Source organism: Coenobita brevimanus, chromosome 25 (genome assembly GCF_032717465.1).
Source record: "Coenobita brevimanus isolate Jiangsu-jjx chromosome 25, ASM3271746v2, whole genome shotgun sequence".
Classification (NCBI taxonomy): domain Eukaryota; kingdom Metazoa; phylum Arthropoda; class Malacostraca; order Decapoda; family Coenobitidae; genus Coenobita; species Coenobita brevimanus.
Window position 1 is genome coordinate 17399272 of NC_136978.1, and position 72089 is coordinate 17471360.

Genomic DNA, 72089 nt, shown 5'->3' on the forward strand with positions numbered 1-72089 from the left:
GTGAAAATAGGTTTCATCTGGCGCCTGGGACCTGGGTGCACAATGAGTAGCGGGTTGCTTGTCTGAATAGTGGCTACTGGACGTTTGATTGGTTGGCTGTTTGCCATTTATGTTGACTTAGTTCGTCGACTGACTACTTAACCCCCCCTCCCCTTTTCCTTTTTCCCCTTGCCTCCTCCCCTCCCCTCTCATCCCCCTTTGCTGAAAATCCAGTGAAGTGAGGACAGACATCATCCCAGGATCTGAAACGTGGTGTCATGAATCATGGATCTGCCCACCTCTGCCCTCCTCTCCTCCCCTCGTAACCCTCTCCCTCCCTCCCCGTCTCGCCTCCGTTCACCCGTCACTCAGTTGCTGCCCGTAGCCTGGTGACGGCTGGAGTGACACCAACTGTGACATTACCGATTGTGACAACCACCCAGTTGCTGCCCTTAAACAGCTGATAGTTGGAGTGATACCGATTGTCAAGCATGTAGTAGTAGTCGTAGCAGTAGTAGTAATAATAATAGTGGTAGTATTAATAGTAATAGTAGTAGTAGTAGTAGTAATAGGAGGAGGAGGAGGAGGTGGAAGAGATGGAGGAGGAGGAGGAGGAGGAGATGGAAGAGATAGAGGAGGAGGAGAAGGAGGAAGAGGAAGAGGAAGGGGAGGAGTATTTAATCAAAAGATTATTCAGTCAATGATCATTATTTCGTTTTCAACATACCGTACTGTATGTGACACAGCACCTAAAGCATTATTTTAAATTAAAATCATAGCCATTAAACTGTCATTTAAAAAATGGCACAGATTCGATTGATATTAATGTGTAGCTCAAACTCTCTTGTTTTACTCCCACACATAATATTCCCATATATACAGTATTATGCAAAATATTGTACATATACTTTAGTGCACATATACACGATAACACCATCACAACCCTTTACTACGGAAATAATTCAACCTTCTTTTGGAAAAATGTTCATTCAGTGACCTCCAATCCCCATATTTCTTAATGACTCTGAATCCTTGACATCCTTGATTTTATAGTATCAGTGTCGAATCTCGTAATATTAATATCATATTTTTTCCTTGAAGTGCTTATAAAGCTGGATGAAATTATGGCCAGAAGTAAAAGAAGGAATATTCACACAAGTAAAACATTCCTTTTTGTAAATAATGATTTCACATACTTGCCTGTGTGAATGCTGCACGATGCCTCAGCAGAAACACCACCCAACTGAACCACACTGATTACTTGTTGCTCTTGATAAATTATAGATTTTCTTAATTGCATTAGTATATTCACTTTGAAATGTTCTAGACAACTGACTTTTTTGTGTCCTTTAAGTCCCATAAAGATAACCCATAATCAGGTACACAGTACCGGTAGGCCTTAAGCAAAACAGTAGTAGATGAAGTAGTAGTAGTAGTAATTATTATTATTATCATTATTATTATTATTATTATTATTATTATTATTATTACTACTACTACTACTACTACTACAACAACAACTACTACTACTACTACTGCTACTACTACTACTACTACTACTACTACTAGCCACAATCCTGGACTCATCTGAACGTGTGCTCGGTGGACCGTAGTTGCCCTTCTCCCCCAGTCCACTCACAGTCCTCCCATTTGGGGGATAGGGAGGGATTTGAGGCACTGTACATAATAGCTGCTAATCTCAAGGCTTGTGTTGATGGATATGCTTCATGTAATAAAAATAGAGAGAGTTTATGATACACCATATTTTGCTAATACACCATTATTTACTCAGTGGTTCAATAGTCCGCCCATAGTATTGGTGTATAAAGAAATTACATAACAACCAAGAGGTCCTGGTTTTACACTCCGACCTGACTGCGAGGTCTTTGGGCACGGACCTCTTTACACCAGTGTGTTAGCACCTGAAAGCGAATTCGGGATGTGGACGATTATTTTCGATGGGTGTGTGTAGTAGGCTGAAAATGTTTGGGCGCTTCCTTTGTCAGTCACACAGACACACACCAACAGAAACAAATGCAAGTTTCAACGGCATATGAAGAGGTAAGGGTACGAATATTGGGTAATCTGTTTGGTATCATGCGTTGAGCAAATCCAGATCCTGTTGCCTATGCCCTCCATTTCCTCTCCTTATTCCCATTCCAATAGGCACAAGCACCCACTTCTCCCCTCCCCATCACTCATACTTACAAATGAAACCTTCACGTTACACTCTCACGTCGTGTTTCGTGAATCACAATTAAGAGAAGTCGAAGAGGGGAGCCTGTTTTATTCTGTCTTGCTGTGAATTTTTTTACGGGGCAACATGATTACATATATAATGTTTTATGTTTGTCTTATCAAAATCGAAATCTTTCTACACACAGTAAAAAACCTGCACTGAATCGATTAGCTCACACGTTGAGTTTAAGCTCGCAGTTCTGGCAGCAAAAGTAATTACATGCAAAGAAGAAAATATATCCACACACAAATCCTCGTTTTATTATCAGGTATTCTCTTGACGTTTAGTTTGTGATTGTGAATGTAACAAAACGCAGAACACTGACAGACGTTTTTAACGAAGCCTTCCACAGGCTAACACTGTTGGTCCAGTAACAGACCTTCCGAGCTTGGTACATCAGACTGATGATGTATGAAAGGATGATTTGGGCATTTTTTTTTTTTCCTGCAACGGCTTCGTGAAGTGTAAGAGGCAGGGTGTGTAAAGTCTTGCGAGCACATTTAGGCCCCAAATACATTTATTAGACAGTGTGTGTGTGTGTGTGTGTGTGTGTGTGTGTGTGTGTGTGTGTGTGTGTGTGTGTGTGTGTGTGTGAGAGAGAGAGAGAGAGAGAGAGAGGGGGGAGGAGAGAGACTAGGCTGATGACCCCTCAGGCTTTGGCAACTTTGTGCTCCCGTGATGGCAAAGTCTGTTGACACAAGAGACACTGTACTTTCGACAAAGGAAGCGCTATAACGTGCGCAGCGAACAAAGGCGCTTATATGAAAGCTGCTATTACAAGCTATCCCAGTTGCACACACACACACACACACACACACACACACACACACACACACACACACACACACACACACACACACACTAATTCAGGGAATACCTAGAATTATTCAGCAAAACATTACACATGTTACTGGTATCACACACACACACACACACACACACACACACACACACACACACACACACACTAATTCAGGGAATACCTAGAATTATTCAGCAAAACATTACACATGTTACTGGTATAACACACACACACACACACACACACACACATAGTTTAAATATAATACCCGCTGTACCCTTGGAACGCCTGTGTTAAACGCTTTTTTACTGATGAAATGTCCTTTTATCCACTTATATTGGTCTAAATCTGGCACTTTCCAGTCTTGAATTCTGAGCTGTAATAGATTAGCACAAGAACATGACTCTAGTATAGTCAGGAGGAAGTGGTATGGAGTGGATGTCAAGTTACAGTATATTAGACTTCTGCCGCAGAGTTACCTGATATCGAGTGCAAAAGAACGAAGATCTATGCCAGGTCACCGTTGAATAACTATATTATCGGGATATTTAGACCGAAATAAAATACGATAATGTTTCCCAGTATGAGTGTACATATTACATAATAAAAATTTTTATTACCACGATGCATAATATTTTGAACGATCATAATTGCGTAGGAATAACCGGCCGACTCGTTGCGACCCACTGTAAGAATACGCTAGAAGTAATTGTTGTGGTTCGTCATTGGAATATGCTTCAATAAATTCTCAAGGCTGGTTTTCACAAGAGCTACTGTCAAAGAAATATCAGTACTTAAACACTAGTTTTTTTTTTTTTTTTCCTGGAAGTAACTGGGTAAGGTACGGTAAACACTCAACAGGTCTTTAGACGTGCTTCATGATATCAAGTATAGCTTTGCAATAACTCGTACGATGTGGACGATTCTTAGTTATCGTTGCTGTGAAATGAGCTGAATAAACGCAAACACGGCAAATGGGTTATTTGAAAGGGGCATGTGAAGTTACATGGAGAGATAAAAACAGTGACAAATGAGGATGTAAGGAGCGTTGTGGTGTTGAAGTGGTGTAACTGAAAGTGTTACGAGAAAATTGATACCCTGGGTTGGTTTGGCCATGTGGATAGGATAGAGAATGAAAGACTGACTAGAAGAGTGAATATCAGTGAGGTCGACAGGGAAAGGAGGAGAGGGAGACGAAGAATATTACAGAGAGACTAAGAAGAGAGACATTGGAGAGAGGGGGTGTAAGGTGGTGAGAGTGCAACCAAATTTTTTAGGACAGTACGACATGGAGTCAACTTGCTTATGGCCACCATTTACGGCATTGAGGCGTCTGGTTTTAGGTAGATGGCAAATGACTACAGTTTTCACCTCATGCGGCAGTAGGCATGGATATGGTGTGTGTGTGTGTGTGTGTGTGTGTGTGTGTGTGTGTGTGTGTGTGTGTGTGTGTGTGTGTGTGTGTGTGTGTGTGTGTGAGAGAGAGAGAGAGAGAGATCCAAGATTAAATGGGCAGGGTTCGGTCCGACCATTTGATCTCATACTGTATGTTCATAGGGAAACAGTTTGAAGAAGCAAGCTATGGGAATTCTTTTAAAATAGAATATTAGAGATAAAAGTATGTTGGCATAAGTTTTAATAATAAATAATTATAATTATACTTTGTTAAGGTACACAATCCTAGTTTGATATTTCTCCTTGATATTTCTTCGCGTCATTCGTTGCCATACATTTGACACACATTCCCGAAGCAATGAACCCAAGCTCCAGCGTTCCACCCACTAACCCCCCCCCCCTCTCTCCCTCGCCTTCTCACTGACGCCTCTCCTACTTCCTGACTCCAACTGCCTCTCTAAGAAACGATAAAACACCATCTGTGGCTCGAAATATTACAAAGTTAGGTCCAAGAATATAAGTCTTAGAGCGTACCGAGGAAGCCAGAGTTACTTGAGAAGACTTTGCTCTACTGGGCAGGGTGAGGACAGTTTTTAGCCGTGGCCTCCACATTAGATGGCAGAGGCGTCGATTCTTATACTCTGGTGCTGTGAGGCGGGAAGGCGCGAGGTGGTCAAAAATGTAAACAAATCTGTGAAACCAGTTGCCACAGCCACCACGCAGCCTTCATACTCCAGCATGCTTTCTGGCACGTGAAATCAAACGCCGCATCCAGCCAGAAATGAAGCTCCATTTGTTCCCCAAAGATGCCACAAGGTGCGTATTTATGGCTGGAGTTGTATTTTCGAAATGAATAGTAAATAACGTATTATGTAGATGCTTTTATCAGCTGCTTTGCCATGTCTTGTCATAAACCGAGTGATTACCGGCATTCCAGAAACGCTCGGCTATAAATTCATTGCCTACAAAATTAACATTAGCCTTAATAACACTGTGCGCATTACCGTTGGATGGAAAGCTTTCGGTAAACATAATCATCATGAAAAGTAGCTTGTTAGTCTGTATGAAACGAATGCCCTTGAAATTTTTTTACTACCAAGAAGTGGTTAACCATATATTTTTTTTTACATAACAGTGAATTATTTTTAGTACATTATAAAATAAAAATGTCTTCCTAAAACTTACTTGCGTTACCTTCCACCATGCTGCTGGTCCCAACACTCGAGGGAACACAGTCATTATAGGCCTCCAAGAATTAATGAAGTGGCAGCGAACGGTAAAGGAATAGGTATTATGAAAATGTTTAGGTTTACCCTCAAACCCTGACAACTTTCTTTAATTTGCCGTTCGACATTCCTCGTACCTCCGGCTTCCTCAGAGTACCCGGTACCTCACATGCTTGAATGTTAGTTCCTCTTGAGTTCATCTGATTGTTAGGCGTTAGTCGCTAAGCTTATTAATTAACTAACTTAATGGAAGCATCATATACATTACTGCATATAAGTAGAAAGAAACGGCTTCGAGCAGAAATTAATGAGGTCTGAGAATTGTCAACTGAAATGACAAATTATTTAGTTCCGATATTAGGGACGAGTGAAGTACTATCTTCCAAAATTCTGTTAGGTAGCAGATACACTTGCCCGAAGCATGTCATCTACAAGAGGTAACAAGTCACAAGATTTCAACTGAGGTTCAGAGTTTGTTAGTCGAACAGCACTAATCTTCGTTCCATCTTGTCGATTTCATGTTTCGAGCTAGAGTAACTTCCCTGTAATGCTCCACTGGGAGAGATCAGTACACAATAGCCTTCACTGTGCTCACACTTTAGCCGGCCCATCTAGTAGTTTTCAATGACGAGTCTTGCCTCATGCATTGCTGGCAGAACTTATCCTTATTCCACACGAGATAGAGTCGCCTGTGAGAGTTTGGGACACGGACTTAAAACAGTACTGGGACCTGCAACATATAAGTGAAGCTGCCTGTGATACTATCTCTTCACATCAGTACCATCTTAGTTACTGCATTGTTAAATAATGACTGATATAAATTAGCACGTAAGAGTTAGATCATACTGGAGTAGCGTTACGGTAGATGGAAAACACAATGTAATGTGCAAGCAGCGACAAACCCTGTTTCATATTACGTATTACAATTGCCCATTTAGTTCTTAATTAGATAATACAGTCAGGACTAATTAGGTTTTCATTGTTTCAGGTAATTGGTTGTGCAGTACCTGGTCTCCTTCTGTAAGTACTAACATTATCAAGTTCACAGTTTGTTGTCAAGGTGTATTTGTTCATGTAACATAGGTTTCACATGCCACTTAATTACTCGGATATCTAATTCATTTGCTTATAAACTTCAACCGATTTTCCCATAATGGTGGTCCTTCCAGCAGTGTTTGTATGGATCCATTTTTATCACCTTGGCTGTTGATAATTCATGCATACCGAAGAAGGACATCCGTGACTTGAATCCTTATATTTATAGGGATTTTTTTTTTTTTTCACATCTGTACCCAGCGTAGTCGTCACCCCCCTTACACACACACACACACACACACACACACACACACACACACACACACATTAAAGGTGATAATTAATATCCGACGTTGCATCAAAATAGAAGTAAAGGAGTCGTTGCAAAGCAGTACTCGTATTGTGATCCCCATTCTGACGTATGGAGGTGAGGATTGGATTTTGTTGGAAGGGCGTAAAGCAAGAGTGACAGGAGTGGAAATTGGTTATTTTAGAGGATCATGTGGAGTTACGTGGAAGGCCAAGCAGAAAAAAAGTAATGAGTAAATTAAGGAGCGTTGCGGTACTGGTGTGAATCTGCTGAAGTGTTAGAGTACCCTGAGGGGGTTTGGCCTCGAGGAGAGAATGGAGACTGAGGAATTGATTAGGAGAGTGTATGTGGGAGAGATAGATGGAGGAGGAGAAGGAGGAGACCGATGTTGAGGTGGAGAGGTGGGGTGGAGGAGAAGGGGGAGACCGATGTTGAGATGGAGGAGTGGGGTGGAGGTATATTAGTGAGAGTGTGAGTTGTAGATAGGACAGCCGGATGGCCTAGGAAAGAATGACATGGAGGTGGTTCGTTTGGGGATCACCATATTCCGGCTGTTGATGGATAGATATACATAATGTACATACATAGACAGACAGACAGACACACAAGCAGATAAATAAAGATAGAAAGACAGATATATAGATAGAAATAGATTGAAGAATGTCTTTGTTATTCCAGAATGTAGCTTAACTCTCACACAAAGTTGGCTCAGCATAGTTTCACCAACGTCAACACTGAGGCTAATAGTTTAGGCGTTAAGTAAATAATACAGCAGCTGCAGGCCACTAAAGAGTGCTAGAACAGTAAAAGAGTTCGCCTTGGATGAAGTATGTAAAGAAATAATGCACTGAAATCCGAAGCACAGAGGGAGAGCCAGTTTGAGTTATCCGTCCACCTGGCAGATGGAGGCACCCGAGTTTGATTTTTGGTCTAATTAGGACTCTAGGATATAGTTTCTCTTTTAAATATTTCTTCTTTTTCCACCCTTTCTCATCCCTGTTTACCCTGGAGACCTGGGTATAACACTGATGGCTGCGGATTGCACTATGGGGCAAGAATAGGACTTCGCATTATTTGATCGTGTTCCTTAATGACCCTCGTGTAGTCAGTAGGCATTAATCTAAACATTGTTTTTACTTGGAAAATAGTTGGCAAAATACTTGAAGATGTGTCAGAACGAAAATATCTCTTACAAGGAAAACTTAAATAAATGCCGCGTGAGGGAAATTACTTCTCTTATTACAAGTGATGTGTCTGGCACCGGCATTTAGAGGAAGGACGAATTTTCTGTTGTATTCTTGCAGCCACCAGATGACTGTACTCAGCTTAGGAACCATCTTCGGACTGAAGGGATTAATGAAGGCCGAATCTAACCCGTTCAGTTTGAAAAGGTTCACATAAGCTAAATAAAATCGTCTTAAGGTAGCAAAAATACTATAATAGAATACGTCGCTTGAGTGACGTGAAAAAGGTCTCCTACCTCTATACAGTGAATGATAACTGAGTCTATTGACAAAATATTTTCCATAAGAGTAGAATTTCCTGTCAAACAGCCACATATAACTGCAAATAAAAGAAAAAATGCTGCTGCTTTCACCATTATGCATTACAATATAACAATGTTAAAACAGTTCTGAACAACTAAAATTACGGACGTACTCCGGTAATGAAAATAATCCTGACATTTAGGTGTGTCGCGTTACATGTGCATAAAACTGTCAGCCATTTTAAATCAGGTTATACAACAGCACATTAAAGTAGCTTCCATATGCACAACATAAAAGTAACGTACAAAAATAATACGCCATTTCAGCAGTAATTAAGCTTCCGTGTAATAGTGTGGGATGCTCGTTTCACATCAAAAGGTTATTGTACTGTTTAAAAGTTGATGAATTTGTTGGCCAGTTTCACTACCGTACCAATATTTAACTGTATGTATGTATGTATTATTGCGGCCGGTTTGCACATGCCTGACAGGAGGGCAGACCTACCATACATTTTGAAGCCGTGTTTTACTGGCCATTGCATTAGACAACATATATATATATATATATATATATATATATATATATATATATATATATATATATATTTAGTACGGCCGAGGAGCATCACTTTTTGTCACTGAAGTGACCCGGCCACACCCAGTGCTTGACACATGGGTGTAAGTGTGAAAGGCGTTTGAAATGGATGGTGAATATATGCCTGTAAAATCTGCCTTTGTTTACTTGGTGGTTATTGTTATTTTGTGATGTCACTGTTGCTGCTGCAGTTGTTGGGGTGGGTCCACACGTGTGCTGGAACAAGTGCTGGCAACATGTAAGCAACAAAATAACGAACAAGATGCAAACATGCTCGGAACAGCGGCGTCCAGATCATGTTTGCAACATCATGATGATGTAACAGCTGCCTCGTATGGACCCACTTATCCCATCACCTCTGCTGCCAGCAGGTTTGAAGCTGCATTGTAACATGTTTGCATACATCTGTCCAAATACTGCTGCATACATGTATCTACACATGTTGCTAGCTGTGTTGTCGTTCGAGTACACGTGTGGACGCGCCCTCACAGAAAAATTAGACACTTATATACCCAGGTTGCAGCAGCCTTGCCAACACATTCTTTTTCTCCTGTTTGCTGTTCTTCGTTGGAAATATGCAACATGTACCTGTGGCTTTGGACTGTAGGATCTTGCTGGGTGATATATTGCCCTTCACTAGATTTACAGTACGCAGTAGTATAGGCCTTGAAAATCCGCATCTGACAAAAGGCACAACGCCATGGTACAGACGGGGTCAAAAGTTCGCCTGCCTTTCCCCTCCATCTCCTTCACACCTGGGGCATACCCGTCACTTTCCTCCTTAACGCATCATCTACTGTATAGTCACAGAAAAATATCAGGTCCCTCTGAGCTTGGGAATATTAATCAGCAGGGGAAAGTGACAAATAGGCGAGGTGAAATATTAGGCGAGCGTTGTCTCTGACCGTATATCTGGAAATGATGTAATCTGACCCGGAATCTCACGGCAAAATTTCTCTGTCTTCTCACCCAAATCTTAAGATTCACTTTATTATCCCGGAGATGAGACAGATTTCGGTCGTAAGTCCTAAGTCACCAGGTTTAGACAAAAAATTTTACTCAGAGTTTCTCTTGTGTAAGAAGCCCACCGTTATAGATTTTTATTTTTCAGTCTTATTTTGTCAGTCTCTCACATCTTACTATCTCCCTTAACCTTTAATAACACAAATCTTTCCATTATCGTTCTCTCAGTGTCCTTGGTGTCTCCTTTTCTCGTGATTACTTTTCATGGAAAATCAGTTTTGTAGAGGTTAGATGTACTGAACCAGCTCCGTGCACTCTTTAACCCTACACAGTTGCTGAATTTGTACAGGGGCACTGTTAACCCCCCGCCTGGAGTACACCTCTCATGTTTGGGTCACTTACTAAATAAATTACGGTACTTCTAAACAAGGAGGAGTCAAAGGATTTTTTATTTCGTCAACTACCTTCTCTCACTGTCTTTAGCCTCTTTATTCGCCGCTGTGTTTAATTCTGTGTGTGTGTGTGTGTGTGTGTGTGTGTGTGTGTGTGTGTGTGTGTGTGTGTGTGTGTGTGTGTTTGTCGTTAGACCTGTAAGATGGTGTCAAGAATTTCTAATGGCTGTTTGATGGAGGAATGGATGTATGGACCATTTCAGGGGACATTCATGTATTTTCCTGTTCCTATTTCTTGATCCCTCGCACCCCCTGCATTAGTGAGGAATAGGGTTAGTATGGCTATGATGACAGGAAGGCTTCTCCCCTCCGACACTCCCTTGGCCATACTAGTCGACAAAAAAATGAAAAATGCCGTAATTATCAAGAAAGCACGAAAACGAAAGAAAGAGCCAGACTCAACCAGATTAAGATTCAAGATTAGCTCATTTCAGATGCCTGGGTGTATGTGTTTAGCCACCTCGCCCCAAGTGATATCTTCTTAGCTGCATAAAATCATGTACTCTTAACTAGAATCACAGAAAAATATATTTGCTTGAGTCGAACCGATTTTTATGTCACTGGCAGACTGAGGATATAAAATCGATAAGAGGAATTCCGTTCATAAAGCCTGAGAATATTGGTTAATTTTTGCATTAGGTAATTGGATAGAAAATTGATGAGAGTATGAAGCTAGACGGGTGCTGCTTTGCCAATCATAATGGGAGAGGTAATATAAGGAGAGTTCACTGATGAGGATAGTTGCGGGAAGACACACGCGCGCGCACATACGTATACACACACACACACACACACACACACACACACACACACACACACACACACACACACACACACACACACACACACACACACACACACACACACACGCACGCACGCACGCACCCACGCACGCACCCACGCACGCACCCACACACACACACACACACACACACACACACACACACACACACACACACACACACACACACACACACACACACACGCACGCACGCACCCATGCACGCACCCACCAACCCCCCCCTCACACACACACACACACACACACACACACACACTCATCGACTTCCCTAGTATTCACATTCCAAACACGGAACAAAGAGCTTTGAAATATCATACTGCAGGTCCCGTTTCACCAGCAATTACAGTAGTTTCCGAGGCCATTCCTTGATAGTTTTACTCTGTTGAAAATCTTTACTCTTGCATTTTAGCTACCAGTGAACGAATTTAGATATGTTCTTTCGTATTCCAAGGGTAAAACATAGGCAACGCCACGTTGTTGCAATCCTCCATCTAACCAAGCACATACCCCAACCTCCCTGCACACCTAACTAAGCGCATAACGGCTCACACTCTTGCCCACCATATTTTCGTTTAAAAGTAATCGTTAGGAGAACATTATGAGGACACATAACCTGGGCCCTTCACATTCCTTGCACAGGTCGCATTAAAATCTCTGGATTGTTTTTTACTTTTTCATTATTTTCAAAAAAACTACTTAAGACACAGCATTCTGCCTATCGAAAGGCACCAGCTCACTTTAAGACATCTAACTATGTGAGATTTCATGACTCTATATTGAATACTTTCTGAGTTCTGGCCCGGAAACGAAATCTCTTTTCCAGCCAGACGCCCTGCCACCCAGCTCTACGGATGGACACTTACTGATCCGAGTGACAACAACACCCTCCTCTGACTCTGTCGGGTGGAGGGTAAAAACTGAATAACTAGTAACCCAAGAAATGATGCAGTATGATGCCAAATTGCTAAATATTTCAGAATAAAACTGAGCTATTAACTGATTATTGTACTAAGTTTACTGTAACTTGGCCCGAGAAATTCATCTCTCCATATTGACTGATCACCTGAAACAAGGTATTAACACATGAATATGACGCTGGTTCCGGAGATGCGATATGGCAAGGATGTAGGGCCATACTACATCTTATTCTGCCATTGAGCTTCGGGAAATAAGTTGCCAAAGGACCAAAATCTTCCTCAGGTTAAGATGGACGAGCCATACTTGTTCTTACCTACCAGTGACACTAAAACATATGAAGAGATACCGTTGTGATAATGTGTGTAAAAACCCTCGCTCTAAAAGTTGCTCCTGAGCTGATAAACGTCGTACGGAAATAGCACAGAGAGAGAGAGAGAGAGAATGACGTTCTCCCAATAAAGAATACAATTGACCACTAGCGAGTTTTGGGCTACAGTGAAGCTGAAAATATGGCCATCGATAAGTTTCGTAGTACTATATCAGCATAAATCGGGTCTAAAATAAAAAATGTCGTGTGAAAATAGCTCAGGAGTAATATCAGATACTTCCTGGACAGTGTTGTGGTTTTGATTTAGCAGGGAATTTATATGCAGTGTCTCAAACGCTCTGAAAAGATGGCCGGTCTTCGATACTGTACTTTCCTTATGTACGGCAGAAAGAAAGCACAACACTGTCCAGCAAGTACTTGATAAATGTCAAAACCATTTTCACAAGACTTTTTTTTTTTTTTTTATGCGATATCTGGTAATATCGCAAAAAATATCAGTGCCGATATTTTCAACTTCCTTGTAGGCCAAAACTCGCAAGTGGCCAATTTTAGTGAAAGTTGTGTTGATCTATTCGGCTTAAGGACGGCCTTTCTGTTTGATCTTTGCTGTTATCAGATCGTATTACTTAGCTCAGAACACCCAGTACTCTGTCCACTTTGTCTTGGCCTAAAATAGCCATCTGTATCTTGAATGCTGATATGTTTCAAGCGTTTCACACTAGCCACGAAGTGCTGTGGGTAGATTAAGACTACTCAGGAAGAAGTGCTATGGAATGGATGCAGAGCCGTAGCACTGTCTGATTCTGCTGCTCTGGTACATGAAATAGGGGACAAAAGGACGAAAATCTCCACCAGGTTAAGGTGAAAGGACGATAACAGTAGAACGTTTTAACTAATAATCTTGCTGACGGGGAAACTGACTTTAAATGCTGGGACAGCTTATACTGCGTCCACTCTGACCTGGCGCCGATTGTCGTCCTTTTGCAGATTATTTCAAGAGCCCAAAGGCAGAGTAAGATAGAACTACAGCTCTACGTCCTTTCCATTGCACTTCTTTGTGATTAGCACCATATTCTAAAGTTAGATTATTCATCCAGAGTGGTTCGACATCCGAACCATAGCACTTCTTTGTTACTAGCAACATACTGTTAGTCTCTTCTTACAGATCTCTATACAGTATTGAGAGTGGCGAGATGAGAATTGTACGCCAAATTAAATAATGTATAGCATGTTTAAAATGAGAATACTTTTAGGAATATCAGCAACAAGAACCGGTCAGCTTCATGCCACACACACACACACACACACACACACACACACACACACACACACACACACACACACACACACACACACACACACACACACACACACACACACACACACACACACACACACACCAGAATCACTGGGCATCATTTATAAAGGAAACGTGAAGAACCATTTGTAAATCCTCATCCTCCCCTCTTCCTCTTGCTCCCCTCTGTCCCTTTCCTCTCTCTCCTCTCCTTTCCCCTCTTCCTCTTCCTCTGCTTCCTCTCTTCCCCCACCCCTTTCCCACTGTCTTTTTCATTGCCCGGACCCTCTCCCTTTTTCTCTCCATTCCAACTCCCCCCCCCCATCATTTCTTCTTCGATCCTGCTTCCTGTGTGTGTGTGTGTGTGTGTGTGTGTGTGTGTGTGTGTGTGTGTGTGTGTGTGCCAACACATCCATTTAGTCAAGTCCCAGCAGTGGGTCAGCGCAGGGGGGACACATGCAAAACTCCTAAAAAACTTGGGCAGCATCCATTAACCTGGGGCTCTATTTTTGGTGAGGCTCACAGGCACTACAAACACTCCAGCCCTCTGTCCATTGCACAACACTTTATACACATTCCACAACACTGGCACAACACTCCACACATTTTGCAACACTCAACGACACACTCCAGGCTCAGACAACATTCCACATTTGTACAGCACTCTATAAGTTGCACAGGACTCTCCATGCATTGCACAGCGCCTGCCATACATTGCACATCATATTCCTTACATCTCACAAGATACATCATACAAATGGAAACACTCATTACATTAGACAACATACTCTATACGTTGTACAATACTGGCACAACATAACACACATTGTACAACACATTCTATATATACCACGCGACATTGCACGACACACTCCATGCTTAGGCAACATTCGACACTTACAACACACACTGCAGATTGTATAGGCACACTTTGCACGTCGTACTTCCCTCCACACTACACTCAGCACACTGCACAACACTACACACTACCCCACTGTCCTAGTCTTGTACAATTCTCCACATATTTTTATACGGTCGCAGCAGCAGCACTCCACACAATGCATAGTAATTAACACTTTACACAGTATCACATTACACACGACATTCCACATCTTACACAACCCTTTAGGCAACCCCCCACAGATTATACATGTCCTTTTAATCTCTTGAATCCCATTATTTATTTCTTAACGGAATCTAACACCTTCAGTTCGAAAAATCTCAAATCAGAAACATTTGTGTGAGTATGGCAGGAGTAAAACAGGAACTCCCCCCCCCCCTGAAGGGGTTAACTACATCGCAGAGTAATACAAGTACATTGACAATAGGCTCATATTATTAGTGGCTTTGGGAATTTCACATCACATCTTATCGAATTATTCTCAACATTCTATCTGAGTATCCTTATATATATTTTTCCCTACTGATGCAAATTTCGGCGATGGTGAATGGGCATAAATACCATAAACGGAATTGCTAAAATGTAAGAAGCAAAATAAGTCGCTAAGGAAGAGGTGCAACGAAGCCTCCTACGCCACCAAGAATACCGAGCTTAAAGTTAACCTGTGCATTGGTATCTACGTCGTTCACACCAGGCCTGCATGTACACTGATGAATAGTTCAGGATTGTACGAATTTTATGTTTTTCTTTTATCGCTTTCATGGTTGGCAGTGTTCCAGTATTCTATTCCAGCCAACAGGTGGCGATTTTCATTCAGCTGAGAGCGAGTCACAGGAGACTCAGTGTGTTAATATTGCTTCCATTTTTCTTCTCATTCTGGCGTCAATTGTTCTCATTTGAGCTGACATCAAACGATTACATTCAGTTAAGAGTGAGTTATAGGAGCCTGAGAGTCTTAAATAGGTCACAGAGGATTTTTTAAGTAACCTATGCACTGATACCCCACACTGATCACCCCAATACAGCATTGAGATATGCCAGGTATGGTTATTCTATGCTTTTTACCACTCAGGCCTCTGTGACTCACTTAGCTGAATATAGTCGTCTGGCATTAATTGGAGCAGAACAATATGGGTTGCCACGACGATGAGGGCAATGAAGTTTATATTATCTTCAAAAAATAATTCAAAACAGTGGCCAGGATTTATATTGACTTTTACTGTGGCAAGTGTGTGTGTGTGTGTGTGTGTGTGTGTGTGTGTGTGTGTGTGTGTGTGTGTGTGTGTGTGTGTGTGCGTGCATTGGTCCTTACCGTGCAGTACTCACCAGCAGTCTGACTCAAGCAACCAGGACAGCAGACTTACCTGTGGGGAAAAATGAAATCATTAAACACAATGAAGATGAATGTGGTATGTGGCAGTATAATTAACTTAGGCCTCTTGGGTGTGTAAAATTAAGACGCCCTAATTATTGACGTGCGATATCAGCAGACTGTGATACGATGGGAAGGAGGGATGGCAAGGAGGGGTTGGGGGGGGGGAACTAACAGCTTTGAATATCAGTACATTTTACTTTTGTTATAGGTTTGTGTGTTTAACTGATAAGTTCTGATATAAAGGAATTTATACATAAACATGCCAACATCCATCAATAGATACAAAGATAAGCATACAGCAAGAGAAAAACAGATAGGCCAGAACACACACACACACACACACACACACACACACACACACACACACACACACACACACACACACACACACACACACACAGGCAAGGTATAGGGGGAGTTGCCGAAAATACCATTCTGCATGGCAGAGCTGTTAATGCAAATGGTGAAAAACTGGTGATAAATTTCGTTACTTCGTAGGGTTCTTGGTGGGTGACTCTTACTATACCCTGTTTGATTGACCTGTACGCCTGATATGTATGGGGTGAATAGGGTGTGTTTGATTCGCTGCTGCTGATTGGCCGCCGATGATGTCACAGAAGTAAATGCAGGCATATATTACAGTGCAACGTGCTAACGTAGGTGTACACCGTGGGTGGATAATTTACTTCAAACGTCACTCATCGCTTTATAGAACTTTATAATCAACTGTATTATTTTTTTTATGACGGTAAACTTTTAAAGCTAATGTTGACCTCTAGCTTCGGAAATCATTCCATTTTTAAACTGGCTGTTTATATTGCAAGCAATTTACAATTATAAATATGTATGTGCTAAAATGAGAAGAGCTGTAGATATCCATCATCGGCGGCCTATCAGCAACTGCGAATCAAACACTACTCGCCCATACATCTCAAGTACACATATCAATCAAATAGGGTGTAACATGTGTAACGCCTACTGCTCCTACTTGTAACTAAGATAGACCCTGCGGTGTATAGGAAACTAGGCAGCGATCGATATTTCGACCACAATTAATTTAATCTCTACAGTTCGAAAAGTTACAAGCTGGAGACAGCTGTGTAGTGACAGCATGAATAAAATAAAAAATACCATACGCCGCTGAACCTCTTAGACAACTCCACTACACGGAAAATACTGTACAATTACCATAACCATATTCCTGATGCAGACAGTGTTTGTACCACGAATATAATATAATGATCCACCACCTTTGAAAGTTTAAGCCTTCCATTACGATGACGCGTTTTACATTTTATTCTTGCTTCTCCCAGACAGTTTTATCAGGCTTAACCCACTCACTCTGATGACGTTTTTTCCATTTTATTCACAACGCCTACAAACCGATTGATGTAGTTAAAGAATTTTGCCAACTGGAATGGTTGGATATAGCCTTCAATAAACTCTTGAGTGCTCTCCTAGATTGGAGAAAAAATCATCTGATAGCTGCTACGGTACTCTACTAAAAGACGTCACTGGAGAGAGGAAGTTAAGAGAGATTTTTCGAACTGCAAGGGTTAGGTGCAGCCTTCATTGATTATTTTTTACTACAGATGGTGTCCTCTGATTTAAACACGATCGCCAGGAAGTACCAAGAATAAAATATAGTCAGTCATCGTTGAAGAATTTAATTTTTGATACAATGGTCACCAAACATACTAGCTGCCTCGCCACATCCTTACTAATAGTGTTGTCAGAATTTACTGTTGTTATTTATTTTCCTTCTCTCGAGTATCAGTAATATATTGTCAGCCATCAGCATCATGAGCTTTCCACTTTAATTTGGTTTAAAATTGCCATCTCTCCGTCTTGAATGCTGAGCTGCAAGAAGACATTAACACTAGAGCAAAATGATAGTCACGATGACGTGCATTGAAAGGGTGTACAGTTGCAAAATTGTCTTATTCTGTAACAGTAGATTAACCTAACATAAAAATACAGTGCTGGTAAAAAAGAATACAGAAAGAATACAGTCATAGTATTGTCTAATATTGTAGCAAGAGATTAATACTAGAATACGGTACTAGCTATGGAAAGAATTTAGAGCCATAGTAATGTCTTTACCTGCCACTGACTTCAAAGAAATAAGGTGCAATAGGACGAAGATCTCTTTCAAGTTAAGGTGAACGAACTGCAGTTGATCAGGCACGTTGAATTTCAAGAAGTCTGTGAAAGTATGGCAAAGCTTAGTTAATCAAATCTAGCCATTGCAGTCAGTGATATTTAGGGAGATCTGTGTAAATAAATGGATGCCCAATTAAGCATCCTGACCTCATGTTACCAGAATTATTCAAACTCTGTCCAAATTACGGTACTACTCGTATTTGAGCAGCAAAAATGTTCAGTATCGTTTAATTGGATGCTGTAGTAATAGTTTCATTGATAACGAGGAGCTTAGGTTGAGTTAGGCTAATGTTTGTTTTACACATGTTTGGCAGAGTAGGTTTAATCCTTTTATACGAGGACATTATTTCTGTTATATTCTTGCTACCGCCGGACGCATTAATTCGTTGTAGGGAGAGAAATCTAACTTTGAAGGGGTTGTTTGAAACGGCTTTTATCCCTTCAGCATAAAAAGGTCTCTCGAAAGCTTACCAAATCATATGGAGAAAGAATGAAATGAAAAATACGTCATCGGATTGCAGGCTTGATAATATGAGAGTTTAGTATTACGGAATAACATAATTGGTTAAGGCGTAGGGAAATATGCTTATCATCTGTTGTTGGTGTGCAGAACGCAAATGTGGTAGGAAGCGCAGCAAAATTACAGCAAAAACACATGTGAAGAGACTGTCCACAAACATGCATACTCCGTCCAAGTTACTGTATGTCAATGATCAACATTCTCAGACCCTTATGGTCTCTCTCTCTCTCTCTCTCTCTCTCTCTCTCTCTCTCTCTCTCTCCGGAATCAAAAAATCATCTGGCGTTAGCTGAGCATGGGAGAGTTAACAGGTAACTATATGGAATTAAAGAACCGCGTAAACCCACCAGAAATATAAAACTACTTAAACCCACAAAAAATATAAAAGCAAAAAACACAGCTTATCCTGTGTTGGTGTATGGAAGGTCAAAATGGTATATGAGTATAACAACTGCAGTAAAAATCCAGGGAAAAACATTTGTGAGGAGACGAGCATGTTGCGTCGCAGTCAGGTCAATTATTAAATGGTGTGGAAAGAGGCTTTATCGTTAAATATGCAATGCGCCCAGACAGTCCCCCATTACATTGACTTATTGCAGTAGTTTACGCCTCCCGCTGCAATATACAGCATTTTTCAGAGTTATAATTATATGGTAGTGGATGCAGTTTTTTTTATATATATATATATATAATGGACGTGAAACCAAATAATTTCATTAGGAATGATTTTCTTCAGTTCACTTAGACTTAGATGACTTACTTTTTGTTCTTTGCTACATTCAGTTACATTATATATATATATATATATATATATATATATATATATATATATATATATATATATATATATATATATATATATATATATATATATAGGTGGGGGCTCAATCGGTAGAGAGTTGGCCTGCAGTCCTGAAGGACCCGGGTTCAAATCCCGCTGAGGCAGGGAACAGTTTAAGGATTTGAATTTCATAAAATCAGACTTTACTGATCTACCAGAAGGCCCGCCGACATGTCGTAAAAATACCCCCGCTAATACCAATACACCAGTCCTGTATGAGACAGCCCTAGCATGTATTCAATATGGACGGTGGGTGTTAGCGCCGAAGTGGTGACATGTAGAGGTGTGCGGTACGTAGGAGGACTGCTGGGCCTTGAAAGCAGGCTGTGAAGCCTATGCCCAGAGTCGGTCACATAAAAAAAAAAAAAAAAAAAAAAAAAAAGATAGATAGATATTATAATATGCTTTCCGTATGAGAGGCTGTTCGAACTGGTCAGAAGGGGTTATGCAGCATGAAAAGAGGCTTCATACTTTAGTGTGCTTAATATACTCTGACAGCCACCCATTACGCTGACTTATTACCGTAGCCAACGCTTCTCCTGCTACAATACAGGGTGCATCCCAGTTCTCGTGTGTTGCTGAGACAGTTCGTTCAACGTTTCCATAGCCAACTCTGCACAGTTTCCTACTTCCCTTAACCCTGTTCATGCTTTATAGTACCTGCACCTTGACTGCATGGTTGATTAGCAGTTTCGCGAAGCAGCCTTAATGTCTTCGTCGTAACAAAATCAGAACGAGTCGTTGCCACAGTACACAAGACTGGAGAAGGCAGTTTACAGACCACCTTGAAAAAATTACAGGTAGAGTATTTATTGCATTAGAGGCATCTCTTATTACGAAAATATAACTGACACCAAAAAACTAAATAATGATTGATTAACATAACTCCTTCACTACAATGATGTAATTTTTTTTTCAGTCTTGCTGCCGTCAGACGATTGCTTATGCTGTAGAAGAGTTTCTTGGAATCTGAGGGACTTTCCTAAGTTGAGTAACACCGTCTGGGGGTAACAAGAAGATAGCAGTAAAATACGTCACTGCTTCAAAGGGTTAAGGGGTGTGATAAAATGGCTTTTGTTAACTCACTGAATCTAATGATGTATTTTTCATTTATTCAAGGCTCTACAAGATAAATTTATTCAGCATATGGGAGATGTCTTGTAGTTAATGGGCTAATGAGTGCTATATCCAACATACTCTGTTCGAAGAGTGTCTCCCAGGCTGAATACAATTGTCCCAAGGCAACAAGAAACTAATGAAAATACGCCATGGGAGTGAGGGGGTCAAGTATGTAATATACCGGGACAGCTGGCTATTACAGTGACTTATTACAGCAGTCTCGCAACAATGTTTTACCGGCTCTGTATTCCAGTGAAGGTATTTTTATATTTGTGATGGTAATATTCGTGAGAGCAAGTAATTGTATTAGGAATTATTAATTTTACAATACGTGACTGTCCCAGATAATAATTTTGCATTTAATTCTTTCACTGGAATGACGTATTTCATAGTTGATTTTTGGTACTACCAGTCGATTTTATTCAGCTCAGGAAAGGCCCTTTGTGAAGAGGGGGTTGATGAAGGCTGTACTTTATATATATATATATATATATATATATATATATATAGTTCGGAAAGTCTTTCTGAATCTGAAAAAAAAATCGCCCGAATATACTGAGTGAAATAAATAGATAACCCAATAAATAAAATAAATTTGTTAATCCTTAGAGACAGTCAGGCTATGGGATCTGAATTTGCTCTACGAGTGTTTTCCATCAAGAATACTTTCAGTGTATTGCGTAGTACTGTCTGCAATGTTATTTTCTTTACTGTACTGGCAAAGCATATTTGAACCTTTTCACTCATTATATTTTGCATTTGCTATCTACAGACAAATAATTCAGTAGCAGTAGCGGTGCTCAGAACTGGTGAGTTAGATACAATCATCATTATCGCTACTACACACACACACACACACACACACACACACACACACACACACACACACACACACACACACACACACACAGTCTTAAGCTGGAAGAATTCACATTACGCGAGCAAAATGGAATGGCCGTCATTGGACTGAAGAAAATAACCCATTCAGCTTGAGTACGAGCATCATCCTTTATTTTGCTATCCCCAGACGATTTTATTCAGCACAAAAGATTTTCGAACTGGAGGGTTAAATACAGCCTTCAACAAATCGTCTAGGGGACTCTTCAGACCTGAAAAAGTCGCGTGTTGGCAGCAAAAATAAAGCACATTACGACCACGGGCTGAAGGGGCTAATCATACAGAGAATCACATTGATCTTTTCACTCCCTTATCATGGTGACTTCTGCTTATACTCGCACAGGTATATCAGAACGGTTTTACCTTATTTTAGGGAAAATTCTTGTATTGAAGAAGTAGTGAATTTTCTGTATCTAACACCTGCAACTCGAAACATCTTCTCTAACATGAATAAACTCATCAGAAATAGCAAGACTTAAAAAAAATAAGTAATCGAATTAAAGAGCATAAATTATTTATATACTGTGAGACAAAAACTAGTCACGGAAACAAACGGCATCAGTAATTTTTATGAAAAGCTTGGAATGCTATAAAACATGACATTAATAAGAAGAAAATATAAAAGAAGGCCACGGCACTGAGGGGAACTGGGGAAACGATATGCCAATTTTCAGAACTGAAGTGAATGCTGCTGGAGAAGGATTTAGAGGTAAGGAGTTTCTTCATGGAGTATTTCAGATCAGAGGAAGGATATGTTACATGGCTGCTGGATCATAGGTCAACTATACTGAGAGAGAGAGAGAGAGAGAGAGAGAGAGAGAGAGAGAGGTGCAGATAGTTATGAAGGCATATTTTACATCACATACGTTGATTTCCATTAATAAATTTAATGTTAATAAAACTGAAATATAAAAGAGGTCTTGGTACTCGAGAACAGAATCCCTCGACCACGATGGCATTATATAAATCATTTTCTTGCTGCCACCAGACGATTTTATTCAGCTTAGAAGAAACTTATCGAGGTGCGGAAGTTAGGTATAGCCTTAATTAACCCCTTCATTATGACTGTTGTTTCTTTGGCTGAGTTAATTACCTACCTGTGACAAGACTGAAACACAAGGGAAAAAAGCAGGCAGGGCTTCGTTTAGTACTCGCAGTTATGAATAGCTGATTTCCCTCCCACCTCTCTCTCTCTCTCTCTCTCTCTCTCTCTCTCTCTCTCTCTCTCTCTCTCAGTATGTGTGTGTGTGTGTGTGTGTGTGTGTGTGTGTGTGTGTGTGTGTGTGTGTGTGTGTGTAAGTCGTTTGGGTGGGTGGAGTTAGTGAGGTTGAGTTGCTGGCTGTGGTAGTTTGGTGCATCGCCAGGGTGGGTGGGCAGGATGGTTGATAAGAGTGGGGGTGGAAGGTTGTTGGGTGTGATGTGTTGATGGGTTAGTGTGTGGATGCGTTTGGTGCGCTGTATGTGTGAGTGGCTGTATATGTGGTCGGTCGGGGAGGGGTCAGTAAGTTAGGTTTGGATGGGATAAGTTTGGTGGATGAGTCGGGTTCGAATGGGTGAATGGGATGGGGGAGTGAATGGGGTTCGGTAAGAAGGGTGGCTGGACATTTGGATGGGGAGGTGGGTCGGTGGGAGGAGCGGGTGGATAGGATGGGTGGGTGGGCTGGGAGGAGTGGGTGTGCAGGGTGAGTGAGTGTTCAGGGAGAGGTGTGAAGGTTGTGTGGTTGGACGTGATGGATGGCATTGGGTGACAGGGTGGGTGGAATTCGTGGGTGGCGAGGGTGGGTGGTAGGGGTCGATCGGCAAGATGGGTCGTTGGAATGTGCGGGCAGAGTGGGTCGCCAGGGTGAATGGGCACGGTGGTGTGCTAGAGTGAGTGGGCACGGTGGTGTACAAGAGTGAGTGGGCACGGTGGTGTGCAAGAGAGAGTGGGCACGGTGGTTTGCAAGAGTGAGTGGGCACGGTGGGTTGGCAGGGAGACCGAGATGATTACGTGGCCGGGGTGCTCTGGGTGGGTTGTTGGGTTGGTGGGTTGGGTGGTCGGATGGTTTCAGGGTGGATAGGTGAGTGGGTGCATGTGCTGAGTGGCATTGTTGGGTGAGCTTCGTAAGTGGCAATCGTGAGTTAGGAGGGTGGATGGCCGGGATCGGTGGGCTGGATGGGTCGTCCAGGTGTTCGGGCAGGGTGAGTGGCCGGGATGAGGTTGGTGGGTTGTGTTGGATGGGCCGACTGGATACGTGGATGAATGTGTGGGTGGATGAGTAGGTGGGTGGATATGTGGCTCCCCAGATGACAGGGTAGGAGAGTGACTTATATGGCTAGTAATCACGTAATTTGTCGCTATTACTTGGATTTTAATTTATCGTTTAGAAGACGTTGGATAAATATTTGGAGACCAAACCCTAAAACTTCGATATAATTACTTCTTATGGAACTGAATCTGGATCTGTGCAAGTGATAATATACCTAATAGTAGGGTAAATGAGAGTACTGTTACATGCGGCAAGACGTGAAATGAGCGAAGCTTCGTATCTCCAGTCCATCCGCCTAACAGATCATTGCATTGGTGGGGTAAGGAGGTGGAGTTGGGGGGTAGACGTGTGCGATTAACCTGACCTCTAGTGGCAAATTACTCTGTGCCCTGGTTGATGGAAGGAATTTTTGTGCGCGATAATACATCCAAGTGGAAAAGCTAACACAGCCAAATTCATAAACTAATTCAGCCAAATCCACAAACCAACACAGCCAAATCCACAAACTGACTCAGCCAAATCCACAAACTACTGTAACTCAGCCAAATCCACAAACTAGCACAGCCAGTTTTCTAATCTAACACAAACCTATCCACAAACTAAGAGACCGATTCACAAACTATCATAACCCATTCCAGAAGCTGACACAGTCATTTTCCCAAACTAACACAAATAAATCCACATTTTAGCACACCTTGTTTAAAAGAAATAAAACATCCAAAACGACAGATTAAGCTAAGTCCACAAAATAACACTAACACAGCCAGATCTACAAAATACACTAACACAGCTAGATCTGCAAACTAATACAGTTACAGACTAACGCATACGCAGTCACTCTTAAAGCCAAAAACACTCACATAATCACCAAGCACATACATCCAAAACAGCACACAGTCACAGGAAAATCACACACAATTCACACACTACCACAGCCCAAACCTAACACATAGTCACATCCAACCCCACAAACACTTAGACTAATTCACGAATGCCTACGTAAAGCCACAAGCACTCTGACTAATCTACGAACGCCTAAGCAAATCCACAAACACACAAACAATGCCACAAACACAGCCAAATTTACTAACACAACAAAAACCTAACACATGCTGTACAATTACATTCAAAGCCACCAACGCTCAAGCAAAACCACGAGCACCTGAACAGAGCCACAAACACACAAACAATGTCACAAACACACAAAGCCACAAACACACAAACAAAGCCACAAACACACACAGCCACAAACACTGCCAGCAAGAGGCAACATTCAAATACAGTCACCGGCACTGACATCCAAAGCCACAGAAACTCACTTTGCTCTAAAAGTAAAAAGGGGCGACCTGGCATATATACAAGAGTTCCCTTTTCTCTCTCCCTCTCCTTTGCCTTCCTCCTCTCTCCCTCTCCCTTGCCCTCCTCTCTACCTCATCCTCATTCTTTCCCTGTGGTCCTTTGTCTCTTTCCATCCCTTCCCTCTCCTTTCTTTGCTGGTTCTCTCCTCCTCTCCCTTTCCCTCTATACCTCTCCCTCCCTACTTACTTTCATTTCTTCTAACCCTCTCCGTAATGGTAGGTTGTGGCGTCCATCACCAGGTCTCTTGATTATTTAGTACTGCTTACTTCTTCTTTCCCATTATCATTCTGTGTCTATCCACCTAAATTCCTGTTTCTTGTTTTTTCCTTGTCACTTTGTATTACTCTTCTTCTCACTTCAGGTGGCTCAACACTGACAAGCCTAATGGTTTCCTGTAAACAGTGTAAACCAAGAAGCCACTTACAACCCTGGGTGGTAACTATATAAGCAGATTACCGGGTGATGTGGAACCTGCTGTGGCACCCTTGTTAAGTGGGTGGAGAGACGCATATGCGGCGTCCATCCGGAAACTACACTTCCACACTTTTCCCCGCGCCTCGCTGTGGTGAAGCGCTGTTTACCACAAGGAAAAATTGTCTCGCCGCATGGGATGGCTCTGCATGGGCAGTTGCTTGCCTGTGGTTAATGAGTCTGCTTAGCCACATAGGCCGGGGTTACTCAGCACTAACCATCTCCCTCTCTTTCTCTTCCCTCTCTTCTCTCTTCCTCTCCCTCCCTCTCCTCTCCTCACCTCTCTCCTCCTCCCCTTCCTTCCTCTCCTCTCCTCTCTCCTTCGTTCTTCCCTTTTCCGTTCCTTCTTTCTCCCTCTCCCCCTCTTGTCCCCCCCTTTCAGTTTCCACCTTCTCCTCTCCTTCCCTCTCTTTTCCCCTCTCCTTCTTCCCCTCTCTCCCACTCTCATTCATTCTCTCCTGTTCCTCCCCCCCCCCACCTCTATCTCTTTCCTCCGTTGTCCCTATCGTTCTCTCTCCCTCTCTCCTGTAGCAGGTCATAGCAACGTCACCGCTCCATGTCAAGAGCCCAGGAAATGCCAGAGAGAGAGAGAGAGAGAACGATGAAATAGGTATACTTGACATGAGAGATGGAGATATGGGAGACAGAAATATGAGAGAGAAAGAGTGATTGGTCAAGGGAAGAAGACTTGACCAGTGAGGGGAGTGAGGGGAGAGGTCAAAGGTGAAGTGGGGTAAGGGGAGGTCGTGTCGAGGGGAAGGGACAAGCTAACACAATATATTATGTAAGCGGCGGTCAGAGGGGGAACCTTGGGGCTGTTGGTGAGGGTGAAAGTAGAGGGATAAAGAGAAGGGGAAGAAAGTAAAAACAGGGAATAGAGAACAAAGATAGAGGAAGGGGAGAAAGCAGGGAGAGAGAAAGAACACAAAGGAGAGCAACCAGCAACACACCTATTGGTCTTTTCGAGGTTGTTGTAAGGTAGGTTATGACTTGTATTGATGTTCTTTGAGTCTAAAACAAGGATAGAAAAAGAACGCTTCCCATACGGTATGCAACAGTGCCTCCGGCTGAACCGACAGGAAAGCAGTCAGGAGGATTACCATGCAGCATAAAATTGCTGTTATGGAAATTTCATGGGAAAGGATGACTGGTAATCGTATTTAGCATTATATTAATTAACCCGTAAGAGATAGCAACGTTAAGTCAACATTAAGTAGGGAACGACGTGTTTTGTGTCACCCATATTTTATACTGCAATGAATATTATACTTAAGGTGTCTTATGAAATCATCAGGGGGTAAAGGTGAGGGGAGAAGTGAGGGTGAAGAGAGGAGGAAGAACGAGGGGAGAGCGAGTAATAATAGAGAGCAAAGATAAAGATTACAAAAAGAGAAAGGAGAAAAAGAAGGAGGGAAACGTGCGATGACAGGGAATATAGAAATCGTAGGGGGTGTTAATGAGGGCTGCAGCAGAGGTTAGAGAGCAGGGAGGGACAGTAAAATAAGGGAATAAAGAGCAGAGACAGAAAAAGGAGAGAAAGAATAAAGAAAGGAGGAAAGGAAGAAAACAGTAATAGGATTTAGTGACAGAGGAGTGAGGGGGAATTTTTAAAAGACTGGAAGTAAAGACAGAGATGAGAATAATGGTAGAATTTTGGGGAAGAGAGTAACAAAATGAGTGAAAATAGAGAATAAATATAGAGAAAGGATGAAGAGAGTAGCAGATTAGAAGAATGATAAAAAATATAGATAAATAAAAACAAAAAAAAGTAAAAAGATCGCGAGTAGAGATAAACATCTAAATCTGGGGGAAGGGGAATGAGGATGAAGATGCGAGAGACAAAAATGAAAAGACAAGTGTAGATCTACAGAATAAAGACATAGGAGGAATAACAAGAAACAGATAAAGAGTAAAGTTAAGGGTAAGAGGATGAAGGCAGAAGGGAAAAATTGCTCTGTTTACCCCCGTCGCCATTTTTCAAGCCATCCATCTACCAACTTTCAAATGGCATTTCATCGTGATAAATAGTTTAGATGTGTTGGTGCGTGTTAGTCTTTAAATACTGGTGTCGTTTTCCCTGATTGTTAGTGATGATAGAAGCTCTTTTTGCTTTCCCTTGGCCTAAATCTTTCTTTTATTCGTCTTGCACGCCAAGTTGTAACAGGAGCTTAGCACTGGAATATGCTAGTCGCGAAGAAATGCTATGGAAAGGATGTTTAGCACTGCCTGGTTTGCCACTGAGCTACGTGAACTAGTCTGTAAGACAACGATAATCTGAGCCAAATTAAGATGAGAGAAGTATGCCCTAAATCATTCTGTTTCCTCAAGCCTCTTTGATTAAAAATATTTCTGACACCATCTCACTTTATTCGTGGTAGAACAGTATGTTGTGGTGACAGGTGGGGCTTACCAATACCACCTTTATTTATGTCGTCTGAACGTCAGGAGACACAGAAGAACACCGATTCCAGAACTGAGAAAGAGTGTCTTGAAAACACTTATATCTCTTGGTGACTGTAGATAATTATATGGCACCTACGACCTATATCAAATACCGGGCATTTATTACGGTGCTGGCCAGTGAAGTCGTGACACAGACGTTGAAATGTAACCACTCCTGAAATAAAGCAGGACAAGGTGTGTGGCGCTGTCCGGGGTCATGAGATGATGGAGCGACGCTTGAATATGCTGGCCTCTGACATGTAACAGAGCAGACAGTGGAACAGATGCACTGGATGTGTGTTGGTCCTCAGGCCATGCTAGAAACAGAGAGTCTGGCTGATTCCATAAAGCAGACCTCTCGCTACACGGTGCTGTCAACACATCAGTGAGTGAAGAGTGGAATATGACTGAGTCCATTCTCTTGCCAATATATTTTCCCCACGCCCTGTTCATGTCAGTGTTCTAGGAGGCAGCAACCAAATGAAGTGTCGTCCCAGGAGTGAGAGGAGTTGAAGTGAGGTCTGTGGACGTGGAATGGAGTAAGGTTACGTCCATTTCCCTTGTCATATTCTAATTTTCACCGACCATCAGGGGAAAAGGAAAGCTTCTGGCCAGTTTTTCCTCCATAATTTCCCTCCTGCGCCCCTCTTTTCTGAACTCTCTCTCTCTCTCTCTCTCTCTCTCTCTCTCTCTCTCTCTCTCTCCATGCGTTTATTGTGTGTGTGTGTGTGTGTGTGTGTGTGTGTGTGTGTGTGTGTGTGTGGAGTAAACTGTGTCTGATGACGTCACAGAGTGGATGATAAATGACCAAGTGGTTGTCCCAGTTCTCTCTCTCTCTCTCTCTCTCTCTCTCTCTCTCTCTCTCTCTCTCTCTCTCTCTCTCTCTCTCACACACACACACACACACACACACACACACACACACACACACACACACACACACACACACACACACACACACAGAGTCAGTGAAAGGGGGAAAACAGGGAAACAGCTAACAAAAACCCCATAATCTTATTGGCCAGAGTCCCCGCGCACTCAGCCAGTGACAGAAGCTAACGACCCCTTTCAACCTCATTTCCCGGCCAATCCCCTCAGCCCCTCCACAGCACAGGGCCCCAGCCTTGACTCATCTTCACGGGGATTCTTAAGGACTTGGTGTTTTTGTATGGGATCTTAACCAGTTTTTATGATGTTCAAAGTATGTATATTTTTTTAACACGAAGAAGAATCAAAAGCTGGGAAACCGTAAAAAAAATTGTCTGTTCCGGGATAATCAGAGAGAGAGAGAGAGAGAGAGAGAGAGAGATCCGTTGATTTTAAGATGCCTGAAGACATTGCGTCCAACAAGGCTGGAAGTTTGTGGCAGAGGGAAATGCAGATTGAGGATGATAGCTCAAAAGTTGACTTGTTGCATATATGAAGGACTGAGATGCTTCCGGTTAACTATAGCAGAGATTTGTTGTGGAAAATTGCTTCATTGTGGTTTTCCCTATATCATGAAAAACCAGGTATATGAAAGCGGTGTGTGCATGCTGATTTTATTCTTGGAGAAAACTAAGAAAAAGAAAGAAAAAATCGCCACTCCTTAACCTGCGCACCAACTATCTCCATTTTCACTGGGCGTCTGAATCCTTCCCCATCCCCATCACCTACCATCACCTCTGATCATCCCACCTCTCCTTTCCCCCAACCTCGCCTTTTTTCAGGCTCTTCTTCCTGGAATCTAATTTCTAAGATAACACGTTCATGACGTCAACGCCATGCCTCATGCAGTCTCCATCATCACTGGGTGTAGTCATCCTGTTCGGTTCGTCTTAGCTCATTCCACCGCACCCAGTCACTCCATTCCGCCAACCCCATCTGTTTTCAAAAACAAAGAAGCGCGCGCGCGCGCGCGCACACACACACACACACACACACACACACACACACACACACACACACACACATATAGATAGATAGATAGATAGATAGATATAGATATACTCGTAGATATATATATATATATATATATATATATATATATATATATATATATATATATATATATATATATATATAATCAGCAGCAGCCATTGCAGGTCCACTGCTGTGCAAAGGCCTCCACCAACCTTCTCCACGAATTCCTTGACTGAGTCAATCTCTGTCACGTTTTGCCTACAAACTTCTCTATCTCATCTCTCCACCTCCTATCTGTCCATTTTCTGCTACACTTACAAAGTCTCAGAGTCCAGTCGGTCAGCCTCTTGATCCATCGGTTATCCCTTATTATAACGTGCCCATCTCCATTTCTGTTCTTTTATAACTTGTATAATGTCTTTGACTTTAGTCTGCTCTCTTATCTAAGTTATCTTTTCCTGTCTCTTCAAGATATTCCCAACATTGACCTTTCCATTGCCTTTTGAGAACGAAGTAGTTGATTTTCCATCGATTTTGTCAGTTTTCAGGTCTCATCACCGTATGGCATAGCTGGGATTATACATTCGTTATATACTATTCGTTTCATACTTATTGGCAAGTTACTTTTCATGATGCCTCTGTTTACCGAAAGCTTTCCATGCAGTTGTAATGCGTCTTTTTATATCGCTATAATGGTCTTTCTTTAGTTTTAGTATTTGCCCCTAGTAATTGTTCCCCTTGACTTCTTCAAGAATTTCTTCCCTTATTCTAAAGATGCTCTTTGGATTATTTGGATTAAACGTTAGTTTTACTCAGGTTCATCTTTAGCCCTACTTTGAGACTTTCTCCGTTTAGGTCATTTAAAATTCCTTGCAATGTCTATGCTGTTTCCGAGATTAGGACAATGTCATCTATGTGTGACTTAATACTAGCTGGTATGGATTTATTCATACCAAGTCAACAATTCACTAAAAGATCAAACTCTCCAAAATGGTTTGATGGCAATTGTGCCAGAGCAACAGCCCAAAAGTCATTAGCATATAACTTTTAAAATAAAAAACATCTGAATCATTCTTCCAATTTAAAATTGCTAGAAATCATGCAAAAGCTGTATTAAATCTATCTAAATCAAACTTTCTTCAAAAGCAAGCATCAAAACTACTTAACAACCCTAATGACAATAGAATATTGTGGTCAACTCTTAATTCTTTCAATAATAACTTTAACAAGTCATCTTCCATTCCCCCACTAAAATCTTCAGATGGCATTATTACAAATGACCCACGTGGGAAAGCAGATATCTTTGCTAGTACCTTTGCAAGAAACTCTACCATAGATGATACCAGCCAGAATGTCTCAGTACTGGAACTTGATTCTCCCGAAATTGCCCCACTTAAAATACGGACAAGATTCGTAAAATCCATCCTAAATAATTTACCTACCAACAAAGCTTCAGGCCCAGATGGAATTCCGCCAATTGTTTTGAAAAAGTGTTCCCCTGAACTTGCCTCTGTCCTAGCTAAATTATTCAGACTATGCATACGTACTTCTTTATTCCCAAATTCATGGAAAGAAGCCAATATCCACCCAGTTCCGAAGAAAGGAAGTTCGTCTGACCCCTCCAGTTACAGACCAATAGCTGTCACATCTTCTCTTGGTAAGTTATTTGAAACTTTAATTAATAAGCATATTGTTAAACATCTTGAATCCAACAACTTAATTAGTGATAGACAATACGGTTTTCGCCGCGAAAGATCCACCATTGACATACTCAATCTCTTAACTCATACCATCCATCAATGGGGGAGGCGGTGGCTGAATCGGTAGAGAGGCGGCCTGCAGTCCTAATGGACCCAGGATCGAATCCCGGCTGGGGCAGGGAACAGTTTAAGGATTTGAATTTCCTAAAAGGCAGACTTTCCTGATCTACCAGATGACCCGCCGACATGTCATAAAAATACCCCCGCTAATACCAATACACCAGTCCTGTATGAGACAGCCCTAGCATGTATTTAATATGGACGGTGGGTGTTAGCGCCGAAGTGGTGACATGTGGAGGTGTAGGAGGACTACTGGGCCTTGGGATAGGTGACTGCCCCCAAGAAATAGGCCCTGAGCCTTTGCCCAGAGTCGGACACCTAAAAAAAAAAAAAAAAAAAAAAAAAAAAAAATCAATTGATCTTTTTGGAGAAACTCATGCAGTAGCTCTTGATATCTCTAAAGCTTTAAACAGAGTATGGCACCGTTCCCTGCTGTCTAAACTCCCTTGCTATGGACTAACGTCTTTTGTTCCTTTGATTTCTTCTTATCTTAGTGACAGGAAAATAAGAGTAAAAGTAGATGATGTATATTCGAATTTCCACTCAATTAACGCCGGCGTGCCGCAGGGATCAGTTCTGGCGCCAACCCTATTTCTGGTTCATATTAATGATCTCTTATCTGTCACTCACAATCCCATTCACTCATATGCAGATGACTCAACACTACATAGTTCATTCACACTCAGACATCCAATTACAAAGTCTAATATCTCTACCTCTCAACTCAGTACAGCTATCTCCATAAATCAAGATCTATCTACAATCAGTGAATGGGGACAAAACCACCTTGTCTCTTTTAATGCTAGTAAAACTAAATATATACAGTTTACTAATAGACAGATATTACCAGATTCGTACATTACCTTCAGTGCTACTAATATTCCCATCTCCAAATGTATTGAAATTCTTGGTGTCTCACTTAACAGTGCCCTCAGCTGGACCTCTCATGTCAGATCACTTGCTAAAACCGCCTCAAAGAAACTTGGATTATTGTACAGAGTCCGTAACTTCTTCGCCGATGAGCAGTTAGCTATAATTTATAAGAGTCATGTGCGCTCTCAGCTTGAATATTGCTCACCCTTGTGGAATGGTTGTGGAGAGGTTGCGTTAAGACAACTAGACAAAATTCAGAATAAAGCTGTTAGAATCAATAACAACCCTGCCATTACATATAAACTACCTCCCCTGCAAGTAAGAAGGAATGTTGTCTCCCTTGCATTATTTTACAGATATTTTTTTGGCAAATGCTCAGACGAAGTTGCGTCCATGGTGCCACCTCTCCATGCCTTCCCTCGTGCTACACGGGCATCTGGTAGCACTCATGACTGGAATGTCACTCAGCCATATTGCAGAACTTCTGCCTATCAGAATTCTTTCATTCCCCGAACTGCATCTCTCTGGAACTCGCTTCCCCAGAGTTGCTTTCCTCCAAATTTCAACCTACAACTGTTCAAGTCTAACTGTTACAGATATTTTATGAACAGAGGACACCAGTAATCTGGTGTATGGATTTTTTTTTCCCTCATTTGTTTTTCCTTCCTCCGTTCTGTTATTAAAAAAAAAAAAAATGTCATCTGCAAATCTTAAATGGTTTAGGTTTTCTCCATCTTTGTTCATTCCTTTGTTTTCCCAGTATAGCTGTTTGAAAATACTTTCTAACCATGCTATAAATAGTTTTGGTGAAATTGTATCTTCTTGGCGCACGCCTTTCTCAATCTTAATTTTTTCCGAGTCTTTATGTAATTTAACTGTAGCAGTTCCCTCTTTATATATGTTTTCCAGCAGTTTTACAATGTTCTCATTTACTTCTTGTTCTCGCATATGAACTTATAATTGCCATGTGCTCCACTGAGTAGAGAGGCTTTTCGTAATCAACAAATCCTTAGCACAGTGGTTTTTATTATATTATATAGTTTTCGCAGAACATTCACTGTAGTAGATGATCAGTAGTCGAATACCCGCTTCGGAATGCCTCCTTCTCACGAGGATATATATATATATATATATATATATATATATATATATATATATATATATATATGTATGTATAAAACAAGGAGAAGAATCTGACTAATATATGCTTGTACAGAGAGTTGTGCTTGGAAGTGTTGTTTATATGGCGGCAATAAGAAGACGATACGGAAGTTTAACCCGTCGTATGACTGGTATGCAATGTGAAATAGAGTGAAAGACTGATAATGAAGAATCTGAGAAACAAAAGCAATAATGGACGAAGGTTGTAGAGGAGCAGGAGAAATCAGTAAGCAGCAGATGGGTTTTGAAATTTGTAGCGTGTACAGTATACAAAGGGTGGTTGATAAGGAAAACTACCGATGTGATGGTGTTGCATAGTTAAAAGTAATAAAAATGGCACAGCTTGGGATGAGGAAGTCGAAGAGCAGCACAAGAAAGGAGTGAATTGGTTGGGTGCTAGGAAAAACTTGTAATGAATGGAGGAGGGAATATATTAACTAAGAAACGCGTCAAGAGATCAGCAAAGAGAGAGAGAAAAAAAAAACGAACAGAAACGAATGGAGACTATATTGTAAATAAGAAAATACATTGAAAGTAAATATAAAATACATTAATAAGGGTGAAAGCAGCGTCAAAATATGAAGGATGAAAGTGGAAGAAAAATAACAAATGGATGCTGGGCAAGGAGCAGATGGAAAGAACCTTTTGAAAAGCTGATAAATGGGAACAATAGGACCAAAGTGGAGGCAAACATGAATGATTTTGGCGATGCACAGAGTAGGACTGCGTATCTGATGATGGGCCATTGGCAGGAGTGATGAATGCTGTGAAAAAAATTGGAGACTGGGAAGGTGGCAGGTGTTGGCAAGATGCTTGCACGGGTGATACAGTGTAGCGGAGAGAGTGAAAGGATATGTCTGTTGGACATGTGGAGTCGCAGACGACAACTACGATTCTGTCCATGAAGTAAAAAAAAAAAAAATTATTAAGTGCAGTTATAATAGAAGGTAAATTTGCTGAAAGTTTTAGGAAAGATATAAGGAAGAATAACGATAGAGAAGGAACGAAATATCTCTGAATGTCTGGAGAATGATGGACAGGGTGATGTTAGGACCATAAGAGAATCTGTCGATCAAACATTTGCAGTGAAGCAGATGATGGAGAAATATGTGAGGGGGATAATAAGCATTTTGTGACATTTTCGGGTCTGGAAAAAGCTTATGACAATATGATTGGAAAAGAGTTGTGAAAGATTTTACGCATGTATGGGATGGAATATGTTGAAATTATCTATAGAGTTTTTATAATGGTAGATTAACATATGTAAGACTGGATGAGTGTCTAATTAGGTTATTAAATGACAGCGTTGAAGTGAGATAATAGCGTGTGATGTCTTCATGGCTCTTCAGTATACAATAAATATGAAGAAAGTTGAGAGAGGATAAAATTCGAGCCTGGGAAAGAGGAGTGAGGATGATAATTAATGATGCTAAGTGGAATATCTCACATCTGGTGATTGGAGATGATGGTACTCTGCATATTATAGAGGACAGGATCTTTGTAGACTGGCGCAGTTTCTTTGTGAAAGTCTGTGAAGGGCGTTACTTGAAAGTCAGTATAGAAAAGGTAAACTGATGTCTGTTCTGACTTTGTGTGACAGGCTTTTAAATGGGGAGAATCTTTAACTGGTGTACGGGTTTTAGTACCTCTGTACAATAACAGAAATGACAGGTAAATGTGCAAAAGATGAGTGGCTCAGAAAAGTGGATAGTGTTGTGAGTCTTTGATATGACACTTGGGTCTGAGTATGGAGGTTGCAAACAGATAACATGAATGTGTGCTACAGCGAGTAGGATAAGAAATTACGATTTGTGAAGATGTAGATTAAGGAAGTCCACTGATAACAGAACAGAAGAAGGTTCTCAGATGGCATGGTCATATGAAGGTAATGGATTCAGATGGGATGGTGAAGCTGGCATATGTGAATGAGTTTAAAGACGGAAGGAGGCGTGGTAGGCCAAAAAGGTAGACATATATGATAAATGAATATATGAGAAAGAAGAGTATGGAAATTGAGAAGTCTAGGGAATTTATAGGAGATCCAGTTGGTTGGATAAGATACTGGACGTATACAGCAGGGTTTGGTACCCCATTTGTAACTTGAGAGTCAGTGAATTGCCTGTTTGACGGGTGTATGTGAAGCGCGCCTATAAAGAAAACTGTAAGGAAAATATGTGTAGATGGTTAGACCTGTGAAATGGAGCCAGGATACGGGAAGCTTGAATGAAGCGTGGTTGTGTGGCCTATTTCACTGGACATGCCATTGATAGTTCTCCCGCTTTGTGCTGTCTCTTTCCGAGATTCAAGATCTTACCTTTTCATATCTGTAGGTGGGAAAGAGATTCATGATAATGAAGATTATAACGATGATGATGATGCGACCTGTCATGGTGGAGCTACTTACTGGTGAGTGTTTCTAAGCCTTATACCGCTACAAGCTTTCTCAGAGTTCAGTAAAATCGCCTGACGGAAGCAAAAGGAAAATGAAAAGGATGTTATCGTGGTGAAGATGATAACCAGTGTTAACGATAAGCCAGTCCCAGTGGTAGCTGCAGTACAGTCTTTTTACACTAACTTGGCCTTAAATTGCCGTCTTTCCATACTGAATACAGGGGTGCGAGATTACGTCATCACCTGAATGATACTAATCAGGAAAAACTGCTATGGAAAGGATGTAGGGCCATAGTATTGTTTTATTCTGACACTCATGTAGAGGAAATAAGCTGCACAATGATGAAAATCTGGGCCAAGTTACAGTAAAATGATAACCAATAAAGGATTTCTGTATTTTTTTCTTTTTTTATATATATATATATTCAGTTTAGCTTGGATGGGCATTGTTTGTAGCTGTATGAGTGAAGCTAAAACCATGAACATCAATTCTGAATACAACTTAAACACTGAAGTCTGTGAATAAGGGTGTTGGGAAAGAAGTTTTACAAGAGCTTAACATGTTTGCATGATAAACAGACCTCCTAACCCGTTATCTGTTATTTGCATTGTGATAGTCAGATAGATAAATGACTCGTTAGTTAGATACAGCGAGAGATGAATTGATAAATGAACAGGCAGAGTAAGAGCCGGATAGATACTTGAAGAAATGCTATGACAGTTGGATAGATAAGGCAGATGCAGCGAAAGTTGGCTAGATCAAGGAAAAAAGCGTTGAGAATTGGAAGCTACCTGAATAGATTAAGTGAATATCGGGTAAATAAGTGAAAAGATGTATTGACAGTAGGGTCGATAACTAAATAGATGCAGTGAAGGCCAGATAGATAGATAGAAATGAAAGTCGGACAGATAACCCAATAGATGCAGTGAAAGTTGGATAGAAAGTTGAAAAAAATGCAGTGATAGATAGACGATTGAAAATATGCAGTGAATTGGATGGCTACCTGAATAGATGATGTGATAGTCAGGTAAAATGAACGAATACATGTAGTGAGAGTTTGACAAAAATCATTGAGTGCTGATAGATAACAAAATGGATTAATAGATACAGCGAAAATAGGACAGACGCTGATAAGATGTAGGGACATTCACACAGATAGACAACCGAATGGCTAGATAGATGCAAAGAGAGCCTTACATAAAGGCAGTGGGAGTAGGATAGATAACTGAACAAAAGCTGGACGAGTCGAACAGATAGGCCGATAGATACTGTAAGTGATAGGTTAGATAGATACAGTGAAAATCGAATCCAAATATGAATAACTCAACAGATCCATAGATTGTGAAACAGACAACAATAGAGGGGCGGTGGCTCAATCGGTAGAGAGGTGGCCTGCAGTCCTACCGGACCCAGGTTCAAATCCCCGCTGGGGCAGGGAACAGTTTAAGGATTTGAATTTCGTAAAAGCAGACTTTACCGATCTACCAGAAGACCGCCGACATGTCGTAAAAATACCCCCGTTGATACCAATACATCAGTCCTGTATGAGACAGCCCTAGCATGTATTCAATATGGACGGTGGGTGTTAACGTCGAAGTGGTGACATGTAGAGGTGCATGGTATGTAGGAGGACCACTGGGCCTTGAGTGCAGGCAGTGAAGCCTATGCCCAGAGTCAGACACATAAAAAAAAAAAAAAAAAAAAAAAAAAGTGGAGCGCATCTCTCCGACAAGGGCAACACAATTTCTAAAACCACTCTTTATAATGGGTTAGGTTTTCTCATCAATGATTAGGGTTTCGCAAAAGTGTTTTCCAGGTCCAGGATCTGTATTACAATCCGGATCGGTCCCAAAAGTTAATCGATTGTTCCCTGGGACATGGGCTATCTACCCACAAATTTGATCCAAATCTCTCTTTTAGTATTTGAGTAATCTTGCTAACAGACAAACAAACAAACAAACAGGGGTGAAAATGTACTCTTCTTGTCGGAGTGAATAAAGGTTAGGTAGTGGAGGTGTCAGTGAAATGTTGGACTGTTGGCTGTAACAATGCCATAATCAAGTCAACCAAGTACCGGCGACAAATATAGCAGTGTTTTTACATCTACGATTTTTCTTTCCGACGAGGAGAGTCTGTTTTTACCCCTGTTTGTTTGTTTGTCTGTCTGTATGTTAGCAGGATTATTCAAAAACTAAAATAGAGATTTGGACCAAATGTGGTGGGTAGATAGCCCATGTCCCAGGGAACAATCGATTAATTTTGGGGATTGATCCGGATCGTATTACAGATTCTGGATCTGGAAATCATTTTTTTGTGAAACCCTAATCAGTGATGAGAAAACCTAACCCATTATGAAGAGTGGTTTGGAAATTACGTTGCCCTTGTCGGAGCGATGCGCTCCACTGAGTGCCCATCTAGTTTTCTGTATGTATATTGCAGTGTCTTTTTGTATATTCCTTCTACTGTGTATTTCTCTCTCTCTCTCTCTCTCTCTCTCTCTCCTCCCCCCCGCCGTCCACGTCTCCGCCACTAACTCATCACAAGCCATATTGCCTCTTAGTCCATCTTATTTCTCTTCTTCTTACTCTTTCCTTTTCTCCCTCTTCTTTCCCCTTGTTCTGACTATGCTTTCTTCTTTCTCTCCTTCTCACTTCTCCTCTCTCTGTTTCCCTGCTCCTTCTCTTTTTCGTCCTTCCTCATTCTTTCTTCTTCCTCTTCCTGTTCCCCTCTTTTTCCCCCTTCATGCTTTATCCTCTTTCTAATACTTTTTCATCTTCTTCACTCCTCCTCCTTTTTACTTCCTCTCTCCGTCTCTCCCATTTCCATCCTCCTTGATATTTTTCACTCCGTCGTTCTCTCCGTGCCTTCTCTTCCTCTACTCTTCCTTCTTTCCCATCCTCTTTTCCCGTTTCCCCCTTCTCTCTCTCTCTCTCTCTCTCTCTCTCTCTCTCTCTCTCTCTCATTTTTCCTCTTTTATCTTCATCCACATTTCTTTCATCTCATATCATCTCTCCCTCCACGTCTTTGCTCGCTTCTCTTCGTCCATCACTTCTCTCCCTCCTTCCTCTTTTCTCTCCACTCTCTCCACATTTACCCTCCTCGTTCTCCTATCCTTCTCTGGTGTCTCCTCCTTCTCTTCTCCCTGCTCTCTATCTCTCTACGATTTTCTTCACATCTACGCTTTCTTTCCACATTCTCGTTCCCTCTTCCCTGTTTTCTCTCCACTCTCTCCACTTTTCCCCCCAATGTCCACGCGTCAGACCTTAACTCATCACAAGCCAAATAACCTTCTGGTCCATCCTCCTCCTCTTCGTCTTCCCTCCTCCTCCTCCTCCTCTGTTCTTTTTCTTCCCTCCTCTTCTTTACTCCTCTTCCTTTTTCCTTCCCACCTTCCTTTTCCCGTCCTCTCCCCTCCTCTTCCCACTTCTTCTTCCTTTTTCCATATCATTCTTTTCCTCTTCTACATCCTTACATCTTTTCTTCTCCCCCTCTTTTCTCGACCTGCTTCCCCTCCCTCCTTCCCAACTCCCTCTTCTCTCCCCACATTTTCCACGCCTTTCCTCCTTTCTCTCCACTCCTCCACTTTTTCCCCTTCGCTGTCCACGTCTCTTCCACTAGCTCATCACAAGCCGTATTGCCTCGTAGTCCCTTCTCTTCTTCTTCTTCGTCCCCTCTTTTTTCCTCTTCTTTCTTCTCTTTTTCTTCATTTCTTCTGATTTTCTTCTCCCTTCTTCCTAATGGTCTTTCATTTCCCTCCTCCTCCTCCTCTTCCTCGAATTTCTTATATTTTCCTCATTTCTTCATTCCTTCCTCCTCGTCCTCCTCCTCCTCCTTCTCTCCCTCTTCCCTCTTCCTCTTCCTTTCATCTTTCATTTTTTCTTTCTTTCGTCATTCCTCCTCCTCCTCCTGCTCCTCCTCCTCCTCATCCTCCCTGGTCTTTTGCTCTTTTTGTTTTTTTCTTCCCTTCTCCCTCTTCCTTCTTCCATCATCTGTTTCATTTCCCTCATCCTCTTATTTTCTTGGCCTTTTCCCTTTTTCCTTGTCATTTTCATGCTCTTCTTCCTCCTCCTTCATCCTTTACCTCCTCCTCTTCTTTCTTCTCCTCTTTCCTTGACCTCCTATCATTCCTTCTTCCAGTTTTCCTTTTTTCTCTCCACTCTCCCTCTCCACTCTCCCCTCTCCATCCCTCCCTGTTCTCTGTAGTCTTTCCACCTCTTCTCCTTTTCTCCCTTTTCTTCCCTTCATTTTCTCATTCCTCTTCCTCTTCCTTCTGTCTTCTTCATCTTGTTTCTCGTCTGCATCTCTGCTAGTTTTTTTCTCACCTCTTTCTCCCTCTTTCCCTTCTGACTTTCTTTCCCTTTTCCTCTTGTTTTTCCTCTTCCCTCGCTGTCTCCTTTTTTTCTCTTCCTTCATACGTTTTCTCTTCCTCGCATGTGTCCTCGTTGTCTTCCCGTCCTTGTGCCCTTCCCTTCCTCTTCTCTCCTTATCTTCTTCTTCCATACCCTTCTCACTTTTCCCTCCTCTCTCTCTCTCTCTCTCTCTCTCTCTCTCTCTCTCTCTCTCTCTCTCTCTCACCTCCTTCTGTCTTTTCTCCTTCCCCTTTTCCCCTCCTCTCTTTCCCCCTGTCCCCTGCCCCGTCCCGTCCCTCTCCCTTCTACCATCCATCTTCTCTTTCCCCCCTCGCCGCCACCTCTCTCCCTCATCCCCTAACCCCCTCCTCTCCCTCCCTCTTCCCCCTCCCCCTCCTTCCTCCTCCCTCCTCTCCCTCCTTTCCCCCCTCCTCTCTCCCTCCTCCTTCTAACACATTACCGGCAGTAACTTGTGGAACAAAACTCGGTGTGTCCAGACTCTGACCAAACTTCCCTTACGACCGCCATTCGACCTCTCTCTCTCTCTCTCTCTCTCTCTCTCTCTCTCTTTCTCTCTTTTTTACCTGACCTTCTTCCTTCTTAACTCTTCCTCCTCCTCATCTTCCTTTGCCTCTTCCCTCTTCCTCCTCCTTTCCTTTACTTCCTGCTTCTTTCAACTTTTCCTTTGTTTCTTTCCTCGTCCTTCTTCTCTTTCACTGTTTCATCCTTCGTCCTCTTCTTCTTCCTCTGTTTCTTGCCTTCCTCATTCCTGGTCACCTTTACCCTTTCACTTCGACCTGATCCATCGGTTCCTTGTTTTCCTCGTGTTCCCCTTCTTTCTGTTCTTTTTCCTCCTTATCTTTATCTTTTTTCTCCTCCCCTTCCTCTCCTTTCCGTTCCCACTTCCCCCTTCTCATCCACCTTCCTTCTTCTCCTTCCTCCTCTCTTTCCGTCACCTTTTATATCCCCTTCTTTTTCCTCCTACTTCGCTCGTTTCCTCTGCCCTGTTCTCATTCTGCTCCTCTTACTTCCGTTAATTTTCCTCTACCTTATATTCATATTCCTCCTTTCATCTTCTTCCACCTCCTCTTCCTTCTTCCTTTACCCTCGTCTTTTCTTTCTCTTTATCTTCATCAATACTTACTTCTCTTTCTCGTTCCTTCTCCTCCTCCTCCTTCAAATATAGTACAACGAATTCAGTTTAGTGTGAAAATAAAGCATATCAGTAAAGCTTAGATCAGGTTTAACACGATTCCAGAATTTTTATTATTTGCTTAATAATGTAAATATTCCATTATTGTGTTAAATGTGATCTAAGCCTTACTTTTTAGTGCTTTATGTGGTTCATGGTAAATTAAATCTTTGTTGTATCTCTGACGGACCCTGTATCTGTATCATATTTCTCTCTCTCTCTCTCTCTCTCTCTCTCTCTCTCTCTCTCTCTCTCTCTCAAGTTAAAATCTCTGTACTATCTTTGACGGACCCTGTATCTATCATATTCTCTCTCTCTCTCTCTCTCTCTCTCAAGTTAAAATCTCTGTACTATCTTTGACGGACCCTGTATCTTTATCATATTCTCTCTCTCTCTCTCTCTCTCTCTCTCTCTCTCTCTCTCTCTCTCTCTCTCTCTCTCCAGTTACATGCATATCTTCCTCCTTTCGCTCAACCGTATCGTACATTCTTTCCTTTATTCTCTTCACTTTCACTGCCTTACACCCTCTTTTTCTCTCCACGCCTCATTTCTCCCTGCTCTCTCTGCTTTTCCTCTCCCTCTTTCCCATTTGTCTCCACTTTTCCCTCTCTCTTTCCTTTTACTCGCTACACTCTCCTCCCTCCCTCCCTCTCTTCTCATATTCTCTTCACCTTTTCTCTTTCTCTCTCTTTCCTGTCTTTTGTCCATCTCATTATTTTCGTGTATTTCTCCGCTTCTGGTTCCTCCTCCTCCTCCTCCTCCTCCTCACATATCCACTTTTAACTTTCCTCATTTTCCACCCTTCTCCATTTCTCCATATTCCCAGACCATGACCTCCCTTGTATATATCTTTTCTCTAGTTCTTCTTTCCTTTTTTTTTTATTCGTTCCTCCTCCTTCTTCTTTTCTCTTCCTTTAATTATAAACTATTCTTTGTACAACTTCTTCATTTATTTTTTATCAGTCCTTCCCTTCTCCCTCCTCCCCCTACGTCTTCTAAGTTCGTGTATTTCTTTCCTCAACCTTTGCCCCATTTCTGCCCACCTCAGATTCTTCACCTGTTATTTTTCCTCTAATCTTTCTTCCGGGTTTCTACTTCTTCCCACACCTATACAACATTCCATTACCCTTCTGTTTCACCTCTCTTCCGGTTTTTCTCATCCTAGTTTTTCTTTCCTCCATCCCTGTCATTTTCTTTTGTATCTTCAGGTCTTCTTTTCACAGTATCGCTTTAATTTTTTTTCGTCAGTTCTGCTCACTTCTGATTCACTGTTTGGTCCTCTTCTATTTCCTTTCACTGCTTTTTCTGTTCTGTCTCTATTCATTTATTACCTCTTTCTTTACTGTTCACCTGCTTTCTTTACCTTTTATTCCTCATTCCTTTCTTCGCCCTCCCTCGTATTCAATTATTCTTATATTTCAGCAGCATTCTCTCCATAATCTCTCCTTATATTTTTTTTCCCTCTAGTTCATCCCCAGTTCTTCAATCTTCCTTCCCCTTCGTTCTTCCCCATTTTCAGTTTTCCTCTTTTACTACGGCATATAATTCCTTTTCTTTCCGTCACATTCTCTTCCATTTCTCTCCACCTGCAGTTCCCTCATTCCTTCTTCCTCCTCTTTTTTTTTTTTCTCTATCATATTCTTTTCTTCCTCTATTATTCTAGTACCTCTCTGTTTGCCTCTCCTCCACTCTTGTTACCTAGGTTTCTTCATGTGTTCTTCCTCGTCTCTACAATTTCCCGCGTATTTTCCTTCCTACATTTCGCGGTCACTTGTTATATATCTTTCAGTTTTAAGTACTTTCAAAACTTCATTCGTTCCTTCTTGCTCTCCTCCTCCTTCAGTTTTTCTTCAGTTCCTACAGTCGTCCTTCCATTCCTTCGTGAGACGTGGTGGCTGTTAAAGGGAATTTAGTCCAACGATGTCATTGTTACACCCGCTGCGAGAAACATGACGATACTAATGTAATATTCGACGTGTGTCATTCTGTCTTTCTTTGGGTTAACAGTGTAACCCAAACAGGTTGGATAAGACTTTAACCAAATTCGGTAAAAATTCTGGAAATGCATCTCTTTTTCTTCAATACGTAAGAGGTCAAGGACTAATGGCAAGGTCAGCTTAAACAGTTTTGAATCGATGGAAGAAGGGCTGAGGGTAATTAAAGAACAAAGGAGCCAGCTTTGAATACAAAAAATCAAAGATCCGAGGTCACAGGACAAGGTCAAAGTTCGTCCCATGTGAGTTGTGTGAAAAAAAAAAAATCAACATTTATTACCTGATTTTAACCAAACCTTGTGGAAATTCTGGTGGTTGGCTAATGGGTTGAACTTTTTTTTTCGAACGTCAAAGGTCAAGGTAATATGGCAAGGTCAGCTTAGCCTTTATCCAGTCAGTACCAAACTTGATGGAAGTGTTCAGGGCAGGACAAGAACGAAGGGATTCCATTCTAGAACAACCAGTAAAAGGTGAGGATCAGGTTGCATCAGAGGTCAGTGTCACATAGCACGGTCAACTTAAACATCTCTGACCCGACTTAGACCAAACCTGATGGGATGATTGAGGGTATTTTATAGAGGAAAGTGGTTCAATTTTATAACATACTCGTACGCCAAAGATAAAGATCAAACAACAAAGTCAAGTGTTCGACCCAGCAACTTGAAAGGTCTTCAAGCGATTCAGGCCAAACTTGGTGGAGCAACTGATTCTCAGCCAAAGATGAAGGGATTCGATCTTGAGAACAATAGGTCAAAGGTCAAAGTTGAAGAGCAAATTCAACTCATACAATTCTGATCTGATTTGAACGTGTTAAGGATCAGGCAAAATTGAGTAAGAGAGAGAGAGAGAAAGAGAGAGAGAGAGAGAGAGAGAGAGAGAACAATCGGTGGAAGATTTAGAGAAAGAGAGAGAGAGAGAGAACAATCGGTGGAAGATTTAGGTCACAGGGCCAAATCATATACTCTCACCTAAGACCAATGTGAGTACTACGTATTGTTTTTATGCATTACATCTCGTGCTGTACAACAAGGACGTAGGATAGTGGGTATTAGTGCCCAAAAGACGACGTTTGAAGGCCCGTCCACTGATTACATGCCGTTGAAGGATTGAATCACCCCCTCCATTCTGTCCCCCTGTCTGTGTACATATCTCACACACACACACACACACACACACACACACACACACACCTGTCATCTGGTTTTCCCTTAGTCTCTCGTGTGTTTTTTTTTCTTGATGACTTCTCAGTGTGTTCTCTCTCTCCTTTATTTCCTCCTCTTTCCTTTACTTCCCTTCTTTTGTCCTTCTCTCCGATCCTTCTCTTCCTCCATTTCTTTTGTCTCTAGTTTTCCCATCTTCCTCCTCCAAACTTACCATTTTCCACTCTTTATTCTCTCTCTCTCTCTCCCTCTCTCTCTCTCTCTCTCTCTCTCTCTTCTCTAATTACACCTTTCTATTTTCCCTTTCTCCCTCTCTGCTTGTCTTCTCCTTCCCTTCCTTCTATTCAGTCCCTTCTCCCTTTTTCTTTAATCTCCTCCTCATTTTTTTCTTTTTCTTACTCCCCTCCCCTCTCCCTCCCTTCCCCTGCCTGTCTGTCTGTCTGTCTGTCTCTCTCTCTCTCTCTCAAGCTCCTTATCTCCTTCATCCCACGGACATTTTTTCATCGTCCATCACAGGGTAAGTATATTAAGCTTAGAAGGGACCCTTGGGGAAAAAAGGAATTAGTCTTACGTTTTTCCTTTCACTCTTTTCTCTTCTGTTTCCTTCATTTCTCTCTCCTTTTCCCCTCCTCTCTCCATTTTTTCTTCACACGCCCTTCGTTGTCTTATTTTATCCTCTTTCCTCCCTTCTCCGATCTTTATTCTTATTTAATCCTCCTTTCCACTTCCTGATTTCTCTTTTCTCCCTGCTCTCGTCTCTCCTCCCTCTCCCGTCTTTTTCTTTCGTCCTTCTTTTCTCTCTCTCTCTCTCTTGTAATCTTTCCTTCCTTTATTACTTCTGTTGTTCCATCTTTCCTCTCCATACTGTTTTCTCTCTTTCTTCCTTCTCTTTCATTCCTCTTCTCCGTTCTTTCCATTCCCTTCTTCCCCTTCCTTCTTCCGCCACTCTCTCTCCCCCCTCCTCTGTTCTCATTCTTCCTCACTCGCCCCTCCCCCTCCCTCCGTCCTTCCTCTATCCCACCTTCCTCCATCTCCCCCCCTCCTCCTCTAGCCGGAACATGAGGTGGTGTGTTGAGGACTGACAAGTAGAGGTAAAAATGACTACCTGCTGAAGTGTACCTGAGGAGGGGGGCAGGGGGAAGCAAGCAGGGAGGAAGGCAGTCACGGATGAGGACACAAGAGGGGGAAAATGCGTAGGAAACTCTGAAGAAGGATGGTAGGAAGGAAGAGAGGACAGTAGGAAAATGTGTGGGATAGTGGAAGGGAGGGAGGGAGGTAGGCAAGCAAGGAGGGAGACAAAAGAGGAGGAAAGTAACGTAGGATTCTGGAAGGGAGGGAGGGAAGTAGGAGCCAGGGAGTAAGACAAAAAAGGGGACAGGGGTTCAGGGAGGAAAGAAGGCAGGCATAGCGGAAGAGGAAAGAAAAGGAAATATGTAGACTACTGGGAGGAAAGAAGGGAGGTAGGAAGGGAGGTATGGAGGAAGACAAAAGAGGAGGAAAATTCAAAGATACTGGGAGGTAGGGAAAGAGAGGGAGGGAGGGAAAAGGAAGGCAGGCATGAAGAAAGAGGAAGAAAATGCATAGGATACTGGGAGGAAGGCAGAGAGAGAGAGAGAACTGTGTCTGATGGTAGGAAGGAGGGAAACAGTGCGGGAGGGAAATGAACACAGAGAATGCAAAGAATCCATGACGGGAGAGAATGTGTAAAAAGGAAAGCATGCAGGAATGGATCTATTTATTGCCCCTTCACAGAGCATTGTTTTCACAGGATCTAGGGTATGGACAGCACAGCATGAAGGCTTCCTGCACTCACCAGCTCCTCCATTTGAAGCCACAAGGAAATAACAAGTTTCGATGTTGTTTAGTGCATAGAAATTTGATGGGAAGCAGTGGACGAAAGGTATATTATTCACTGTTTATATGCACTGGCAAGCAACATCAGTTTAACTGTCACGAATCAAGTTCGCGACATTTCCCTTTTGTGAGAAGCCACGAACTATTAGTGGAAAACTCACTGTGTATCGCTCAGTTAACCGTTTCTCTCTCCATTTCGGGGTATACTTTTCAAAACATTCGTCACTGTTCAAAAGTGACCGATTTAATGCACGTCACTAAGTGCGCTACTGAGCGATACTATTGTTTGTTTATTGTTCGCCCCTGCTTGCCTCAACCGTTAGCCACGCCTTCTTCCGGTGGCTTGTGCGTCCTGCCCATACAATGTATTTTGAATTCAGTCTAGTTGTTGCTTTGACGGAGAGAGGTCCTCTGCTCCAGAAGTGTGAGAGGTCAGCTAGCACCCAAGCTCCACAGAGTACAGTTTCTCCAAACTCCCACCCCTTGGTGATACAAAGCATTCATCGTTCAGTATTTCCTTTTGCTTTCCTAGTCTTAAGAGTTTAATTAAGGTGTTTTTTTTCCTAGGCGTAAGTATTTAGCTTTTGTGTGAGTGAGTGAGTGCTGTCTCATTGATTTGATTTGAAATGTAACGTTAAATTTATTTTTGTAATCAATAAATTTAACAGTTCTTTTTCTTGAGCTTAATGTAAAGTAAACTCTTGTTTCATTTCTCCATAATTAAGCTTATTTCCCACATAGCTCCTAGCTTGCATAGACGTTTGACTATTCATAACTGGTACTTAGACCAGTCTGGTTGTATTAACTTAAAATCCGTTGTGCCAGATAGGAGTTAAGCATCGGCAAGAACCTGGTGTTAGTATTAGTTATTTATTGTCAGGGGTGAAGTAACTTTCTCCAGAGGCTAACAGTACTAATTCAGCATTTGTGAGTAATTAGTCTCTGCTGTGTACTGTTGAGAAGGTTTATAAATTCTCGTTCTTAGAGAATCGTTGCTTGATTTAGCAAGACAATCATTGTCTCTGCTCTTCAATATTGTTGCACATTATTATCAATTAAACAATATTTAGCATATATTTTAAAAAACCCGTAATATTATAAAAACCCTGTGACAGTTGGCAACCTCAGTCCAGGATATTAACTCCTAGCTATAAAGATATTCACGAGATAGTGCTCACTCGTTCATATTTAGGAATTTATCATTAAAGTTTATAGGCACAAGTTTACTGGTGGTTACCGTTGATTTAGCAAGTGAATTTTTGCTTTATTAATCAATAGAGTACTTAACTCTAGTTTATTCTTGGTAACGCCAGACGATTTTATTCACTCCTGGGAAGTCGCCTTACCCATTGTGTTTATTATTGAGTCTTCCCAGTCATTTACATTTTTGATTTATTCTTTGCCAGTTAACTAGATAAGACTGGTCACCACTAGCTTGTGTCTGTATTCTTTACTTGTGTTTATTAGTATTCGTCGCTAAGCAGTCAGTACTCAATTTCGGTTTGCTTAATAAATTAGCACCATGGCTACTACTGTATTTTTACAGGAAGCCAAAGAAATGGGTCTTTCGGACCCAACCGAAATTAAAGAGTATATACTCTCACAGCATAATCAGGATCAGCAGCGCGAGAATGATGCCCGTGAAGAGCGTAAGATTCAGCGCGAATACGAGCGAGAACAGCGTGAGGAACGTGAAAAGGAGCGCGAACACGAGCAGAAACAACGCGAGCTCGAGTTAGAAAAAGAGCGACAACAGCGCGAACACGAGCAGAAACAACGCGAGCTCGAGTTAGAAAAAGAGCGACAACAGCGCGAACACGAGCGAGAACAGCGCGAACACGAGCGAGAACAGCGCGAACACGAGCGAGAACAGCGCGAATACGAGCGTGAACAACGCGAGAGAGAACGAGAGCACGAACGTGCCGAACGTGAGGCACGTGAAAAACACGAATATGAAATGATGAAGCTCAAGCGAGATTCCTTGGCTTCAGATACATCTGGTGCAGTTGGTCAAAGCTCCACGAGCGTTCTCCCTGCACATGTCCTGGCGACCCCACGCATCAAGCTTCCTTCATACAAGGAAAGCGAGTGAATTGAGCCGTACATAGCTCGTTTTGAGGACATGGCAGACATGTATCAACTGGATGAGGCAGCTAAGCGGCTTCAGTTTCTTAGCCTATTTGAGGGCCCTGCCCTCGATATTCTCCACAGAATTCGTGGAGACAATCTCACATATGAGATGATGAAAGCTGCACTCAATAAGGCGTATGGTCTCACAGTAGACGACGCCAAAGTTCAGTTCATGCGAGCTCGTCTCCAAGACAAGGAGACAGCTGTTCAGTTCCTTGATCGTCTCACAGCTTACTTAAATGAGTGGATGGAGAAAGATGAAACTCCTTCCACGCGTGAGGGGATAATTGACCTTATGCTGCGTACACAGCTAGAGAGGTCGTGGCCTGCTGAGCTCATAGCACAGCTTAAGATCTGCCAGGTGAAAGATGCCAGCCAAATGGCAGAAAAGGCTGACGCATTCTTTACTGCATACGGGTATCAAACTCGCAAGCAGCAAAACACCTGGAACAGAAAACCTGATAAATCTGGGAAGCCGTCTCAGACTGAACCCCAGCAACAAGGCCATTCTCAGAGTAATGGCCAGGGTCCAAAACCGCAGTGGAAGGACCAGGGGCAAAACACTCAGAAACCTGAGTGGAAGAGGTACAAGTACCCTAACCAGCAGCACTATCAGCCACGCAACCGACCGTCGGGACAAACTTTTTCACCACCAGCTCAAAAGAGGCAGGAAGCGAATGCAGCCTTCATTCCTCAGCAGCTGCACGGTGGTCACATCCCTACCAGTATGGGTACTTCCCCACAGTTCACTAGTCCCACAGTGACAGTGAACCCCCCTCCACAGATGGCCAATGTTCCATCTTCTCCTCAAGGCACAATGTTTGCCACATCAATTCAGCAGCCTCATGAGTGGCTAGCTGCTTCCTCCACAGGCCCTCCCACAGGTGACAGTACCTTCCTTGTTCAGCCAGGGTTTGTGGGAGGCATTCCTGTGAAGGTCCTGAGAGACAATGGTTCCTCAGGTTGCTCTGTCAAGCAGAGTCTAGTTTGGCCTGAGCAGTATACAGGTCGACAGATCCATGCAAGCCTTATTGATGGATCAGTGAGATTGTTCCCTGAGGCATGTATCCAGGTGGCATCTCCATTTTATACTGGTACGACACTTGCAGTTGTCATGCCAGAACCTTTATTTGAACTCATCATCGGCAACATTCAAGGAGTCAAGGATAGTTGCTCCGATGATGATGCTACTCAGACTTCGGCTGCTGCGGTAACACGAGCCATGGCTGAGGCTCCAGACTGTGTCACCCCAGTGATCATTGAATCGCCGCAAGATCTGATGTGTAGTCAACTTGTTGTACAAGAACAACATTCTGACCTGACACTTGCTGCCGTGCGGAGCAAACAAAAGGGTCGAGTGATTAAGTATTCACGGGGAGGTCGAGCCAAGTTCCTTCGCAAACAAGGACGGCTCTACCGTGAGTCACGAACACCCGAGGGCAAGGTTCGACTGTAGTTTGTCGTTCCCGCCAAGTACCGCCTAGCAGTGTTACAATGGGGTCATTGTTCAGCCTCAGGAGGTCACATGGGCAAAAGGAAGACCCAGGGCCGTATCCGAGCTGACTTTTTCTGGCCAGGGATGGGACGAGACATAGATAGTTTTGTCCGTTCCTGCAGTGTGTGCCAAAGTATCACCACTAATCAGGGACATGCCCTTCCTGTGCCATTTGTAACCACACCCGTAATCTCTGAGACAGTTGAGAGACAGGGTAGTGGTGAAGTGGGTGCAGACCTGACGTCTCGCCCATTGGCCCCACAGGACACATTATGTCCAGGGCCTGTACATACATATTATGTACCGTAAGTTAAGGGGGAAGTTGAGAGGCGACTTGAGGCTATGGAAGACCCAAGTTTGCATAAGGATTCTCAGCTTCCCGGTACTAATAGAAGTACTGTAGGTTAAGGGGGAAGTTCGAGAGAGAACTCCGCAGAGGCGACTTGAGGCTATGGAAGACCCAAGTTTGCACAAGGATTCTCAGCTCCCCGATACTAATAGAAGTACTGTAGGTTAAGGGGGGAAGTGAGAACTCCACAGAGGCGACTTGAGGCTATGGAAGACCCGAGTTTGCACAAGGATTCTCAGCTCCCCGATACTAATATACGTACTGTAGGTTAAGGGGGAAGTTCGAGAGAGAACTCCGCAGAGGCGACTCGAGGCTATGGAAGACCTGAGTTTGCACAAGGATTCTCAGCTTCCCGATATTAATATAAGTACTGTAGGTTAAGGCACAGGTTGAAGACCCGAGTTTGCACAGGGATTCTCAACTTGCTGACATAATCGTGTGCTATAATTAATGGCGACCTCGAATGTACGAAGCTTAGGCTGTCACTTGTATTTTTCAGCTAGAGCGTACTTTTCGTAGCATGTACTGATTGCTAGGCAGAGAGAGTAATTGTAACGTAATAAGAATTTTGTCTCATTGACACATTTGATGCTCCACCTTAATTGGTTTCGCAGGTACAGCAATGGATGTAGCAGTTTTGCTGTGCGGCCCAGCTGATCATCTGCCGCACGCTGCCGCCTCTTCTCCTCTGCCTTCGTCGTCGCCATATTATTTACTGTGTCATTTTACACATAGGTACAGTCACACTACAACTGTCACACCTACACTGTGTATTACATACACCACGCTACACAACAATTAGTTGTCAGTGTAAATGTAGCGACTTTTCGCTCAGTTTGACCTGAGTACAGGATTTGCACCGTCGTCACGGAGTTTTTCCCTCAAGCTTGCTTCTATTAACGTAAATACGAGGTTTTTTCGCTCACTGGCGACTGTGACTTTCTCCTGTAGCAGGATAGCACACACACCACAGTGTGAATCTTGTGTGAATGACTTAGGATGTGTACCTATATATATATATTCCACAAATTTTTTCCCATAAGGAAAAAATTTAATTTTGTAGGGGCGTAATGTCACGAATCAAGTTCGCGACATTTCCCTTTTGTGAGAAGCCACGAACTATTAGTGGAAAACTCACTGTGTATCGCTCAGTTAACCGTTTCTCTCTCCATTTCGGGGTATACTTTTCAAAACATTCGTCACTGTTCAAAAGTGACCGATTTAATGCATGTCACTAAGTGCGCTACTGAGCGATACTATTGTTTGTTTATTGTTCGCCCCTGCTTGCCTCAACCGTTAGCCACGCCTTCTTTCGGTGGCTTGTGCGTCCTGCCCATACAATGTATTTTGAATTCAGTCTAGTTGTTGCTTTGACGGAGAGAGGTCCTGTGCTCCAGAAGTGTGAGAGGTCAGCTAGCACCCAAGCTCCACAGAGTACAGTTTCTCCAAACTCCCACCCCTTGGTGATACAAAGCATTCATCGTTCAGTATTTCCTTTTGTTTTCCTAGTCTTAAGAGTTTAATTAAGGTGTTTTTTTTCCTAGGCGTAAGTATTTAGCTTTTGTGTGAGTGAGTGAGTGAGTGCAGTCTCATTGATTTGATTTGAAATGTAACGTTAAATTTATTTTTGTAATCAATAAATTTAACAGTTCTTTTTCTTGAGCTTAATGTAAAGTAAACTCTTGTTTCATTTCTCCATAATTAAGGTTATTTCCCACATAGCTCCTAGCTTGCATAGACGTTTGACTGTTCATAACTGGCACTTAGACCAGTCTGGTTGTATTAACTTAAAATCCGTTGTGCCAGATAGGAGTTAAGCATCGGCAAGAACCTGGTGTTAGTATTAGTTATTTATTGTCAGGGGTGAAGTAACTTTCTCCAGAGGCTAACAGTACTAATTCAGCATTTGTGAGTAATTAGTCTCTACTGTGTACCGTTGAGAAGGTTTATAAATTCTCGTTCTTAGAGAATCGTTGCTTGATTTAGCAAGACAATCATTGTCTCTGCTCTTCAATATTGTTGCACATTATTATCAATTAAACAATATTTAGCATATATTTTAAAAACCCCGTAATATTATAAAAACCCCGTGACATTAACATTACGCGAATGCTAATACTGTGCTGTGTTGGTGTCCTCCATTTTCTCAACTGAAGATTTTTGCAAGAAAGAAATGCATTTTTCAGCATGTGAAAGAGTAGGAGAAGGAATGAGAGGAGGGAGTGTAGAATAAAAGGAAGGAAAGTGGTAGGATGGTAAAGGAGAAGGACATTAGCAGGGAGAGAGGCGAAGAATGAAACACTGAAGGAATGAAACAGGCAGGAAAGGCAGGGCCGAAGATTAAAGGTAAGAAGGGCTATGATGGGAGGCTGTGAGAGGAGAGTTAGAAAGTGAGAGGCTGGCGGGTAAGTGGGGAAGGCAGGAGGGAGACAAAAAAAAAGGATGGAAGGGAGGGATTCGTGAGAGAGAGAGAGAGAGAGTAATTGGGAGGGCACCAAAGAAGAAGGAAGGTTGAGAAGGAAGGAAAGAGGTAGGGAGGGAAGGGTAAGGAAGGACTGTGGACAGTGGGAGATTGAAAGACAAAACTTGTAGAAAGAATAAGTTAGAAGGAAAGCTCAGAAGACCAACAAGAAGGAAAACTGACCAAAAAAGGTAAAAAAAAAAAAAGGAACAATAAAATACTTTGTGAAGCGTGGGAGAGTATGAAGGAGTGTGCAACGATGGGATGGGAGGAGGAAGGAAGGGAGGGAAAGAGGATGGGGGAAAAGAGGATGGATGGGAGGGAGAACGAAGGGGTGGAAGGAGACGAGGAAGGATGGGAGGACGCGAAGGAGGAGAGGGAGAAGGAATTGATGGCAGGAAGGAGGAAGGATGGAAAAGAGGGATGGAGGATAAAAAATGAAAGAGGGGGATGGTAGGGAAGGAGAAAATATGGAAGGGAAGGAAGGGGGATGGAAGGGAATGCGGGGGGGATGGAAGGGAATGCGGGGGGGATGGGAGGGAAGGAAGAAGAATAAGAGTGAAGGAGGATGACACGGAACAAGAAGACTGAAAGCGTGTGAGAAAGAAAAAAGGTGGAACGAGGAGTGAATTGAGAGAGAGAGAGAGAGAGAGAGAGAATCTAGGCTGAAAAATAGGAAATACTCATATAAGAAGGCATTGCTGTAAAAGAGGAAGAGGGGGGGAAAGAGAAAAAGAATGTGAGGAGGGGAAGGAGAAGAAGAATAAGGAGAGTGATGCAGGGGAGACAGACAGAAGGAGAAGAGGGAGGGAAGGCGGGGGCGGAGGAGGAAGGGAAGAAAGGAGAAAGCGGAGGAGTGGAAGTGCAAGAGGAAGATCAAGTGGAATAGGAAGAAGAAGAGGAAGAGGAGGAGGATTAAAATAGCCACAGGAGTTCATTGGATATAGAGAAAATGATATCGACAGATATATAATCAATGAAACACTTGGACCAGATATTTTTTCCTTCGGGGTTTTAAAGGAGAGAAGAACGAAAAAAAACCTTTAGCTCAAATTTTCAACATATCACAGAGAAGTGGCACTATGCCTCATAAATGGAAACTTACAAATGTAATTCCAGGATTTAGATAAAGTTACAACACAGAAATTTCCATCCAGTTAGCTTAGCTTCAGTAGTATCCAAATTGTTGGAAATCACAATAAGAAACATAATCGTTAAGCATTTAGAATAAAATGTTGTCATCATACTCACAACAAGGATTTCGAAACAGTTATTAATGTCTTAGCAGTTTCCTTGAGTTTTCCAATGATATGAATGGCATTTGCAATCAGACTAAGTCTGTTCATGTAATCTATATGGATATCCAGAAAACATTCGGTGAAGTTCCCCATAAAAGACTTCTTGTCAAACTAAACGTCCATGGCGTCAGTCGTAATGTGCTCAGGTGGATCGAACACTGGCTGATGGAATGGAAGTATAGGCTTGGAATTAGTGGAAAGGCATCAGACAGGATGAATGTTACAAGTATAGTGCTATGAGGTTCAGTTTTTGGTCCCATTCTGTTTCTGATTTATGTTAAAGATATTGATGAAGGTTTGTGTTATAAAATTATGCACATTTCCCTAAGATATACAGACTGGTAACCAGGCAGATACATCTGAGCAGAGACAAGTAATTCAGAGATCCTGATGAATTGTTCAGTAGGGTTCAAGCACAGTAAACGGATAATGTTACCGACAAATGCAAAGTCTAAAACTTTAGGAGTAAAAATGAAAATTGTTAACTACTCAAAATGGGAATGTAAGCCAAAATGAAGATTTCAGAATAACAGTAACAAAGAATCCAATATTCTTTCATCCTGGATGTGTGTCTGTGTGTGGTGCAGCTGAAACTGAATAAAGGATTGTGAGGAAACTCGGCAGGATGGTTGCAACTGGGTCACTGATGGGCCCATTTAATTTTCATGCCGACTGAAATTTTTAAAAGGTATTTGATGCAGGGGTTGTCTGGTGTCCAAGCAACTCTTTGTTTGTTTTGATGTGTGGGAGATGCAGCTGAAAAACAGCCCAAATTTGAAGTGTTAAATAGTGGGTAATATCATGTTTTCCACAGCGAAATATATATCACTGACATCGATACAGAATTCTGCGCACAAGGATGCAAAATCCACTGCAAGCAGATACATAGTTTTTGAGCCAGTCGTGTGTAATTGAAGCAACTGGCGGGCGGGGGGAAACATGAATTGCTGAAAATTGGTTATCTTCAACACACACCAAAGGCATCGGTGTCGTGTTGCATATTCGACTATGTAAACAGATTTCTTATGCATTTAACCATTCTGTTGCAATTTCCTCATGATTGAATTCGAACGCGTGTAGCCGCAAACGACGGAAATTCGAAGGCAAAGTGTGAGAGCCATCAACAGGAGCAAGTGGACATTGACCTGGTAGGACCACAAAGCACATGTTTAACACTAAGTCTACAATGCACAGTTCATAGAGACAATAGAGAGAGTTAGCAAAGTAGTTGGATTCACAGGCATAGCATTCAAACTCAAATAAGAGAACATCATCCTCGCACTGTACAGTTCATTAGTACACATTCTTCTGGAGTATTATGTACAGTTTTGGTCACCATATTTCAAAAAAGATATTATTAAATTACAGAGTACAGAAGGGTGATAAAAATGATACTCTGAGGAACTGACCATATGAAGGACGTCAGCAGTTTAAATAGTCGAAGCACAGCACAGAAAGAGGTCTGACTCAAGCATTCAAGATTTTTAGAGGACTTGGTAATACGGCAGTTGATAAATACTTTGCAATAGACAAGGCACATTAAACTAGACGTGATGATTTTAAAATTATTGGCAAACGTTTTAGGTCCACTGAAGTACAGTACTTCTTCTTTCACAGAGTTGTAAATATATGGAACAAAATGTCTAGGAATGTAATAGACTGTGGTAAAGGAATAATATTTGCTAGAATAAGTATCGAGCTTCGAATCCCCAGCCATCAAAGATCATAGATGAATAATAAACAGTGATCTGACTAATATTTTTCTCTCATCCAGCTAAAGAAAAAACAACAGCACATTATCGCTAAGCAACTAATGACAATATTTCCTTATATCTTAGTTAGTGTACAATGTACTTTTCCATTCATTCTTTCCTGTGAAGTTTCCAGAACAGTTTTTCTAATAATGCTCGGTGGTCTTTCTCACTTTTCTGCTGCTGGTTTCAGACTGAAGATATGATGGGAGGGGGAGCCTTCCTTCCTCTCTTATCTTTATCTTCACCTCATGAAAACATATGCAGCATAGTCTTCTGTGTACCAAGCAGTCATGAAAGGACCAATAGCTTTATTGTTATCTGCTTTCAATTTTACTCGCCTTAGGAGGAGGAAAACAAAAGAAAAACGAGGGAGGGAGATGGGAAGGTTGAAGAGGAGGGAGGGAAGGAGGAATTGAATAGAGAAGTAAAAAAGGCTGATGTAAATGCAGAATTAAAAAGCAAAGGAGAAAGAAGAGAACAAAGGAAGAAGAGGGAGGAAAAGGTACATCGGAAAGAGGGTTCGACAGAAGGACAAAGAAGGAAATGAGGAGGAGAATAAAGATGAGAGAATACACAGGGAAGTCATCAAGAAAAACACACCATGGACAAAAGGAAAAGCATATAAGTTCTGTGTGTGTGTGTGTGTGTGTGTGTGTGTGTGTGTGTGTGTGTGTGTGAGGGAGAGAGAGGGGGACTTAAGAACAGGAATAAACTAGAGGAGACCAGAAAGCCAAAGAGGGGAAAGCCAAACACACAGGTGAAGATGGAGGAAAACAACAGTACAGAAACATATCAAAAAGAGAAAGTAAAGGAGGAGATAAAACAGGACAAAAGAACAAGGTGGACAGGCATGAAATGAGAGAGAAAATGTGTGAAAATGAGGGAAATAGACAGGTGAAGGACAGACTCAGAATAATGAAAAATGTTAGAAGAAAAAGCAGAAAGTAGAAAATAAAGGAAAGAAGCAGGATGGACAGCTATTGAGAGAGAGAGAGCATAAGGACATAAGAAGAGAGGATAACCGCAGTAGGCCGTTTGGCCCAAGCTAGGCAGCTCCTAGAAGAGTAACTGAACTACTAGAATGAGATGAGGATAGCAAAGAAGAAGGCTTTCCACCGCCCTCCAAACCCTCCAGCCGAAGCCGGCAGGAAAAGGTCAGAAGGACCACCACGCAGTGTAGAAAACCTGGCGTGGACATACTATAGGAAAGTGTGAAAGGAGAAAAAGAGACTATCATAGTACATCCTGAAAAGGAAAAGAATGATTTCGTACTGGTTATGATTTTACTTTTACACCCACCTCCCATTTGTCACGTGCCTATCCAGCCCATGCTCGAAACTCTCAATGGAAGAGAGAGAGAGAGAGAGAGAGAGAGAGAGAAATATGTGAGAAGATAACAAGGCAGGCAGGTGTTGGGAAGGACAGAAATAGAGGCAGTGTGTGAAAAGCGAGGACAGTGTGCAGGTGTGAGGGTCGGATAGGACGGGAGGGGAACAGGTGTGGTGCGGTTAGGCGGATAAGAGCACACACACACACACACACACACACACACACACACACACACACACACAGTATCATGATGTAACTAGTATCATGCTGTGGAATTAATGTATTGTTAGAACACATGCTTCATGATTGAGAGATGGTAAATTACGTGAATTTAAAGGCAAAAGTGTATACATAAATCGCTGATATTGGCCGAGACGAGCACCAAGTATGGAACATCTGGAAATTTATAATAGTCATAATCACATAATAATGACTCAGATTTATTGCCATTATAATCATTCTCAAAATTGCCTCCTAATCAGTATTATCATCTGATCATCACCATCCACCGTATCAGCGAATCCTTATCCTTATCATTCATCATCACCATCTAATTATTATCAGCAGCAACAACAATACCACCTTCAGACTATCCGTATCACCTGTCATCATCATCATCATCGTCATCATCATCATCATTAGTGGAGACAAAGATAACCAAAGCAGCATTCTAGTTCAAACACTTCCTCTAGTGATCACTGAACGAAGGAGGTAGAAGGGGACCAGAGGACAAGAGCTTCATTCCCTCGCTCTGCCCTTGTTGTGGTACACGTCACGTACAAAGGCATCAAAGGCAGCGTATGCAGTTCCGACACCTTACCCACCCTCATGTAACAGTAGTATCTCTGTTGCGCCTCACCCCCGATCACATTCACACTGCATGTAAGGTGATACAGTATGTCATATACACACAGTCAAATAAGCAGTGCGTAGCGGGGGTCCAGTAATACCCTAAGTGGTCAGTGCAGCTTGTGTGTTCCAAGACCCGTATATTTTCATGATAATGTGCACATAATGAGAATACTTACTAGGGATTAAATGTTACTTGTAAGCAATACATTACATTTTTATGAAAATAAGGCAACTAATGATGGACAGGACCAACAGACATTTTGCAGTGCTCATTTATGTTGTGTCAGATTGCTCTTCACAGAATGTGTACCGGTGCTTTCGATATTACCTAAGTCGCATCTCATGCCCATTCCCACTCTCACATCGCCCTTGAGGTGACACAATACCCTTTTTAAATGCCCCGGAGGCAAAACACGTAATTCCTACACCATGCTCTCGCCCTTACTGTATAACTTATCCCCCGAGCTCACTGAAGTAGATGGCAACGTTAGGCAAGTAATATTCCCACTTGGATAGGACTCCCACATAAGAGTGATTAGGTTATACTCGTACAGTACACAGTCGGCCACATTTGATACTAGGTGATTATCAGCTTGCAGCATTCTGGTAAGTAGTCCAGTTAGTAACCCTGATGTATACATATATTTGTTGGTGGCAGTGACATGAATGATTGGGGTTCTCACTTGTTGGATGGAATGACCAAGTAACTATGATGAACAAACTTCGGAAACTGTAGCCAAACCTCCACCTCAAACTGACTGTCCCAGATTCAGATGTGGCATACTGTACATTGGTCCATCCTGGTTCACCTGTCATTTTGTATTGATTTGCTAAATTTATCTATGTAATAGCCTTATTCGTGTACGTGTCCAGTGTTAGTGCCTGAACCCTTCTTTGTCACAATATGCATCTTCTTCATCAAACGTTCAGCCGTATTATTTGTGACCCTACGTGTTTTACTTCCTTAACTTCCGTAACTCTCGTTCGTACACATTTCCTCACCATACTGTATCTTCCTCTTGGTCTATCACGCCGCCCTTTACTTACATAGACATTATTTCCTCACAGCTGTGCCATAGACTCCTTAATCCTCTGATCAACATACTATCTAACTCCACAATTTCATCTGATATACTATAGCAGTAGCTGTGTGTCTGTCTGTGTGTGTGTGTGTATTTTGGGCGGCCGAAACTACACATTCAAATCGCATCAAAATTGGCACAAAAATCGCAAAAAATTCGCTGATGTAAAAAAAAAAAAAAAACTTGGTCCTATCACGATTGAAAAACTTTTACTATATTTAATGAGCGATCACATTTTGACCAAAAAACGCTGCTCCCAAAGCCCGGCATAGGATCTCCGTAGAATTTTTTGCCCAGAGGTTGAACTTAAATAAACTGGGTTCTATTCCCGAAGCTGCAAATAACACGATCAGTTGATTAGCTGCAAAAAATCCGAGTAACAATGTTACACTAGAACAGCACATAAACGCGAGAGCCCTCAGCAGGAGCAAGTGCGAGAGGCCCAAAGGACCTGCGAGCACTTGTAAGTATCTATATCACTGTTTCTTTATTCCTCAACATATCCATTCTCATACTCCTGTCTTTGAGAATCCTCTACTCACGTTTTGTCATATCTCACAATCGTATGAAAATGAAAACGTTACTCAGCCAAACAAGAAGTGATGGTAAACAGATAAACATGATATCCTGAAACTGCAACAACACCATAAACACATTCCAGACATGTCATGAAATCAAACATAGAGCCGTATTCTCTTTGGTTTGAGATATCTCGTAGAACGTCATTAGCGAGTCAGCTGGGACACAGCACCTTAGCATTCTATTGTGCGGCATTTAGTTCTTTTTTAGTATCGAGGTGATTGGCATCAGTAACATAAAAGGGAGTATTAAGCAGTAACATACTAAATAAATCGCTCAGGGAGAGGTGTTGCGAAATACATATCCAACGAGAATATGTTGTTCCGACAAGCAAAAGCTGATGCACAACAAACCATAAACTTCAGTATACAGCAGCATCAGAATAAACACATAAACAAATATAATGCTGACACATCAAAAATAATCTCTGACGCTGGTGATGAATTAAAGAGCGAGACAGAGAGAGAGAGCCGGAACTACATTATCCGTGCAGTCCATCAACCCTTCACATGTAACGCACTCCACGTTTTTACCACCGCCAGTTTTTACCCCAGACAGACATGAAAGCAAAGGGAGTGAGAGGCTTCTATAAAGAGCATGGCATCAGTTGATTTACTGGACTGACGTGAATAACAGACGCACATCCCTTTTTATGTCATATGCCAGCCTTCACAAGTTGTTATACCCTGATCTCACCTTGCAATGTTACGGTGTGTTTTTTAAGTATATTTTTATCACGAACAGATAATGTATTTTTACCTGGGTGAGACGTCTGGTAGTTGAGAATTAATGAAGGCTTTAAAATGACAGCTCCAGTTCAGAAAGTCTGCAAGAATGAATAATTGCTTGTTTGTGGCTAGAACAGATTACATTATAAAAGATATTCTTGTGGTGAAAGCACTGTTAATCCAGCTGCTGGACGTAATGGACTGCAGTGTATTTTGGGTGAACTTCACTGTTTATATTATATACCAACCTACACATTTCCTCTTATGCTTTGATCTTAACTGCATTTAACATTAGTGTTATTCACGTTATTTACCGAGTTCAAGCAACATTGGAGATATAATTCATTTCATTTGTACAGAGCAGATTTATACTTTGTTACAGCAAGGGCAGTTGGATAATTATGTACATAAATAAATAATCGTGTTTGTTGCTGAATTAATCGCTGTCCAATGAGAGTGAGATCTGACAAATTATTAAACCCTCCGAACCCAGTGATATGCGTGGATAGTATAAACAAGTGATGGAAGGGGGTGTGATTACAAAAATGTGGGGCATATGAAAATGATCTAAGGCTAGTGTACATGTGAACAACAAGTATTGTTGCATACTTGTTGTTGGCACCTGTGTATAGGTGAGTGAGTGTGCTATATGTAAGTCTCTTCACTGGGGCATTGCCTTCTTCCTGGAAATAAGATAGCCTAGGACAAAGTTCTGGCGTCGAGATCTCAGTGCTGCATCAGAAAGCGAGAGATTACCCCAACGACTGATATCACACATTGTGATGCATAGGGAGAGTTAACTTCAGCCGGTGGCCTGTCTGAAGGAATGTCTGATGGGTGAACCTCAGATGAATTAGTGAAAGGGGTGGAGTGTCCCGGGATACTATCCGATAGGTGATTATGGAGTGAATCAAGACAGGATATGAACGGGTGTTTTGGAAGTCTGGTTGCCTCCTCATCAGTTCCAGGTGTACTTCACCTCTGCAGCATACTTTGGTTGTGGTCAGAACTGTAACATCTTAAGGTTCCTGAAGAAAATGGGACTTTCCCGGGAAGACTCTGTCGGGGTGATGTGCAATGTGGTTTCTGAGTGTTTTGGCTTTTTGAGTAATCTTGGTACTTTTCTTGCTGGATGACGAAATGGGTGCATGGAAAAACGAACTGCTGTCCTCTGAGCTTGTATGGTCAAAGCAAGGACTCCTATAGCACCGTGTTCGGTGGTATGACATTTGTATCAAAGTTGGGATGCACTCTCTTTCTTACGGTCCATAGGAAGCGAGGTTGGTGCAGACTGAGAATGGCTGCATCCAGTGTGTCTCAGAATTGTCCACGTACTTCTGTCTCACTTCTTGGGTCGTGTGGCGTGTCTGCTTGTATCCTTGTTCTGTTTGTCACCACCACCATCAGTGAGAGAAAGGTAGGGTTTGTGTGACTGAAAGAGTGGACGATAGTCTGTAACGGACTGTGAGGGCTGTGCCTTCCCTTTTCATGTGAGTGTTCCGTTAGATCTAGGGAACAACCCTAATAGCCCATGTCCCGATTCAGGCAATGGAAAAAAAGTCTTTGTTATATAAATATCAGCGCTGAAACTAAAAGATAATTTGGAGCAAGGATCTTAATATGGTACGGTATTGACAGTAATTTTCCGTGGGCGAGAAAATAAACGAATAACCACACGTAAGACACCAAAGCAAACAGATAGACTCCCCGTAATTGGTCACTTAACCCTTTCAGTCATAGGACGACTTATTTATTGTGGTCTTGGTAATAACAAAAGATTATATTCACCTTAAGAGAGATGTTTAAAACTAGATTGTCTGTATTAAGCCCTCCAGTACAAGAGGTGAATCTCAGGGTGAATAAGCCTTTTAGTGGTGGCAAGAATATAACAGGAGGAAGATGTCATTGTATATAAGAGATGAACCCCACTTTGCAACACACACACACACACACACACACACACACACACACACACACACACACACACACACACACACACACACACACACACACACACACACACACACACACACACACACACACTGCATCTTTATATTTCGTTGTAGACAACCAAACGAACAGATGAACGCACATTTCTTAACGCCTTCAAAACCCCACCGCGAACGGAGTGGCTATATCTCGTATTCTAAAATTATCTAATACAGTGTGTCTCTGTACTGCAATACGGTAGTGCATATTTTTCCTATAAAGCCTATATGTCTGCTGTTCTGAAATGTGTCTCCTATACTGAAATACTGTGCCTCTTTTAATGAAATATTGTATTGCTTGTGTCTCCAGTACTGAAAGAGAGTGCGTATAATGTCTCCGTTACTGAAATGTGTCTTGTATACTTAAATAAACTGTATGTGTCTTCTCTACTGAAATGTGTAGTGTGTATATCTGCCCTTCTGAAATACGCAGAGTATGTGTCTGCTTTACTGAAATCCAAGCTCAGTTTTATATTTCACTTTATTTTTTGTCCTGGTAGCGTCTGGGCTCCTTTATCCATCCCTATTACAGTCTCTCTCTCTCTCTCTCTCTCTCTCTCTCTCTCTCTCTCTCTCTCTCTCTCACACACACACACACACACACACACACACACACACACACACACACACAAACACACACACACACACACATCTATATCGCCCTCTCCATCCCCCCCCATCCCCCCCACCCCACCAATAAGTCGTCTAGGAGTCACCTTTGATCTTCCTTAACACCGGTATCTCTCCTTCCCTCTACCCTCCTCCTCCCTCTCCCTCCTCCCTCTCCCTTCTTCTACCCTCCTCCTCCCTCTCCCTCCTCCTCCCCTCCCTTCTTCTACCCTCCCCCGCCCTCTATCCTCTCCCTTTTCTTCTACTCCTGTCCCTCCCCTTCCCCCTCCTTCTCCCCCTCACTCCTCCTTACCCTCCCATACTCAGTAACAATTTTCTCTCCTCTTGCTCCTTGAACATCACTGCGCTGCATCCCTCACCCACCTCTCTTTCCTTCCCTCTATTCTTCTTCCTTCCTTCTTTCCTCCTTCCTTCCTTCTTTCCTTCTTCATCCTCCCTCTTTTTTACTCTCTCTACATCACCCCTCTTACCCCTCCCTGTCCCTCCCGTTCTTCACATTTCTCTTCATCCTTTTTCCTTCCCTTTTTACCACATGTTTTCACTCTCTCTCTCTCTCTCTCTCTCTCTCTCTCTCTCTCTCTCTCTCTCTCTCTCTCTCTCCCCCCCCTCCCCCCTCCTTTCTTTCTTCCTGCGCCCCCTTCTTTCTCCCTCCCTCCCAACTTTTTCCTCCTCTTTTGATCTCTGTAGAGCTCTGTCTTTCTTTTCCTCTCCCTTCCCTCCTCCCACCCTCCCTCATACCTCTTCATCCCTCTTCTGTTTCTCCTTACTTTCCCCTCTGCCGCAGCCCTGCTATCTAACACTCTTCCCTTCTTCCCGCCCAGCTATTACGATTTAAAAATTTAATCTGTTTTCTCCGCCAGAGTGACAGCTTAAGAGATCTATTTCAAGACTTAATAATTCACACACAAAAAATAAATGAATAAATAAATCGACGTCATCAGCTACGAATATTGATACGAAATACACTATGATACTGAGACTAGAGTTCGTTTTCTCGTCGTTTTTGGAGGCTTTCAGAACCGCTTCCCTAGCGACAGATTTGGCATACTACATCTTGCCATTCGCTTTACGTTGCTATAGATGTATTTTTATCTCGACATAGACTGCAAAAAATAACATAGACTATATTGACGTACCTTATACAGAAATAAACTGGTGAAAAAGAAGTGTTATAGTTCTTTCAACTTTACTTGGCTCAGATTTTCGTCCTTTTTCAGCTTCTTTCACAAAGCTCAGTGGCAATATAAGATAATGCTGCTGCTCTACAATCTTCCCATCTTACTTATTCTTGACTAGCATCATATTCTAGTGTTAATCTGTTGTTACAAATGAGCGTTCAAGATGGTGAGACAGCACTTCTGGGCGACGTTAAAGTGAAAAAGACTACATGATTCATACGACCTTCGGACTAATGGAAAGAAATTGAAAGATAACTGATACAACAGTTCTCATTCCATTTGGACACCACAGGCTCCAATGAAGTGTTTATTTCCACATTTACAAGTATACAAACGACTTGGATGAGAAATTAATGGCGAGAAATTTCTGCATGTGTGTATGTGTGTATATACTCCTTTTTTTTTTTTTCTCAGAATTGTATACCCAGGATAATAAAAAGCATATTTTTTTCCCCCCCTCTTCTGCCACTCCACCATTCATGGTGTTTCTCCCATTATACAGAGTGGGCAGCGCGCTGTCATTTTCCAGGAGGAAGAGGAGATAGAAGAGGTTCTAACAGAAACAAATGCCTAGCATCCGCGCCCGTCCAGGAGCTTTACAGAGAGCGGTTTTTGGGTTAATTGTGGTAATGTTACGAAAAATCCTCTTTGAGCTAACCATGGTAATATTTAGGTTTGCGGTCAGCTTCAAGGTTCATACAGGCTCCTGCTGTGTGATGGGGCTGCACAGGCTTGATGTGCGTGGTCTCTTTCCTCTCAGCTATTTGGCCGGAGGGAGTGGTGGTGGGGAGCCATCCTCACTTCTCATTCCCTCAGACACGCTGGTTAGATCCTTAGTGTGATTCTTTTTATCCTATCTGATTACCTCATTATAGTCCAATTAGACTTCCTTTTATCCTTTTTTCTCAATTTTATATGTACTGTGTTCTCTCTCTCTCTCTCTCTCTCTCTCTCTCTCTCTCTCTCTCTCTCTCTCTCTCACACACCTTTAAAATCCAGCTCCAGGTTGTGTTGAATTTGGCTATTAAAGTTCGTGTTTGCCTGCTTAACTAAATTTCGGCTTCTGACACATTTTTCGAAGATCAAAGTCTATGTTTTTCCCCCTTGAGAGTCAAAGAAAAAAAAAAGACCAAATTATATATTCCAGAACGCTTTAACATTTAATAACGCACCTGGATTTTTTTTTTTTTACCTTTTAATCCTTTTTTACCTGTGAAGCAGATATGAGTGGAGGTAATGGCAGGTGCTGGTATGAAATCGCTCTGCCAATCTTTTACGCCAGGCAAGTATATGAGAGTCGCATTTTCTCCTCCGTTTTTAGTTTTTAAGCACTGTAGGCGGATGTGTGGGTATATGCAGGTGGTGAGGACAGGTGTGGCTTGATCCGGGATGTTTGTGGGTTAGGTTAGATAAAAATAAGATCTGGTTAGCTCTGGGTAGATTTGGCTAAGTTACGTTAAGTTAGGTAGGGTTTGATTAGTTTAGGCTAGGTTTAGGTAGGTTAGGTTCATTTATTTGGTTGACTAAGGTTACATGTACGTTGATGTGGTTTATGTAAGTTAGAAGGGCTAAGATAAGATTAAGTTACATTTTAGCTATGTGTGGGTTATTGTCGGTTGCCGAGGGTAGAGGGAGATGTATAATATGAAAGACAGAAGATACGTAAAGAGTGAGAAGAAATGGAAGAAAAATGGGTTTGAAGTAAGGGGACAGATAATGGTTACAGTGAGGATGAAATGTGGGAGATGGGTGAAGGCGACAAGTGAGGGACGAGGGGAAATAGGAGCACAATGGGGTGGGTGGGTGCGAAGGTGAGGCAAAGGGTAGGGGGATGGGTGGAATCAGGGTGGGGAGGATGAGTGTGAGGAGTGGGGAGGGTGAGGAGATACTGTCGGGTGAGGAACGAATCGTGTGAGGGTGGGGATGAGAGTAAAAAAGGGAGAGGGTGTAAAAAGGGTGGGGAGAAAAATGGGTCTGATGAGGGTGGGAATGATGATGAGAATAGAGTTGGGATGAAGGTGGAAGAGAATGGGAAGGGTGGAGGTGAGGGTGGGAATGACTGGGGAGGGTGGGGAGTGACAAAAGAATAGAGGGACGGTGAGAGGAGAATGGAAAGGGTGAGAAACGGGTGAGGAGGAGGATCTGTAAAACATAAGGCGATTGAAAAACGTGTGTGTGTGTGTATGTGTGTGTGTGTGTGTGTGTGTGTGTGTGTGTGTGTGTGTGTGTGTGTGTGTGTCACATACGTTTCTTTCCCAGCTGTTCCTGTATTATTATCGTAGTTTAGTTACACTCTCACAGGAGCTGACTAATATGGGCCCACTGATCTACTGCTTTTAAGCTCTTTTATTTTCTTACAATATACTACTTACATAAAAATATGAGGCAGAAGGATAACTGCAATAAGCCGATTGATCTATGCTACTGTAAGTACAGGGCATATTTGTCTTTCTCTGCTTATAACTGAAATAGGGCCAGATTGGACTGACTCTGTTTTCGTTTCACAATAATAAAAATGTCAGATTTTAGCACAGAGTATTTTTGTAAGGTGTTATTCTCATTTTATTCTCATGCTATTCATTCCTTTTGATTGATGCGGCTTAGCACCGAACCTTCAACAGTTAACCCTTTTTATTATGTAATGATTATCCTATATGCCATGATTTTCATATTAGAACTACTCGTTTCTCACGCTCTTTGTTTTCTGTATGTCGATTCGTCTTACTCATATGTCTGTGTCACTCTAAGCTTTCCATCTCTCTCCTCTCCAACGTATGTTAGTGTGTGTGTGTGTGTGTGTGTGTGTGTGTGTGTGTGTGTGTGTGTGTGTGTGTGTGTGTGTGTGTGTGTGTGTGTGTGTGTGTGTGTTTAGTTTGAACCGCGTCCCCCGAAGTCGATAGAATCGTAGAAGAGTAGGGAGCTCAAGTTACCGAACAGTATATCGTAACAAGTATCAAGGAGATGATAATAAAACCTTCAGTGCACTGCTGTTTTAGAGTACATATGTGAATCTCTGGTTGTACTGAGGGTCAGTAGGAAACCCTAGCCTCATCATACCACCTTCCTACCTATAGTGATTACATGGGAATTAAAAACATTATTTTTAAAATGTGGTGTACTGGTGTGGTTTACTATGTGGTGTGAGTGAGATGTTATTGTCTGGTTTTACTGAGGGTCTGTAGGAGATCTTGCACTCGCTGTACCACTTACCTACCTAGACTGGTGATGTGGAACACCACATGGTGTTCTGGTATGGTGTTAGTAGGGTTTGTGCGTGGTACTCACCAACCCTTGGCCACCTCATTTTAATGGTCTTGCTGTAACCCCCCCCCCTCTCTCTCTCTCTCTCTAATACATACTACATCGTCTTTCACACTGCATTTTCTCCACCCGCTTTACCATCTTCCCGCTTCGTCGTCCCATATAGTCGTTCCTTGTTGTTGTATTTTCACCTGTTTGTGTGCTGTTTGTAATTTATGTACAGTCATGATGGAAGATAATATAACATTCAGAAGTGCGTTTGTTGGGGGCACTTTTGATATTCCATGCTTTTGCACAGACTGACTTTCCTATCCTCTGTCTCACCTGCCTTCTTTCTCTCTCATTTCCTGATCACCTGGCTCTGTCCTTGATGTGGTCACGCCTACCTTACTTTTGTGTGGCAATACGTTTTTGGTATCTGTAGCCAAAGCACTGTTGTCTTTAGTTATTATTAGAAAATTTAATTTAAACATTCTTCCTCTCCCTGTTCAAAATGGGTATCACAAGCACTAGTTAAGCAATGCTAGATATTCCCCAAATATGAAAAAAGTAAAGAATAATTATATGTTTTCTTCACCCTCACGAGGCCATCATTGGACAGGCCTCGGCAACGGCTTTGAGGTCTTTTGAGAAAGGTCAGCCTCGGCGTCGGCCTCAGTCTAATGGTTTTCTAAAAATCCTCGGCCTCGAAGGCAAGGCCTCAGCCATATGCATGTGCTACACTATTCTAACCTGCATGGGACACGTGATATAAAATCCAGTGCCATGTTTCGCTGTATTTGTATTCTCCTTCGTTTAGAAGAGAGGAAGGCAATTAGTCATAATTTCAGTTATTAAGCCGTAATCATATTTAGCTGGGACTAGAATCCAGTTAATTATCCAAACTACTTTTAAATGCTATGAGTATCGTAGTTTACCCTAGGCGGGTTGTTCCAAGTGTTTACAGTTAAACCTTATTGAAGACGGTGTGCGTTGCCTCATATGACTGGGAACTTTTGCCTTAATAATGTCATAATCAGTACAGCATTGTAATTCAGCCACTTTACTACTAAGTACTAATCAACTGCCATATTCCCACGCCTTTAAAAAACTTATATACGGTATTTGGAAGATCTCCTCTTGTAGTCATTGGTTTGGTAAGCTAAGTAGATCAAGCTTTAGCTCTTCTAAACGTTCCGAGTTTGGGTGTTATTTTTGCCACTCATCGCTGTACTCTCGAAATTCTCTATGTCTGTGTGTGTGTGTGTGTGTATGTGTGTGTGTGTGTGTGTGTGTGTGTGTGTGTGTGTGTGTGTGTAGCGCAGCCGAAACTGTAAAAAAGGACTTCGATGAAATTGGGCATGATGGTTGCAATTAGGTCACTGATGGGCCCTTTTCATTTTCATAGTCGAATGGAATTTTCTGAGGAGGTGCTTTAACCTCTTATAGTTCTCATTATTTGCAGGAGCAAACTATCTGGCCGAGAAGCACTTGATCCTACGTCGACGCGTAAATCGTTGATTTAGAGCAAAGCGAAGCAAAGTCCAGAAACGGCTCTCATTTGAGCAGATGCTGACCCGTGAGGCGTTTGTTAGGAAACTAAGTTGAGGATGCTATCCTCAGCTTTGAATTCTAATGCTCAGACTATCACTCCAACGGATTTCTTAGTATTTTTACCGCCTCTGCCCATTGGTGAGCTGGTAATAACAGTTAGGATTGTTCCGAAATCTACTTTTGCTCTGCATTCCGTACAGTAGTTATCATTCATAGTGTAAGGAACATTTTCGTTGATCTCCCAGTATTTCTATCTATCTGTCTATTGCCAGACGCCTCAATCCCGTTCGGGGTGGCCACAAACAAATCGCCTCCACGTCGCTCTGTCCCCCGCCATTTCACTGCCCCGCTCCCAACTCACACACCCCTCTCTCATATACCTCTCCACCCCATCCCTCCATCTCATCCTCGGCCTCCCCTTCCCTCTTCCCCCCTCCACCTCGCTCACATACACTCTATTCGTCAGTCTTTCACCCTCCATCCTCTCCACGTGGCCAAACCACCTCAGTGTGTTCCTCCTAACGCTTCCTATCACATCCACGTCCACACCACAACGCTCCTTTATATCCTCATTTCTCAGCCACGTTTGGGCCCAAATGAACAATTTATCAAAATCTTTGAGGATTTCCTGTCTTTTTACTGGTGTGTCCGCTGTTACTGATTTTTGTGTCATCAACAGTCTGAGTGTTTTTTAACATAAACTCTTCTTTCAATATCCGATTATAAATAAATAAATTAATTAATTAATTTTATATACTGTATATATATGTTTGTTTGTATATATATATATATATATATATATATATATATATATATATATATATATATATATATATATATATGTATATATATATATATATATATATATATATATATATATATATATGTATATATATATATATATATATATATATATATATATATATATATATATATATATATATATATATATATTGCCAGACGCCTTAACCCCGTAATGGGTGGTTACAAACAAATCGTCTCCATGTCGCTCTCTCCCCCGCCATTTCACTGCCCTACTCCCAGCTCACACACCCCTCCCTCATATACCTCTCCAGTCCATCCCTCCATTTCATCCTTGGCCTCCCCCTCCCTCTCCCCCCTCCACCTCAGTCACATACACTCTCCTCGTTAGCCTCTCGTTCTCCATTCTCTCCACATGGCCAAACCATATCATTATATTTCTCCTAACGCTTTCTGTTACAACCACATCCACACCACAAGGCTCCTTCACTTCCTCACTTGTCAGTCTGTCTCTCCATGTCCTCCTTTTAAATAACTCATTTCTACTGCTTTCACTCTTAACTTGTGTCCTTCCAGCAAGGCCCTAGCTTCACTTCCATAAGTTTGAGTTGGTATCACAATACTATTATGCAGCGACTTTTTACTTCTATGCTCATTTCCCCATTTCTTATCACTGCTTTCAAAGAACCAGCAACCTTTCTTCCCTGTTGTATACTTTTAAGCACTTCATCCTCCAAACTTCCATCCTCACTCATCACACTGCCCAGGTGTTTAAATGGACTCGCATTTTCCCTTTCCTCTTCATCCAGTCTCACTGTATATTCACTGACTTCATTTCTCTTGAAGACCACAACTTTACTTTTCCCTACATTCGCCTTTAAATTCCGTTTCTTACACACTCTTCCAAACTTATTCACCAATCCTTGCAGTTCCCCTTCGTCTTCACTGAACAATACAGTATCATCTGCAAACAATAGAACGGGAAGTTTCCAAATGCTGCCTTCTCTCATTAGGGCCGCTCCAACATCCACTGCCCTACCTTGTATCTCTTTTATAACCCCATCCATATAAAGATTGAACAACCATGGGAATAATGACACATCCCTGTTTCAATCCAACATTCAGATAGAAAAATTCACTCAGTTCACCATCCACACGCACTGCAGCCTTAGCACCCTCATACATACTCTTCACGGCATTCAACAACTTCCCATTTACAGTACTCCATTTATTCTTAATATTTTCCACATTCCTGGTCTATCCACTCCGTCATATGCTTTCTCCAAATCCATAAAGGCCGCATACAACTTCTTTCCCTCCTTTACAGATTTTTCCACTGAAGACCTATGGATGAATATTAACCACACACTCCATCCATTCCTGGGGCTTTCCCAATATTGACTTTCTTCACTGCTCCCACTACTTCCACCCTACTGATCTCGTCCTCCCTTCTCATCTCCCTCCTTCTCCCAGCCATTCCCTATCCGCTTATACCCGCATTACTTTCTTTTTATTTAACATTTCCTTAAAGTGTTCTTTCCTTCTGCTCACTTTTTCCTCCTTCTCCACTATTAGTCTGCCATTTTTATCATTCACTCCCTTACCAACTTCTTTATCACCCTGTCTAACATTCTTCACTTCCTTTCAGAACAGTTGCATACATCCCTTCCACTTTACATTCAGATTCCTTCCAAATTCCGCATCCACTCTCTTTTTATTCATTCACACCAATCTTTTCACCTCTCTTTTCCTCACTGCATATAACTCTCTTTTTCTCTTTCAGGTTTCTCCATACCTGTGCCTCCTATCTACTCAGTTT